At 51.5% G+C, this 69,426-nt stretch overlaps 3 protein-coding genes and 1 non-coding gene across 11 annotated transcripts; 2 read left to right on the forward strand and 2 right to left on the reverse strand.

Moving 5' to 3' along the window:
- Positions 1–21,063: 21,063 nt before the first annotated feature.
- PDCD2 (programmed cell death 2) lies at positions 21,064–36,978 on the forward strand. Of its 7 annotated transcripts, XM_070417292.1 has the most exons (7): positions 21,064–21,359; positions 21,805–22,047; positions 22,498–22,629; positions 25,930–26,033; positions 27,975–28,088; positions 32,156–32,211; positions 34,358–36,978. In XM_070417292.1, the coding sequence occupies exons 1-7, from the start codon at positions 21,077–21,079 to the stop codon at positions 34,413–34,415; spliced, it is 990 nt and encodes a 329-aa protein (XP_070273393.1). In that variant the 5' UTR covers positions 21,064–21,076; the 3' UTR covers positions 34,416–36,978. The 7 variants fall into 7 exon arrangements, 4 of the variants coding, with proteins under 4 accessions (XP_070273393.1, XP_070273391.1, XP_070273392.1 ...); XR_011471788.1 differs by lacking the exon at positions 34,358–36,978 and having other exon boundaries at positions 27,983–28,088; XR_011471786.1 differs by lacking the exons at positions 32,156–32,211; positions 34,358–36,978 and adding an exon at positions 29,293–29,380 and having other exon boundaries at positions 27,983–28,088.
- Positions 27,130–27,257, reverse strand: LOC139013393 (small nucleolar RNA SNORA17). The gene has a single exon (XR_011472035.1). It is a non-coding gene; the product is annotated as a small nucleolar RNA SNORA17 (small nucleolar RNA).
- TBP (TATA-box binding protein) lies at positions 31,108–41,732 on the reverse strand. 2 transcript variants are annotated; one of them, XM_070417294.1, is made up of 8 exons: positions 41,634–41,732; positions 40,205–40,397; positions 38,265–38,644; positions 36,309–36,396; positions 35,494–35,585; positions 33,634–33,801; positions 32,339–32,433; positions 31,108–31,694 (listed from the first exon to the last, which is right to left on the reverse strand). In XM_070417294.1, the coding sequence occupies exons 2-8, from the start codon at positions 40,256–40,258 to the stop codon at positions 31,615–31,617; spliced, it is 957 nt and encodes a 318-aa protein (XP_070273395.1). In that variant the 5' UTR covers positions 40,259–40,397; positions 41,634–41,732; the 3' UTR covers positions 31,108–31,614. The 2 variants fall into 2 exon arrangements, with proteins under 2 accessions (XP_070273395.1, XP_070273396.1); XM_070417295.1 differs by lacking the exons at positions 31,108–31,694; positions 32,339–32,433; positions 33,634–33,801 and adding an exon at positions 33,819–35,348.
- A 934-nt stretch (positions 41,733–42,666) lies between these two features.
- Positions 42,667–54,032, forward strand: PSMB1 (proteasome 20S subunit beta 1). Its single transcript, XM_070417296.1, has 6 exons — positions 42,667–42,823; positions 44,710–44,817; positions 48,240–48,321; positions 50,543–50,672; positions 52,858–52,964; positions 53,795–54,032. Exons 1-6 carry the CDS (start codon positions 42,714–42,716, stop codon positions 53,978–53,980), a joined length of 723 nt encoding a protein of 240 aa, XP_070273397.1. The 5' UTR covers positions 42,667–42,713; the 3' UTR covers positions 53,981–54,032.
- Positions 54,033–69,426: the final 15,394 nt, after the last annotated feature.

Consider the following 69,426-nt stretch of genomic DNA (forward strand, 5'->3'; position numbering starts at 1 on the left):
TAAAGTTCCTCCATGGCTATCAAAAAGCTAAATTAAGATTAATTTATCTACTGTCCTGATGTTTGCATAAACACAACAAGAGTGGTAACTGACTACCTTTGCTGGAATCTCATGGTTGAATTTTAATGTGCCCTGTAGGGCCAGGAAGCCATGCCACCCAGCTGCCATCAGGCCCGCCTGCAGTATCTGCTGAGTTAGGTGAATTCTTCACCTGTAGCAATTCCACCTGAGCCCACGCTCCAGGCTTTAAGCCCATCTCAGTAGCCCTCCTACTTGTTGCGGCCCAGAGCGTGTGGGGGTTCCGCAGGAATGCAGAGGCATCCCTACTGCTCCCCTTTTACTCTTACCAACCGCCAGTGATGGTAGGGCATCGGCCTGACACTCCAGCGCCAGCCATCTTCAGGGCTTCCAAGCAGAATACCAGGCTTTCTTCGTGGCATTTTTACTGGCTTCAAGTCTTTAGAGCTCAGACAGGGCTCTTTAAAACATGATACTCCAGTCAAAGTTTTCCGTTAATAAAACCATTATTAGGAACCGGTCTTATTGAATCTATGCAAAGAAACGTATTGCCATGTTAGTATTCCAAATTTCGGAGGAATTACATAAGAAGAAAGACATACTGCTCTATTCTAAGATTTTCTGACTTTCCTTGCTAATTCCTTTTAATTGTTGGCATTAAATTTTCTTTCTATGTATAACCATGCCTCAGACTTTCCACTTTAAACAGGCTTTTTTTTTTTTTTTTCAGACTACCTCTGATATGGGCATGGTCATAAAGGCCTGCAAGCAGTACACAGGCTGCCAACTGTTAGCTGTCTCTCAACAGAGACCAAAACCTGATGGGCACTGTTTCCTGCCCAGGTGGGCACCTGCCCTCTTGGTAGCTAGGCACCCTTTACTTTTTGGGGTTCATCCCACATAGTACCCTTCCAGGATAGCCAACATACATTCAAACCTGCAAGAGAATTAAAAGTTAATGTGACATATTAACATAATGAAACATAATATAGGCATCATGGCCGCTTTAGGCAGCCACATCTTCTGCTACTAAACATGTGATTCTATAAATTGTCCTTGTCTCTTTGGAGCCATGTCCATGAAGGTGCAGGCATTATCTAAGTCTATTCAATGTTACCAGCATCAGGCAGGTTGATCACGCTGTAGCTTGCTGCTGACCAGACGTGGATGTGATGGACCCAGGTCGCGACGCTGTCTATCTTGAGAGCGGTGGGGGTCGTCAGCACCACGGAGTCGGGTGTAGGGACCTTTCCATCGAGGCTCCAGGTGGTGCCTTTTGATGTAGACCCAATCTCCTGGTCTGTGCTGATGAGGAGTTGGGGTTGGGCCAGTCTCCTGGGTGGCGCCGAGGCGCAGCCAAATGTCCTCGTGCGCCCTCTGGAGCCCTCTCAAGAAAAGAGACAATTCTTGCAGCAAGAAAGTCAGGAATGATAGGGGGTGGGGCCTGACCAGCTTCATTCTTGCTTATCTTTACAGATTTCAAGGCCCATTGTCTTCCTTTACAGGCAGGGGGAAAGGCCCATTAAGTCTCTGCCTTGAGGAACTGTGAGCCCCATCCTTAAATGTCCCAATCAGACTAGAATTCCAAAATCTCAACCCAGCACAGAATATCACATAGAAAATCAAAGTTCCCAGTAAACAACAGAGATGCTTATAAACATCAAATAAACATTTACACTTACACCTTTTCAGTGAACAAGTATTTTTACAGCCTTGGGCTCTTGAACAGATAACAGGAACATCATCCAGGTCCCCTGATGGGGGCCTGACAGGAACAGATGTGGGGGCCTTTCCCACATCCCAGGACAGGATTCTTGACCTATGTCTTATTTAGATAGAAACGGTTTTTATCACAAACAAACAAACAAATCCAAAACCAAGAACATCGAGGCCAGAAGTACCCTCTGATGTTTCAGGGGTACCAAGGAAGGAGAAGTTAGGCAGTGTCCGGCCCTTCTCACAATCCACCACCAGTGACCAGTTCCAGCTTACTGGCCTATCATCCATTTAACATTTTTTTTTTTTTCCATCACACCAAAGCCATGCTTTCCAGTTAAAACTTTTAGCCTTAATTTTTAGGTGACATGTAAATAATTAACATTTCTCAGATTAACAATACATTCAAATTTAACAACAAGGATACATATTTAAGCAATAAGGACAGATCAATTTACAGAAATCAGTTTCTACCTGAAATAATTGTACTTTTACTTTAGAAATTGGATTCAAGCACACTTCCTGCCTTATAGATGATTTGAACTTAAAAGTTTTAAGTTTCCAGCCAATAAGCCTGGCATAGCTGCTAAATTTCAAAATGGTCACAATTTTCCTGCTGGGGAAGTCAAGAAGTAAACCCCATAGCTATTCACATGTAAATTTGACTATCAACTTCCTGGTGGTATTTGCCGCAGGGCGAGAAATTTTCTCCGCCACTTTTTAAGGCCAAAACAGTCTCGGGTTTTTATTCTGTACATAGCAAAAGTTCAGGTTCCCTTTACACGTGCACAGAAATCCCAGATGCATTTTAAAACTTTTCAATTACAAGAAGGACTTTTTGTCATCTAGCTGGCGTGATCTCCATGGGAAGAGCCCTGCTCCCGTCCAGAGTAGCCGCGCCGCCCCCAGGTGTCCGGCCCGTGGGCTCCGCGCGGGACCTTTCCCAGACCTTCCCCCGGACCCGACGCCGCCGGGGGCCTCGCTGCTCCGGCCTCCCGCAAGCGACTCGCTGGCCTTGCTCCCCTGTGCTCCGCCCAGCTCCACTCGCTCGACACAAACCCAGGGGTTAACACCCTGCGGCTGCCACCGCGGCCAGGCTCTGCAAACGAGCTTGTCCGCGCCCGGCCCAAGCCCCCAGGGCCGCCCCCCGAAGGCGCACCGCCGCCCATGGCGCCGGGCGGGGGCCTAAGCTGCGGGGCTCGGGCCGCCCGGCTGCCGCCGCCCCTCCCGGCCTCCGGCCTCTTCCAGGCTGCGCCGCTCGGGCTCCAGCTCCGGCCCAGCACCTGCCGCCAACCGGGCCGGAGGCCGAGCCCCCAGGGCCGCCGCTGCAGCCGAGCTGCCTGGGCCCGCGGCGCGGCCGGGCTCCGGGGCGAGGGCTGCGGTCACCGCGCACCGCGCTCCCGCACGCTTGCCCCCCCCCTCCCCCCCCCCCCCCGCCTTTACACTCACATACTCTCACCAGACATTTATTCAGAGTTTAAACAATCCATTCAATTCCTAACAACTTCCCAATTTCTCAGGGAGCTCTAAAGCCTCCCGCAATCTCCTTGAACTGATCAATCACAATACCCAAAGGAGCAGTCCGAGTCCATTCCATAACGTCCGTCCAGGAGGAGCAGAGGGTGGAGGGGAGGGAGCAGAGGGTGGAGGAGAGGGGAGAGCCGGCTTCACAGGGAGGATTGCCGGCTCAGAAGCAGAGACCGAGGACCTAGGGAGAGAACCAGGGGGTAAGAAGGGCTTGACCCACGCCGGGGGGTTCTCACATAAGTCCTGCCAGATCAGGATATAAGGCTCCTGGCCTGGATGTCCGTGTCGGCCAGGCTGAAAAACCAGTTTCCTTACTTCCCTGATGAGAGGCATATGGAAAGACCCCTCCGGGGGCCATCCGACATTAAAGGCGGGCCACTCGGACGAGCAGAAAGTCTGCCATTTACTCTTTCTGATGATAAGGGATAGATTTTGAGCTCGTCCCTTGACTTCTGACCAGCGGTCCAGGGTCAGAGACAAAGGAGTAGAGGCAGACTGGCCCATGACTAAAAACACACACACACCAATGACAAGAAACAAAGAACAAAAGACAAGGACAGATACAACGCGTTGAGACAAAAATCGAAGGATCCAAAAAGAAGGTTTCACAAAGCCAATTGACCTAGCTGGCAACAGAATTACAGAATCAGAATCAGTATCTAACAGACGAAACAGACGAGAGGAATCCAGGCGTCCCTGGTCCTCTCCAGACTCCACCAGGGCGTCCCCCGGGGATGTGGCCTGCGACCTCCCGACACGTCTGTCTGCCGCAGTCGGGGGAGGCTCACGCCCCTCCCCGACAGCCACCAGACCGAACAGATTTGCCAGCTCTGACAAAATTTGTGTTTCCAATATCTAAGCGATCGCTATTCAGAAAGGCGCCGTCACTTACCCCAAGAAGCGTCTGTTGGAACCCAGAGGCGGCTACAGCAATCTCGGTGGAACCTCCAAATGTAACGCCCTGGACGCAAGCCGCTGTCACAAAGAACCAAGAGATGCTTCTCATGCAAAAAGCAAAGGGTTTATTGTTTCCAGCATGCTGGGGCTCACAGCTTACTCTGAGCACAGAGCAGCGGCTGCAAGCCCCGATCAAGAGTTTAAGCACACATTATATATTTTCTAGCAAACGGGGGAAGTAACCTGAGGTCATTCTACTGGAGATCTGGCGCCGTGTGAGTTAATGCCTGTCTGGTTTCTTATCAGGCTGTTTGTTCTTCAGTTCCCTTCCTGGCTGCAGCCATCTCCCGTAACCTCCCTGGCTGCAGCTGTCTCCCATAAAAGTTGTTTGTTCCATCTGCCCCTTCTGACCTTCCTGATTATATTGGCGCCTCTCACCACACACTCTACCAAACAATCTGACCACGAAACCTATCTCATAGGACCATTCTGCTACAAATACATACAAGGACCATGAAAAACACACAACCACAACAAAGCCAGGGAACCAGCTCAACCACATGCACAACGAACACTCAGGGAAAACGGGGCTGCACAGAGGCAAACGGACCCTCTGGCGGATCTCAACAAGACAACTCACTGGGTACAAATACACAATCACGCCACAAACACAGACCTTCTGCACCACAAACATTTGCTTGGGCCTAAACAAACCTCCTCCGCCCCTTCCTATTAGGTCTTACGCCGCCGCAAGGAAAAACCGTGAGTCCAATCAGAGACCAGATTAAACAGGCTTTATTGGGAGCACACGGGCGGGTTCACCAGCTCGGAGAGGGGAGCTGGAGAAGCCGCGCCAGACTGGAGCAGGGGCAAGTTTTTATGGTGGCAGAGACTGGTGGCAGTGGGGGTTGTCCGGGGTCAGGTGAAACCTGCGGTCTGTCCTGCGGTTTTGGCCATTTCCAGGAGCTGTTTGTCCGGCAGGGACTTTCCACCAGGGTAGGGCAGTTTCTGGACGTCAGTGTGGTGAGGTCAGTTTTTCACCGGCCCAAGAGAGGGAGGGGGTCTTTTCGCCCCCGGGGCAGGGTGCCAGCGAATACCGGACACTTCCTTCCTTCCTTCCTTCCTTCCTTCCTTCCTTCCTTCCCTCCCTCCCTCCCTCCCTCCCTCCCAGCAACAACATTACCAGCGCTTTCAAATACCCACAGCCACTTCCTCCTTCCAAATCCTCAAAACTCGTCTCAACAACTTGGCACCCCGACGCTGCCCTTGCTCTCTCCACACAAAGGAACTTCTTTGACACATTGAAAATCACACCAGGACAGCTCAATGCATCACTTCAAATCCACGCCTGCCTGACACATGGGGGAGGAAGGACAAACCAAAGTGGACCAAACCTCTAGGCTTGGGCAAAAAAAATAAAGGGACGTGCCTGCAGAACACTCAGGCTTAACCATTCAAACAATCACAACAATACAGCGAGTTCTGCTCCGAGCCACCGGGTCGGGGATGCAAACGCAACTTCAAAGGGACGATGATATTTCACAACTACCTCAGCTCACACACAAAAGGACAAAAGCCTCCATCCACGTGCAAATCCATCTTGCTCAGGGAACACAGGGCCGGAGGACAGGACCAACCACTACAAACTCCTTTGCAATTCAAGCGTTGCCTTGGCAGGACATCCTGACGGAGGACTTGGGCCTCTTCCCTGGCTGAGTCCGCTGCAAAGTGTTAGGTCGGAGAGAGCCCAGGATCGGATACATGCGACATGTGATGAGATAATGGACTCCCCCTGGCATGTCTCACAGATCAGCGTGCCAGACACAGATACCGGCTTCTCCCTGAATCCACAGACCCCCACACAGACACTGACTCATTCCTGAACACCTGGCTGACCCCCTGCAGCTGAAACTTCCTCATGTCCCCGCCCCTCACCCAACCGCAGTATAAAGAAAGCGCCCCCCTCCCTGTTGGTGTGAACCCACGTGCCCTGTCTTTGGGGTACGTGGGTCTCCCGGGGACGCAGAAATAAACCTTTTCCTTTCCTTTCTTTTCTGATTCACTGGACTCTCTATTTCTTGCGCCGCCTCCTGAGCCACCTAACCTAACACAAAGCACTTCCCTCAGTGACTCATGCAAACCTGCAAAGGCCACATTCAACACGTCCACCAAAGAAACACACCAACCACACACATCCCATCTGCTTTCTCCTACGACGACACGATTCAACGCACTTCCATGGCATCACGGACTCCGGATCAACACTCAGTCCTGGCATTCAAACCACATCCTGGGAGGGGAGGGAAAATGGACATGGGAGATGCCAGCTTTTCCAATCGTAGCCACCAATTCATTGCGTAAACCTTACATCGACCACCCACCCCATCACAGGGACTCACCCAACATGCTCAAACACCTGGGCATGCGTGGGCTCACAAACTCAAGCCTGCACGGGCACAGAGTGGGGGGCGGGCAGGCCACCGACCCTCCCTCCTCACATGGCCGAGGGACCTCACCCCCCAACGACACGAAAACACCTTCACATGCTTCACCTGGAAGCCCATCCTTTTCTCGACGACTCACACACCAAGCCTCTGCCACCTCACACATCACACAATTCCATGGCCCAGCGACAAACCAACCCTCCACAAAACCGGCTCCTCGAAACATTGGGGACTGCTGGCTGTTAGGTTTAATGTGAGGTTTAATCTGAGATTTAAGATTTAATCTGACCCAAGCCAATAAATTGACCAAGACAAGCAGGGTATGAGCGAAATATCGCGTTTATTGGAAGCTCTCGGGTGAGGTCCCACGGTCTGGGGGTGCAGGCCGGGGGAGTCACACACGCCTATGCCTGGCAGAGATTTTTTATGCTGCTGTTGGACCAATCAGGTTTATCTGAGGTAGCTTGTGGCGGGTGATTGATGAGCGGGAAGTTGGTACAGCTGCACCCTGGCCATCTTGAGAAGTCTCCGGTGGTTATTTATTGGCCGTCAGCACAACAGGATGCTCTGGTGGGTCCCAGGATGGCAGCTATTGTCCAGCAGGATGTGGCTCGGCAGTTCTGGGTTGTTTTGTCCAACTCAGCTGGTGGGATCAAGAAAGACCCTATTTTCCCAGCCCCAGACCTTACACTGGCCTCGCTTAAAACACGCTGGGCTGGGGGGACCAAAAAAAAAGGCACAACACAATGAACAGGGGGACTGTGGGCCTCAGGGCACATGACAAAAGGCAATGTTAGGTTAGGTGGCTCAGGAGGCGGCGCAAGAAATAGAGTCCAGTGAGTCAGAAAAGAAAGGAAAGGAAAGTTTATTCTGCGTCCCCGGGAGACCCACGTACCCCCAAAGACAGGGCACGTGGATTCACACCAACATGGAGGGGGGCGCTTTTTTTATACTGCGGTTGGGTGAGGGGCGGGGACATGAGCTGAGGTATTCAGTTGAGGAGGCTTCAGCTGCAGGGGAGTATGTGGATTCAGGGAGAAGAAGCAGGTATCTGTGTCTGGCACGTTGACCTGTGAGAAATCCCAGATCTGTGAGAAATTCCAGAGGAAGTCCATTGTCTCATCACATGTCTGCATGTATCCGATCCTGGGCTCTCTCCGACCTAACAGGCAAGACACCTTTTTCCTTAGCACCAGCTGAGCTGCCACGCGCTCACACTCAAGCAACCATTTCAGGGGAGATGCAGGCAGGCTTACGTACTTGGGACCATTGGGCTCCATGGAAAAAACACAGGGGCACACACTGGGAGAAGGCACATGGCCACAACACAAGCAAGTCAAGGGCGCTCACATCTCCATAACACAAGGGAACGCCAACGCTCGCATTTGCATAAAACAAACGAAATGCAAATACCCCACAAAGGTCAATATTTACCAAAAAAAGACAAGGAAGCCCTGCATTCAGGTGCAAAACAACAAAGCCCACAGGGAAGCAGGGGGACAACCTCACGAGGCCCACGGGAAGCTCAACCTTGGAGCCCAGAACTTACTAGGGCAGTGATGGCGAACCTTTTGAGCTCGGCGTGTCAGCATTTTGAAATACCCTAACTTAACTCTGCTGCCATGTCACATATGGAAATTTTTGGACATTTGCAACCATAGTAAAGCAAACACTTTTAGTTTTGATATTTATTTTATGTATTTAAATGCCATTGAACAAAGAAAAATCAACCAAAAAAGAGAGTTCGAATGTCACCTCTGACACGCATGTCATAGCTTCGCCATCACTGGACTAGGGGAACCAACTCCAAGGGGAATATGGACCCAGCAGAGGGAATAGCACCCACCAGGATCTGCACCCTTGACAGGACATAGAAAAAAGGAACCCAGTGGGACCCTTTTCACTCTCCCTACGTGGCAGTCTGCACTCTTCTTCAACACATCTCCACACTGGCTACACTGGCTACGACACTTTCTGGCCGGGAATTCATTCTGCCGTTGCGGCCGACAAAAAATACGGCTTCCAGTACAAAAAGGATGGAGCCACGGGATCCCCCCTTTCATACACCTGCTACCAAGGGGCACCTCTGCCCACAGTGCCCACTCAGGAGCCTCACATTGTGCATGGATGACAAGCAAATCTCTCCAACACACACACACACACACACACACACACACACACACATTCCTCCTCAGCTACATCTTGGCTCCACCTGCTAGCCAAGCAGGGACAGGCATTTCCAATTGCAATCCTCTCACCAACACGGACAGAAACACATGGGCTCCCACACAGCTTCCTGGGAGGAACTTGACAAGACTACGATGCTCTCTTCCCTCCAGACTTCCATTCCGAGGAACATCTTTTCATTCTGAATACCTGTGCTTTTAGAAAACATCTTCTTTCTATAGCGTCATAGTCGCACAAGGAGTGCAAAGAAAAAATATAGCATACAAACCTTTCCCTTTCAACAAAGATCGCTTCGCCGAAACCGGTTTGGCTCAGTGGATAGAGCGTCGGCCTGCAGACTGAAAGGTCCCAGGTTCGATTCCGGTCAAGGGCATGTACCTGGGTTGCGGGCACATCCCCAGTAGGAGATGTGCAGGAGGCAGCTGATCGATGTTTCTCTCTCATCGATGTTTCTAACTCTCTATCTCTCTCCCTTCCTCTCTGGAAAAAATCAATAAAATATATTTAAAAAAAAAAAAAAAAAAAACAAAGATCGCTTCACTTTCCTCAGCTGATTTCACAGACAGTGATTTTGGCATTTGAACTTCAAGGGATTCACAACATTCAGAAACGAGGATGCACTGCTTGATGCTCATCACATTCACATTAACGATACGGAAAATAACACAACAATCCTACTTCATTGCATGGGCACTTCCACAGGAATCCTATGCATGCCACGTGCTCAAAACAGGGCAGAAACACAAGTTTATTTCCGATTAGGGTGGATGGAAATGGCTGCACATTGACATCTTTCACAGGGAAGACGAGCACGAGCCCATGCTGCTCACTGCGTCAGCTTCACAGATAGACCTGCTACAACCAACACTCTCTGCTTTCTTTCAAAAGGACACAAAATGAACAGCTTGGACACGGTGAGAGAGTCACCTGACAGGGAACCTCAGGGCACCCGTCTCCAGGATGACCCTTCAAAGGGCTGCAAGGGGTGCACAACCCACAGCCAGAACAGTGACTTCAGGGAATTGGCTCTCATCAAGGATTCTCTCTCAGCACGGATAGTTCTCTCTCTCTCCCTCCCTCCCACCCTCCTGCCCTCCTGCCCTCTCTCTCTCTCTCTCTCTCTCTCTCTCTCTTCCTTTCTAAAATAATAAAAATAACTTCCTACCAAAATAAAAACATTCTTTCTGCAACAAGCCATTCACCACAATCTTTTTCTCGGGGTACTAACACGTTCCCATTACAAAAAATGACTGCGTCTAGCTCCACCCGAAACAATGACAGCCTCCCAGGGACTGACTGCCCCCAAAGTGGCGGTCTCCACGGGATGGACGGACTCAACATGGGCAGCCTTGCCTCCCCGCTACTAAATGACTAACTGCAGAAACAATGGCGGCCTCCAGGTCAATAGCTGCCTGCTTCTTCAGTCATGGCCATCCCCAAGGAAATGGCTGCCTCAATCAGACCGGCCTCCAGGTGACTGAGGGCCTCAACAATGGTCGCCTCTCGATGACCATCGCAGGAATACCATGTTCTCGCCATACCCCAAAGACTCCAAGGACAGACTGGAGGCTCCACAATCGCAGCCTCATGGGCAATGACTCACTGCCTCAACCATGCCCGCCTACAGGGGACCAGCTCACATCCTCAACGCACCGGCTCACCAGGCCAGGGCAGCGCTCTCGAAGGCCTCCCTCTGCAAGCCTGGGCCAGAAACAGGTCACACATGTACACCCGTCACTTCACTCCATTCAGCCACGGAATCATGGCCGCCCTGGACAGCCTTCAGGATTTTCCGGGATTTCTTTTTGGGTTTTTTCCGGAGACATTTGAGGGGACCTGAAATTTCAGCACCAAGGACAAAAGCACAATGTGTTTTCCTGCAATGACCACAACAGCACGGCAGAGGATCGCTTCGCCGCAGGGATGGCCTCACAGGCAGCGTCCTTTCACATTGGCTCACCCAAGATGCTCTCTTCTCAGTCCAAACACAATCAAAACTCTGGGAAATTGTGGAGCACAAAATGCCACATTTCTAAATCGGCGCCTCCTCATGCACCATAACACAAGTAAGCACAGAGGGGAATCCTAAGCTTTAGGTCCCTCCCTGGAATGGAACGGACCTGTTATGGGGCAACAGACGACCACCAGAGCCAAAAGGTAGAATTTAGGAGCCTTTATTAGGTGGCCAAAAACTGCAGTTACAGCACCCTGCCGTAGCAAGGACCGAAATGCAGACCCGACCAGATGTAGAAGTAAGCTTTTATTCACAAAAACCACAAAACAGTTGGCTAAACACACACAAAGTTCGTCGCTCCATTTCTCAACACAGGTCACAGACTCATACCTTTGAAAGGCCACAGGTTACAGACTCAGACCTTGGAAAGGTTAGGCTCTTCACTCCTGGCTAAACCGTGACCTGCTTGTAAAAAATGTTAAGAGGAAGCTGTGGTCTTGGGACCACTGAGTTGACAGAAACACATTATCTAGAGCCCTCGGGTCTTGGGACCACTGAGTTGACAGGGAAACATTATCTGGAACCCTCAGGTCTTCGGAAAATTGTGCTGCCCTGGTTCTCAGGTACAGAGGAATTTGCTTTCTAAAACCAGTAACATCACAATCAATGGGATATTCACATTATAATCAATAAGGCATTCAATCGAATGGGATGATTTATACAAAAATGACTTTTCTATTGTTAAGCCAAACAGCAGGGTTAGAGTTAAACTGTAGTTTCTACCTGGATGATTGCTACCTTACTTCACCTTGGTGGACTAGAATCGGCTCCAGATGGGAACAATGATGCTAGAACGGTTCCTAGCAACCTAGAAAGGTTGGCACAGCTATAGCTGTGACAAAATGGGTTTTCCTGGTGTGAGGCTATGGCAGAGAATGTGAGGGCAGGCCTGGCTTCTGTTCTCTTGTTGACAGCTATGACCTCAGGGGGCATCTGCCCTCTCCCCCTCCACACTGCCAACACCCCTCCTACCCAGGTCCCCCCGGCCTGTGCTTCCTGGAAGAGGTAGTAGAGGCATTCTGAAGTCAATGACAGCTGAGAAGGAAGGTGCATTTAAGCAGCAAAGCAGCACCTTGGCCTGTGGCCTATACCTCCACACAGGTGGAATCAAGTCAGAATGTGCACAGCCAGGGCAGAGGATGCTCCCAGCGTGGGAGGCGCAATCCTCCCAGGCAGCTCTGGAGAACACACCTTCAAAAGACTCAAACTTAATCCCATGGTCCCCAGGGGTTTCCCTATCAAAAGCAAAATTATCTCGACAGAGGGTTCATGAAGAAAGGCAGGGATATTAATGAGCATCTGTGAAGGCTCTCTCTTTCTCTCCCTCAAGCCTAAGGAAATAAGATATTCGAGTGTTAAGAGAGGGGTGGAGAGAGAGAGAGAGAGAGAGAAAGAGAAAGAGAGAGAGAGAGAGAGAGAGAGAGAGAGCTGGTAGGAACACCAGGAAAGAGCTGCGACTGTTGGTTATATAGTGCCCTGGCTTCCTTGCTTGAGGCCAACACCATGTGCCTGTCTGTCACCAGCCTAACCCAGGACCCACCTGGAGCAGAGAGAAGACTGGTTTTCAGTTCCTCCATGGTCAATGTGTTGGGCATGTGACTAATACGTTCCCATTACAAAAACAGCTCCCCCCCCCCCCCCCGCTCCCCCAAGTCCCCCCCCCCCCCCGGCTCGCCCAAGCCCCCCGGCTCGCCAAGCCCCCCGGGCTGGGCTTGGTTAAATACTGCTGGGTGATTGAGTACTCCTGGTGTGGGATTAAGTAATTAAGCTGAGGAGGCTCTGGAAGCTGCCAGATGCCCACCCTGGGGGTTTTCTAGGGGTGTTCCCAGAACCAGCTGGGCCAGAGCCTCTGCTCCTGCCCAGGGATGAAGCTGGCAGCCTGGACTCCTCGAAGGCCCCCCATGGCCAGGCCGCCCCCCTGCCTCCAGGCTTCTGTAGTTGCCATGACACGGTCACAGCGCCCGCCCTGCCTCGCCTGAGCTCAATCCCGGGTTGCCCCATTTTGCTTCCATTAAAAATGTCTGTGTATTTCCAACCCTCAGCAACCGGCTTCTGAGGAGACCAGGGGCCTGTGGCTGCGACAAAGGTGGTGGTTTGCGCAGGGGCTGAGGTTGGGGCCACACGAAGGCTCCAGGGTCTTCATGGCCTGGCAGGCCGCCCACAGGACCCCGCTCAGAGGAGAGGGACACCGGCCTGGGCGGGGAGGGGCCCGGGGTGCTGAGACCGCGCCCCTAGGGTCGCCCTGGCTCAGCCCGACTAGCTCACGCTGACATCGGCAAAGCCCCCTGAGCCACCGCATCAGCCACCAAACGGGAGCAGATAAACTGGCCTCAGCGGGTCTCCCCATGCTATGCGCCTCCTCCTCATCCAGAGGGAGCCACCGAGGCGGAGGGGAGGGGAGGGCGGTGCGCGGTGCGGTCTCAATAGGCGCCTCCCAAAGCCGGTGCTGGGTGTTTGGTGGATGTTGGACGAGAGGTCCGGCTCGTTCTTCCAAGAACACACCGTCCAGTGGCTCTTCGTCGTTCCCAACAACAGGAATGCAACTGAAGCTAACACTCCATTTCTCCCCCCACAGATGGGCACACCGTCCGGAGGCCAGAGGCACTGGGCTGGGCTGGGAGCAGGTGCTGCACCCGAGGTGGGTGTGGAAGCGGCAGCATCGGGGAGGGATCTGTCTTGTCCCCACAGGTAGGGAGACACAGGGACCTGGCCCGCAGCCCCAGCTCGGTAACTCCGTCACACTGGCCACCTGCACAGCGACCTACATATTCCATGGCTCCCGGGGCAGAGCCCACAGGGCAGAGGGTGGGAGGGCCTGGGTTATTGTGCCCGGGCTGCTGGGACACCAGGCAGCTCTGAGCGAGAGCGAGGGCGAGGGCGAGCTGCTGTGAAGGTCGTCAGAGCATGAGGCCAAGTGAGAAGCAAAATACAGACCTGCAGGGGTGGGGGGAGGAATGTGTCAGCATGTGCTTTTATTTACATAAACGAACAAAAATGATACAGCTGATGAGGGAACTGGGTGTGGCAGACATCTTTAAGATCATGCTGAGCTTTGAACTTCAAGCTAACACCTGGCCGGCTGGTGTGGCTCCGTGGATTGAGCATCGATCTGTGAACCAAGAGGTCCCGGGTTTGATTCCCAGTCACAGCACATGCCTGCGTTGTGGGCTCGATCCCCAGTAGGGGCATGCAGGAGGCAGCCAATCAATGAGTCTCTCTCATCATTGCTGTTTCTATCTCTCTTCCTCTCCCTTCCTCTCTGAAATCAATAAAAAATATATATATTTTTTAAATCTATTGTAACCAGGTTGTTTTGGTATTTGAATTCCTCAAAGTTGAATAGTAGGAGCTCCTCAATGCCTCCATCAATCTTTCCCCCCCTTTTTATAATCATTACTATTTTATTATTGCTTGGATTGCCTGCTCTCCCAGAACTTGACATGAGACCAGAAACACCAATCCCAGCCAGAAAGGATATGAGGGTGAGGAGGCATTTGACCACCATACCAGGTATGTAAATAAACCAGAAAAGGCCTCTGTGGGCTCTGCTCTGACCCCTTCCTCAACCCTACGGCTCCCAGTTAACATCTGAGTCCTACTTTCCTTCCTGTCTCTCCAGGAGTGTCAGATGGTCCACCCAGCAGAGAAGGACAAGGCACTTTGCCAATCTGGTCTATTACGTCTGCCAGATCTGTCCAAAGAGCTGACCTTCCAACTGTCTAAGATTCTGCCTATCTCATATGGCCTTTATGTTTTCTCTTGCTGAGCACTATTCATTCCATGGGTCAATTACATTGTCCCAGAGAACTCCTGTGGCCATTTCCTGTTCCCTGTTCTCCTATCTTTCCTAGTTCTTCTAGCTACTGTGTTATTTGCAGTGGAGCGAAGGACGGGAAGGTAACGTGTCTTTTCCTCCCGTTCCCGTGGGGACCACCAGGGCCCTGCTGTGGTTTCACCTGTTCTCTGTGCCTTGGAAACAGACAGAAACACACAGACACCACGTCAGTCAGGAGAGGAGAGCACAGCCCTCTGCTCTGCCTTGTGCTCACCATGGAGACGGTTCTCAGGGTCAGAGTCCCCACAGGAGGCTCAGCACAGGCCACAGAGAGAAGCAGGCGAAGAGCCAAAGGGTTGGACTGAGGGCCTGGACTGTATCAGGAGACAACAGGGGAGTGGGGTCCAGTAGCGTGAAGTGGGTGATGCTCCGCAGGATAGGAACTCCCCAAAGCAGGGCGTGTGAGTGCTTTCTGTTCCCTGCTAAAGGGAGAGCTGGTCTCTGAGGAGCTGGCTGGGACTCTTGACACAGACAGACAAGGCTTCCTAAGCATGCAGTGCCTTTGTGCTGACTGGTCCTGGAACCTAAAGTCCATGGGAGGGTCCTGGGTCTGCAGAACCTCCACCAAAAAGGAGGAAGGTATGGGATCCCAGAGACCGGCTCCCACTGGGAGAGGCCAATGCCCAGTGGGTGGAGCCAAGACTCCCTCAGTGAGTAGCACCCATTCCATGGCCTGTAAGCAGGAACTCCCGGTGATGATGGAGGTGGCTGGAGAAGAGGGCACCACTGAGCTCTGAGAAGGGAGGCCTCCCCGTCACAGTCACTGAGGGCGTCTCTCGGGGGCATGGGCCTTGGTGCTGCTCTATTTCTCCATATCCTGGCTTCCCCACTGAGGAAGTGGTGGTGGGGGGGGGCGGTGGGCAGCCCACCTTAGTCTTAGAAACAGAGTCCCAGGCCTGGAAGGACCTTGGAAGCCAAACCTGGGGCCCCCGGTGTCTCGGCACTTGCCTCCTGCCTCCTCCTGCCCCACAGGAACCCCAACCCGAAGACCCTCTTGTCGTGGGAGGATGGAACTTTGGTTCTCAAATGCAGGACCCTCCCCTGACGAAGATGGACTAGGAGTGTGGACATGAGGGTCGCAGGACCCAGACTGGCTTGGCACAGGGGCCAAAATGCCGTCGGGGCCTCACCTCGTGCACAGCCAAGAGGGACTTGCCAAGATCGCACAACAGCTGACGGTGGAGCTATCGTTCCCCTTTACCACCTCAGACCTGAGGCTGCACGGAGGGGGGTGGAAAGAATGGGAATCGGGTGGAAAGGGTGGTGTGGGAGCAGGGTGTACAGAGGGGGCGGGGCGTACAGAGGGGCGGGGTGTACAGAGGGGCGGGGTGTACAGAGGGGGCGGGGCGTACAGAGGGGCGGGGTGTACAGAGGAGACGGGGTGTACAGAGGGGGCGGGGGCGTACAGAGGGGGCGGGGCGTACAGAGGGGGCGGGGCGTACAGAGGGAACAGGGCACGGCCACAGCAGCTCCCATTCAGTGAGTGGTTACTAGGTGTCAGGCGCCCTTTCAGGCCATTTCACATGCAATCCTCACAGTGGCACCGAGAGAGCACATTCATCCCCGTTTTACAGACGAGCTCACTGCGACCCAGGTTACAGCCTGTGAGTGGCTTGGCTCGTGGGTGACGGAGCCTCCCTTGGGAACCAGAGGTGTCTGGCTCCAAAGCACATGACTAGAAGTGGGTCCCACCCAGGCCGTGTCTCCTGGGGCTGTGGGCTCAGGCTCCCTGCTCCTCGGGGAACAGAAACCTCCCAGAGGGGACTGTGCCCAGCATCTCAGCACTAAGCACTCTTCTGCGGTGATTTCATTCCTAGATTTTCCAAAACAGCCTCCAACACCCAGAGTCACAGCACTTTCATCAAGTCAGTGCCACCGTTTCTTCAGACCCATGGCTTTGATGGGCTGGAACTGGTCTGGCTCCACCCTGGACGAAGGGACAAGTGGCATCTCACCTCTCTGGTCAAGGTGCTGGTCGGGTCTGGGACAGGGGCAGGGAGGCAGACAGGACCAGGAGGGGTGGACAGAACTGTCTCCCACTGATGTCCTGTGAGGGCGGGGAAGAGGGACTGAGGCATCCATGCTTCAGGGTCCTGGAACCTGACCCCAGAGGTGGACCCGCAGGCCTGTGTCCAGAGACCCCACAGAACAGGAAGACGCCAAGACCGCAGTGGGGGCGGGGTGGGGTCATAAGCAAGCAACCATGTGTCGCTGCCCACTTAATGGGTGTGACTGTGCACAGTCCCTATGACGGGGACACTCAGGCACATCCAGGGAGGGCAGCCCAAGCATCTCCAGGGACCAGACAGATTGCCCACAGCACCAGCCCAAGCACGTTCAGAAGTGATACTGGAAGGAATCATGGCTGAGTATTTCCAAAAGACATGAAGGCACAGACTCAAGGAGCGCTAACCCTTGACCACTCACCACCAAATTGGTGAAAAATGAAGTTAAAGAGAAGACTTTAAGAGTAGCCAGCAGAGCCGAAACCGGTTTGGCTCAGTGGATGGAGCGTCGGCCTGCAGACTGAAGGGTCCCAGGTTCGATTCCGGTCAAGGGCATGTACCTGAGTTGCGGGCACATCCCCAGTGGGAGATGTGCAGGAGGCGGCTGATCGATGTTTCTCTCTCATCAATGTTTCTGACTCTCTATCTCACTCCCTTCCTCTCTGTAAAAAATCAATAAAATATATTAAAAAAAAAAAAAGTAGCCAGCAGAAAGGCACAATTATGTTAAATGGAGCAAGAAGCACAAGGCTACAAGACTCTTCAGAAGGGAACACGAAATAAAGATGTTTTTTGATCAATAAGAGGTGTCCGGGTTTCTCACCAGCTCACTCACAGTCAAAATAAACATTAAATGTTCATCAGGCAGAGGGAAAACTATCCAAATGAAAGGAGTAAATAAAGTAAGAATAAAGACTGCCAAACTGAAAGGTAGATAAAACTAAATAAATATTGACTGCGTTACATAATATCTTGTGGGATTTAAAACATATATACAATAGACATGATTTAAAAAACAAAACAAAAGTTGTCAATGAGAACTTACAAATCTGGAACCCAAAGTCTTATCTGAGACCTGCCCCCCCCCCCCCAAAAGCGCCTCCCCAAATACTGCTGCGCCTACTGCCGCCTAGTGGCAGCATACAATCATTGCAGAGTAACCTAGGAGAAAAGATTTACAAGGTGTAGTAACCAAAAACCTAGTTATCAGTAAACATGGCAACCTGGCATCAAGTTGTCCAATAAATATTTGTTGAATGACTAGGTCATTGCTGTTTTCTTCCTGTATTTCTTTTTAAGAAAAAATCACACTAAAATAAAAACTGGCATCTGTCCATTATACAGAATTCAGTCAAACATGCTGAAGTCCCAAAGATGGAAGTAAAAACACAACCCAGGCCCACCAGCCAGAATAACCAATCACATAGGTGAACGTCCTTTTAGACAACTTAATATGCAAATACAAAAAGAGAAGCATGGGTGATGAACAGATGGGTAGAGATACTTTTATGAAAACAATCATATCTTGGATACAATTTTAAATTTAACTTTACTTGAGTTTCACAAAACAAAAAGAAGTTTATGGAATTGCTGAATTCATATATTTCCTCTATACAAGAGACACTTCCCCTAAAATATCCCTTCAAGATTAAAAAAAGAAACTGTGAGAACATTAAAGGTTGAAGTCATTATGATTTTCTCCAAGGACATAGTTTCATTTTTTTTTTTTTTTTTTGGTATAGACTAACTTCTTGTGTGAAAGATGAGTTCACTGGCCCAGTCACATGGGCATGAACACAGTTCTGAAAATACTGAAGCCCTTCTGTACAGTTAGTAAATGTCAGCCACTGGACTCTGCCCAGGGCTCTTCCTCTCTCCTGGCTGCCCCATCCGACCGCCAGGACTGTCTGCCCCGAACCCAAAGCCACAGGGGAAAGGGGACTCTGGTCCCATCTCCCAGTCGCCTTCAACACCCACCCCTTCGCCACAAGTACCTTAGCTTCCATCTGCTTTACATAATGGCCTCAGGTAAAGCTTTTGGAAACCCCTGCTCAAGGTCAGCCCTCAGGCCCTTGCAAGTTTGCACAGCTGGATGAATGGAGGCCTTTCTCCCAAACACACTAGCTCCTATGAAGTCAAGTGCAAGTCTGCCTCCTGGTGTCATTACCTCGCATCCTAATGGGCAGCAGACACAGGCCTGCGGGTGTGGAGATGACCCCTGAGCCGGCTCTACATCGGATAAGGCAGAAGGTGCTGGAGCCCAGGCTCAAGAGGAGGCAGCAGGGAGTGGGCTTTGCTCAGTGCCCAGCCCTGTGCCAGGTGCTCATGGTCCAAATCCTCTCCAATCCTGAGAGGTGTCTCTTTGCTCCCTTCCCTCCCTCCCTTCCTCCTTCCCTTCCTTCCGGATTTACTGAGCACCTGTCTGTGCCAGGGGGTGGGGTATAAAGGCAAAGCTAGCATCCCCAAGACCTCGCCACCCCATGAGAGCATCATCCAGAAAACGGCTGTGACCAGGGTGGGCAACGATGCAGGGGGAGCCCCAAGTGACTCAGGGAAGGTTCTCCAGTGGAGTTACAGCCAAGCTGGGACCTGAAAGATGAGGAAGGGCATGCCAGGTGGAGGGAACTGCCCGTGTGTATTTTTGGATTGCTTCTCAGACATCTCCTCCTCCTCCTCCTCCTCCTCCTCCTCCTCCTCCTCCTCCTCCTCCCATACCATGGCAACCAGGCTGCAGCTGGGGGAGCAGACTGTGAGCTGGGCTGAGTTGAGGGGAAGTGGGCAGGGGATAGGGACCTCTGCTCCCCTCTCTGAGCCTGTTTTGGCATCTAGAACATGGGCACCGCCACCCAGCTGCTGGCTCCTGTCCACCCAGGGGCCCCCGGAAGCAGAAGCCCAGGCTGGACGCATGAGGGGGAGGCCTGGGAGGTGAGGGCGGGGCTGGGGAGGACCCTGCGTCCTCCTGCAGTCGGGGGTCCGCCAGGGCGGGAGTCCCTGAGCCGCGGGGCCTGCGCTCCCCACCCAGCAGCTGCCTGGTGCGCCCACTGCACTGTCACTGCCCAGGAGCCCCCGGGAGCGGCAGGCAGGGCCCAGGCACAGGCCCAGAGATGGGTCTCCCCGGGAGCCCCGCCGGGAGCGGTCTAGGGGTCTCCCCGGCCGGGGCACAGGGCTCAGCGGTCCCCAGAACCCGGTCAAACCCCCAAAGGAGGGTCCGTGTCCTGGGGCGGCTGCTCCGGTGACTGCAGACTGGCCTCAGCCAACAGGAGCAGGTGCTCTCCCCGTTCTGGGGCCAGAACCTGAATCCAGGGGCTGTGCTCCCTCGGAGGCTCCCGGGAGGGTCCTTCCTGCCTCTGCAGCCTCTGGGGGCTCCTGGCCGCACCCCTTCAATCTTCAAGAATGAGAGTGTTTACGTGGCCCCGCCCCCTTACCCAGAGGTCACAGGTAAAGGAGTCACAGGCTGTGGGCAGCCCCGGGTTCCCTTTTCAGCTCCGCCCTTTTGCTGCTGTGTGCCCTCGAGGAAGTCGCTCGCCCTCTCTGTGCTGCAGAAGCCTCACCTGTGCCATGGGCCACCGCTGCTCCTCACAGGAGTGTGGGGTGCTGGTGTGTGCGCCCCACTTGCCCTGAGGGCTTTCCGCTCCCCAGTCAGCACCTCCGCCTCACCACCCTCCCCTCCCGCAGCCTCCAGGGACGGCACAGGCCCCTCTGACCTCCCGCATGGACGGCCGCCGCTCTCGTCTCCTTTCAGTCCCAGCTGTCACTCCCGGCAGGAAAGAGAGGACTTTGTCAAAGGGCTGCTGGCAGGTGGGAGGGCAGGCGGACAGCCAACCAGGGAGGCGGCTCCCCGGAAACAGGTCCATCCAAGGCCTCAAGGGGGCGGGGCCACGCGACCACCAGGAAGTGGACACTGAACAAGGGGCGGGGCCACGTGACTGGGGGTGGGGCCAGGTAAGGCTGACCCCCCCAGCACGAAGCCTCACGCTGAACCCCAACCCTAAAGCCCAGGTCCCGGCCTAAATCCTAACCCTTTAGCCCTGGGCCCTGGGCCCTGACCCCTAAGCCTTCCCCAACCCTTCCCTTCGCATCCTCCAGCTTTTGCCCTCACCCCCTCCCCGCGCTCCCCGCGGCCCCTCATCTCCGCCCTAACACTCGGCAGCGCGTTCCCTCGAGAAGCCCCAGCAGCTCCGCCCGGACTCGCGCCCGCAGACGCCAGGGCAGCGGAAGTGGGCGCGTGTCCGCGCAGTCGGTGTCCGGACTGTCGCCCAAGCTCACACAACCCGCGCGCCGCGGCACCTCACGACCCCAGGCACGACACCGGAAGTTGGTCACACCCCTCGTCCAATCGCTTCCGGTCGGCTGTCCCGTGCGCCTTCCGGGACCCGCCTTCCGCCTTGCGCCTTCCGGCGGGGGCTGCGGACCCGGGTGGCTATACCCGCGCATGGCGGTCGCGCGCGCCGGGGCGGCGGAGCTGGGCTTCGCGGAGGTGGCGCCGGCCTGGCGGCTGCGCAGCCAGCAGTTCCCCAGCAAGGTCGGCGGCCGGCCGGCGTGGCTGGGCGAGGCCGGGCTGCCCGGGCCCGCGGAGCTGGCGTGCTCGCTGTGCGGCCGCCCGCTGGCCTTCGTGCTGCAGCTGTACGCGCCCCTGCCGGGCCGCGCCGACGCCTTCCACCGCGGCCTGTTCCTCTTCTGCTGCCGCGCGCCGCCCTGCTGTGCGGGCCTTCGCGGTGAGCGGCGGGAGAGGGCGGCTGGGGTGGGGGCGCCGCCTCCCGGGGTTCGGGCCCCGCCCCCGCGCCTTCCAGACCCGCCTTTTCCTATCGAACCGGTACTCCGTGCGCTGGCTCGTGTTCAGGCTTTAAAATGGTCCGGGTTCAGAAAGCCGGGTCCCAACCGCTTTTCCGCATTTTCGCCCCCTCTTAGGCGCGATGGTAACTGGATGGACCGGAGCCAGCTCGGCGGGGGCCCCCAAACTAGTTTCTAGACCTGAAGACTTCCTTGTTCTTTTCCACTTTTTCTTCCTCTTCTTTCATCACATAAGTTCACCGAAAGCAAAAATGGCCTTCTGTCTTTTTAACAGATGAGTGTCTTTCATTCCTGTGTGGAATGGAAGCTAAATGATTTGAATTGACATACTGTTTTATTTAAAATGCACTGTTTCTTCTCATTTTTTAGTTTTTAGAAATCAGCTACCCAGGAAAAATGACTTTTACTCCCATGAGCCGCCTTCTGAGGATCCTCCGCCGGAGACGGGAGCGTCCGTGCGCCTCCAGCTGCAGTCCGGGGCTCAGCTCTGCAGGGTGTGCGGCTGTTTAGGCCCCAAGACGTGCTCGCGCTGTCGCCAGGCGCATTACTGCAGTAAGGACCACCAGGCTGTGGACTGGAGATGCGGGCATAAGCAGGCGTGCAGACAGGCAGGTGAGTCCATCTTCTGTTTAAACTCCAGCTCAGCTTCATAGCACCTACCAACTGAGATTTTTATTTTGCCCAGAAAAGTTAAAATTAGAAAAGCTGTGATACTTCTCAGAAGTTCGGTAGCGACACCACCTTTATGAAGAGCTGTGCGCCGTGGCCAGTGTGGCTTAGTTGGTCTTGTGGTGCAGGAAAGGTCTCCCTTGGATTCCCAGTCAGGGCACGTCCTGGGGTTGCAGCTTGATCCCCAGTAGGAAGAGCTGTGAGATTCTGCCCACTTAGTTAGGTCTCATAGGGGCAGCGTTTAATGGTCTGCAACCTAAAATGTTGGAGTTATATATATTAATTTACTAGGAGAAGCTGTTACTGTATTGGAATATACTTTAGAAATATACTGTGAGACCATTCTTAAAACTAAGTTATTACTGGTGGTACAAGTTACCTTTTTTGTTTCAGGTAATGTGGACAATACAGTTCCAGATCACAACTTCCTTTTTCCAGAATTTGAAATTGTAATAGAAACAGAAGATGAGACTACACCTGAAGTTTCAGAAAAAGAAGATGAACTGGAGATTATAGGGAGCATGGGTAAGGAGTCAGTTTCAGAACTTTATTTGTTAAGTGATTGTATGCAATGCTTGAAACAGTGGGCTTAGAGTGTCCAGAAGAGAGGTGCTGACAGGGAAAGCCAGCTCACTTTGGGGGCTGCAGTACAGAACCTTCCAGTGCTGTCTCATCTGACGACACCCTTCTTGTTCCTCCCACCTTGACACATGTCAGGCACATTCTGGGTCCATGAGGTATGTCAGTCAGAGGAAGTGTGCAGGTGGCACTTGGGTAGGGCTGCACAGGATGCTGGGAAATTGGTAAGTTCATCTGGGTTCAAGGTCTATTCCTCAGATCAAGACGGCGTACGTGAGAGAATGTGGGGCACTTTTTTCTTTTTCTTTTTTCATTGATTTTAAATATGGTTTCTTGATGTTGATTTTTAGAGAGAGGGGAAAGGAGAGAGAGAAACATCAGTTTACTGTTCCACTTATTTATGCGTTCATTGGTTGATTCTTGTATGTGCCCTGACTGGGATGGAACCCACAGCCTTGGTGTATCAGAATGACGTTCTAACCAACTGAGCACCCGGCCAGGGCCAGTAGGCCCTTTCTAAGTGAGAGGCATCTCTCATTGTCCCCACCTTGATCCTTATCTTCTCATATAAATTTAAACAAGAGACCTCCAGTGCATTTCGAAAAGCCAATTTAATAAAGCAGTTAGAGCAGTGGTCGGCAAACTCATTAGTCAACAGAGCCAAATATCAACAGTACAACGATTGAGATTTCTTTTGAGAGCCAAATTTTTTTTTTTTAAATATATTTTATTGATTTCTTACAGAGAGAAAGGGAGAGGGACAGAGAGTTAGAAACATCGATGAGAGAGAAACATCGACCAGCTGCCTCCTGCACACTCCCACTGGGGATGTGCCCGCAACCAACGTACATGCCCCCGACCGGAATCGAACCCGGGACCTTTCAGTCCGCAGGCCGACGCTCTATCCACTGAGCCAAACCGGTTTCGGCCAAATTTTTTTTTAAAAATATATTTTATTGATTTTTTTACAGAGAGGAAGGGAGAGAGATAGAGAGTTAGAAACATCGATGAGAGAGAAACATCGATCAGCTGCCTCCTGCACATCTCCTACTGGGGATGTGCCTGCAACCAAGGTACATGCCCTTGCCTGGAATCGAACCCGGGACCTTTCAGTCCGCAGGCCGACGCTCTATCCACTGAGCCAAACCGGTTTCGGCGAGAGCCAAATTTTTTAAACTTAAACTATATAGGTAGGTACATTGTTATTAACTTAGGGTACTCCTAAGCTGGCCTTTGCTAAAAACATCCTCAATCTGATTGAGGTACGTTCGCTGAGGTCGACCCCTTCCAACTCTCCCATCTACACTCGTCTTGTATACAGTGGGGCCTTGACTTACAAGTGTCTCGAATAACGAGTTTTTTGAGATACCAGCTGTATCTCGGCCGATTTTTTGCTTTGAGTTGACAGAGTAATTTGAGTTAACGAACTTCTTAACGAGCTCGGTCTCGGAACGAATTAAACTCATAAGTCAAGGCCCCACTGTAGTTGTTTCGTCTATCTCCTTTCCGAAAACCGACTTCTGCGCATGGGCCACGACGTTTCAATCGCACTGTACGTGCGCACCCGCACGTGGTATTTTGTGGAAGAGCCACACTCAAGGGGCCAAAGAGCTGCATGTGGCTCGCAAGCCGCAGTTTGCCGACCACTGAGTTAGAGCATGCACCTTTGGTGAAAAAGCAAAGCAAGCAAACCTATGCATGTGGCTTAGGAAGCGCTGACAGACTCTCGGCTAATCTGCAGAACCAGTTGGGTGGGGGTCTGTGGCATTATATACTCTCCTGTCTGTAGGTTTCAAAATTCCTCTGCTGGATATTTTGGTGCAGATTAATTCTCAAGGTCCCTGTTTATTTTGTTGTGTCCTTCCCAGAATTCATGAGAAGCACCTGGCAACTTTACCTTGCCAAGCCTGAGACTGCTGGCTTCTCTGCCTAGGAAGTATAATGGCCCTTTTTTGCTTTCCCCTCCCCCTCCCTTTCTGCATTCTCTCCTTAGGGAGGTTTTTAACCATTTGCTCTCAGTCCTTGGCTGGGGAAGATAATGACTTATTAGTTACATGCTAACTGCAAATTGCCCACACTGTTTGGGCTTGTTTTAACTTTGCTGCCTCGGTTTCCCTATTCCTCCTGCCCTGGAACCCTGTAATATGACCAGTTTTACACACATAATTTGGTTAATTCTCTAGAGCTGATCATACTCCAGAGCCTCTGCTGATCAGATACCTGAGAGGCTGATTGGCAGCAGCATTTATTCAACACTTACTCTGCACCAAGGGCTTCTGGGCATGACCTCATGAAAATCGCAATTAATTAGCAACCCCATTTTGCACTGAGGACTTTGAGGTTCTGGTTATAACTTGTTTGGTCATGTAACTGACCCAAGTTGTTAGGTTTTAAATGGAGTTTGAGCTCACATCTCACTCACTAGAACTCAAGCTCTTAAGAACCACTACAAAATTAGATTTTAGATTTGAATGTTGGCTTACTGGTCTATAGTTCATATAAGGACATCAGAAATATATAGTAATACTTGTCACAAAGATTAACTGCTGTTGGGGACAGCAGTGGTGCAGGTGGCTGGGGTCCTAGGAGCTAAGAGTGCAGAGGAACAAGCTGGCAGGACAGCTGAGCAGGTGGGACAGCTGGGAAGAGAAGTGTGAGGAGATTTGAAGTAAGAGTCCAGGTGGCATAAGGGTGATAGTGATAAGAAGGGCTCATGGCCCAGCCTGGGTGGCTCCCTGTTGAGCGTTGTCCCATGAATCAAGAGGTCCTCAGTTTGATTCCCAGTCAAGGCACATGACCCGGTTGTGACTCGATCCCCAGCCAATGGATGTTTCTCAACTATATTTCCATCTCTCCCTCTCCCTTCTCTCTCTAAAATCAACAAAACCATTTTTTTTAAAAAAGAAGGGCTCACATTTGTTGAGTGTCCTAATGTGTACTGGGCACAGTGTCCTGATCCCAGGACTTGGGTCTGTTCTTTTAAATTTGAAACTTTACTGAAGAGAAGTCGTCACCAGGAACCTGGGTAGTGAATAGTGCTTCATGGAGCACCTGGAAATTCAGGTGGTCATGCAGAGCCAACCTGAAAGATCTTAAATAGGGAAAGCCCTTGGGAACATCTGGCCCTCGCTGTCTGATTCATTCAACACTCAGTTGGTTGTTTGAAACTGGCTGCCCTCAAGCGGTGTGAACTGTTGAGTCCTGGGGATGATTCCTGTTGCCATAATGGTTGTGGATGGTTTTTAGGTGAAGCACCTGCAGAAGAATTGGAATCCATGGCAAAACATGAATCCAGAGAAGATAAAATTTTCCAGGAGTTTAAAAATAAAATAGCCCTGGAACCAGAACAGGTAAAGTAGAACTCGCATGATTCCCTCTTGTGTTCTTTTTTTTTTTTTTTTTTTTTTTTTTTTAATATTTTATTGATTTTTTACTGAGAGGAAGGGAGAGGGATAGAGAGTTAGAAACATCGATGAGAGAGAAACACCGATCAGCTGCCTCCTGCACACTCCCACTAGAGATGTGCCCGCAACCAAGGTACATGCCCTTGACCGGAATCGAACCCGGGACCCTTGAGTCCGCAGGCTGACGCTCTATCCACTGAGCCAAACCGGTTAGGGCTCTTGTGTTCTTTTAGGGATTTATTTTAGGGGTGTTATCCTTAGAAGCTCTCTCGTCACAGCAGCCCTTCACACAAAGGGAAGGTGTTTTTCCTGTTCTGATCCTTTTAGCAGTTACTGAGAGAACAAAAGTTACACTATCATATAGGATGTGTTTTATTTTTCTTCCTTTTTTTGGCATTGCGAGAACGACTATATTATCCGTTCCAAGTCTTCTAGCATACACTGTGCAGTTGGATCATTGCACACACTGTCAGTGTAAACAAATGTAGTTGCCTTTATTGGAAGAACCCTGTACACAACGCATGTAACTGCCGGGTTACCCAGCACCTTCACCCCCTCATAACGTGTGAATGAGCATCTATGATCCCCAAGGCCTCCCCAGCAGCAGCGGGCCAGTGGCACATCTGCTGGCTGAGCACATGAGACTGCTTTCATCCCCGCATCCGGCATAAACGACTAGCAGCCCGCACTCTGCTGCACCGAGGGCACTTCTCAGGCCTCGACGGCCCTCACAGCAGCACAAGGCACATCTTTCTGTTGTGATGTGAGTCAGGCCCTGGCTCTGCACTCTGCAGGTCAGAGGCCAGCACCTGGGCTGGTCCAGCAGGAGCTCCATCTGTCCTGAGGTGACGGTGTTCACAGCTGCATCCATCCCACTGACCAGCCTGCCAAGCCGGGTGCACGCCCTTCCTGGCCCCTGGGTCAGACTTTAACCAGGTGGTTCTTGCCATGAGCACGTGGCCCGGTCTTATCTGCTGCTGCAACAGCACTGAGTTCACACCTGATGGGCTCCAGGTCGCCCAGCAGCCCAGCACAGGCGCCAAGTGTCAGGCTGTCAACCATCCAGATGTCCAAGGCCAGGATGGTGGGCGTAGGCAAACCTCTCCTCTCTGCCACCTAATGACACAGAAGGGACATGGCAGCCACACCTGCAACACCTCTAGGGGCAGTGAAGGATGTATTTTCTAAAAACAGTAGGGATAGGAATGTGTAATATGGCTTGAAAAAACCAACAAGACATGTTAACACAGACACTGGTTTTGTAAAAAGAATCCTGGATCCTGGAGTTACATCATGAGCTTATGTAATCACAACTGCGGTGTGAAAAAAAGAGGGAGATTGCTCAGCACGCTTCCCTAGCTCATTTCTGTTCTTCCCCTTCGCTCCCTGGCTGTGAACAGCAGTCACGAGAGAAAACTTCCATAAGCCAGTCACTGGATCACATCAGTATCCAGGAGCTCCTAGGAAGAGTTGGTCTAGGTTGAAACACTGACAAGGTGGTGTTCAGCACTGTGTGCTTTAAACAAAATAAAGGAAAACCATTTGATTGTTACATAATATCTTAAGAAATGTGCCTCTCTAAGTGGCATTTACTGAAACACTTTGTTTCACTTGGTATTTGTCCCTTTAAAAATGAAGGTTCCTGATACCTGTGTGAAGGAAAGCACAGATGCTGCATGTTCGAGTCAGAATGGGGAAATAGGCTTATTATCAGTCCCTTCACAGAACATGAGATTGATTCAATTTTGATTTCCTGAATTAGAGAGGCTGAAATCATTGCTTTGATAACATTGAAAAGGAATTAGCTTTGAGAATTTGTGGGGTAGGGGCGGGGGAAACTCTTAGGTAAGATGTGGGTGATCGGAATGTGATCCTAATTGATTTCAGATTCTCAGGTATGGCAGAGGGCTTGCCCCCATCTGGATCTCTGGTGAAAATGTCCCCCAAGAGGAGGATATTCCAGACTGCCCCTGTGGAGCCAAGAGAATATTTGAATTCCAGGTATGACCTTAAATACGAATTATTTTACTAGGTAATTACCCTGCTTTATGTTTTTAAAACAAACATTACAAAACTACCAAAGTAACGTCTGCACAGGGCCTGAATGGTATTACAGGAATTGCCCTTCCATGAGAATCATGTTTCCTGCCCCACCTCAGGGCTTAAAACTGTGTCTTACTGCTTTATCTGGTAGTTTTTCCATCTCTAAGTAACATGACTTTCCTGTCATTTATAATTTTACTAATTTCCAGATATCGGTGTGCTTCTACAATGATGAGGGTTTACATGTGTTCGCTTTTACCATCTGGACCAGCCCCCACCTCCCAGTATAAATACAGCATTATTTTCAGAGCCTCTGTTGTTCTCTGTAATTTTAAATAATACATCTTCCACTGATCAGGGTATGACTACGTTGTGAGAGGAGTGTTTCAGAACTTGCTCTACTTAATGTGGATTTGTGGATTTGTTAGGAAAACAAATGCATGTATCATTATGATACATTAAGTGCCATTAAGGTAAATGTTTTTTCAAAAGAAATTGTTAGCATCATCAGAATCATTTTAGGGTTGGGTGGAAATCAATCCTCTAACAGTGGATTCAGTAACCTTACAGAGTGGTAGGTAATACTTGTTCCTTAGGGTAGAAAGGGAATTATGAGGACTGCATCCAACACTGGTTGGTTCTTAGTCACAAAGCTCTTGATGCCGAGATGAGCTGCCAGTGTGTGTGAAGAAGTTTCCTACTGGTGGGGCAGACCTTCACTCTTCCATCCAACTGCTGGCCTCCTGAGCAGACATCAATGGATTTCCTTTTTGTATTCATTAAACTAGCGTTCCTTCAGTCATTGCACCAGAACCTGCTGTTCAAATGACAGAAAGAAAAAGCTTCCCAGATAGAAGCCTGTCCTATTTTATGGCACATAATTAATAAAATTAATTAGATAACCAGCCAAGCCAGATGGATTGGCCAGTCTTATATTTGGGAACTTCTTTCTCAAATGGAAGTGAAAGATGCCAAATGAAACAGGTTCTGAGGACAGAGCTGCAAAATATTTTTACATTGTTCAGTACGTTCATTGCATAATGTCTATAATTCTGTGTAGCGTGGAAACTTGACAGCTCAGGATCAGCCTGGCATGTGAGGTCTGCTGAAGGCAGACGGCGCTCCTCGCCTGAGCAGGTCTCTGACTGTGTTGTCTTCTCAGGTCATGCCTCAGCTGCTCAACTACCTAAAGGCCGACAGGCTGGGCAAGAGTGTTGATTGGGGTGTCCTGGCCGTCTACACCTGTGCTGAGAGCTGCAGCCTGGGCACCGGCTACACAGAGGAATTTGTTTGGAAGCAAGATGTAACAGATACACCTTAAAGAGAACCTCAAATAGCCTTAAAAGTGCTCATAACCTCAGACCTTGCAATTCCATTTTTAGGATGTTATCCTAAGGGAATACTTGTACCAGAGAGAGGGGCACAAAGATGTTTTAGGCCTTATTTACAATCTATAATAACAAAAGTGTAATATGCTAATTAGACCAACCAGACAGCTGAACTACCTTCCAGATGTCCTCTGGACAAAGCCATGGGGGCTGAGGCAGTTAGGGGCGATCAGGCAGGCAGGCTAACATTTAGGAGCCAGCGGTCCTGGATTGCGAGAGGGAAGTCCAACTGCTGGTTTAGGCTCGATCCTGCAGGGTTGGGCCTAAACTGGCAGTTGGACATCCCCCGAGGGGTCCCAGATTGTGAGAGGGTGCAGGCCGGGCTGAGAGACCACCCCCTCCCCGCCCCCCGCACAAATTTCATGCACTGGGCCTCTAGTGTCTAAATATTAGTGAAACAAAATGCCCAGTAACAGGGAATTACATGTATTTTGATGTATCTGTGCAGTTTTTGATGCAGACCTGTATGCACATCCAGTACAGTACAGATTTGAACACACCAAGATACCATTACAGGTGGTATTCCTAGTACGATCACATATTTTTTAAATATTTGTACATCTGTGTCTTTATTTTTCTAAGTGTTTAGTTTCATGTGTTTCACATGTGTGTGGACCTGTGATGGAATAAAACTTAAAAAGAAAATGGCTCTTTTGTGAAGAGTGAAAAGAGCTGATCTACAGGAGGATCTGCAAAGTGGGCTGTGTCCTGAGCTGGCCCAACTCTTGTCACAACGTGCCATCCCGCGTGCCCGCCCGCCCCCCCCCCCCCCCCCCCCCCTCATGTACAAATACATCACGCAACTCAGTAGCCTCTATAAATGTAAAAACATTTTATGGTTCCTGCAGAGGACGTCCATCACTGCTGCCAATCCAGACTCTGCCCCACCAGACGGCCCATGTGGGGGAGCAGGCTGCTGGCACTGGCTCTGGCTCTGGTTCTGGCCTTACCAATTCAGAAAGCACAGCAAAAAATATGCTGTAACGCTTCCAATAATCGTTTGTGGTAGTGTGTAAGACTTGTGTGTGTATAATAATGTGAATTGACTGACTGGGATATTTTAACTCATCCCATGTGTTTTTCAATATTAAGAATTTTCAATGGATAATAAACCAATGAATATGAGGAGAAGGGAAATGATTAGAATTTCATCATCTGCAACCCCCTAACAAATAATGAGAAGAGAGACAACCAAATACTTGATTCCTAACAAGAACACGCACTCAGCCTTAGTGAAAGGGTCAAGCATCTGGATGCAGCCCCACCTGCAGGAGCTGAGACGGGACACAGAACCACATCACGAATTAGCAAACGGCCCAACACATGGAGGATCCACCAGCCAAATGGCCTGAAATGTTAAGGGAAAGAGGTGGAGAGAAGACTTAAGGAACAAAATAGATGTGCTGGGACAGGGTTAGGGTGAGTCATGACCATGATAGACATGTTTGATGGGTAACAAGCCTCCGGGCAGTTCTTCCATTCCAGTTGCAACAGACAATGAAATGTTGATTGAAACAACACCACACACAATGAGGCGGTTTCAGGCATTATATCTAAAATACAACCTTTTAAACAGGATCACATAAATCTTACAAGGCATCATTTATTAACATCAACCTAACACTTTTATAAACAGCATTTATTGTACAGAGTACTGAGGAGAGAAATATTTACAGCCGTCTGTGTTCATTAATACATCTGTCCTGCAATACTGAGAGGGCGGAATGTGTCTGGCACAAAAATAAACCCTAGGATTACAAATTAGAAAAACAACACTTATAAAAAACATTTTTACTTTTCTGGTAGAAATATAAAAACTGTGGTTTATGGGGAATAAAGCAAACAAATTAAAAGTCCAGTCAATTGTAGAGGTGGCTTTAACACCAAAGTTTTGTCCCTTAAACCAACTTGTCAACAGCAGTAAGAGTTTAAAATCTAAATCTAAACAGACAGGCAGCACTACAGCAACACCTGGCGCGTGCCCAGGCGTACATGCAGGCTGCAACCCACGCCGACCCAGGCCACCCACACCACCACCACTTAAATGTACCAAAACGGATGTGTTTTTACAAGTGGGTGGGAGGGCAGGCCAGCCATTACGTTGTCTTCCTGAAGCCCTTGAGGATGGGGTAGATGTTTTCAAAGGCTTCATAAATTTCTGCTCTGACTTTAGCACCTATGAAGACAAGTGGGGTAGTGATGAGAGTCTAAAATGGCATTTCTTAACCTATTGAGAGGCAAAATTATGATTTTAAAACCACTAGCACAAATCTCTCCATGAGGTAGACTAGCAGACGCAGGCATTAAAATATTAATGATAAAACCCCTTGTCACAATTTTGTTTTTAAAGCAGTTTTCTTAAAAGGGCTTTTTAAATTACAAAAGCGATGCCCTATGTGACTCAGCCTCCCTCTCTGCAGGCATCACGGTGCTGGTCCCTGCACCAGATCAGGGCCACAGGCGCAGTAACAATGGCTGAACAGTATTCCCCAACTGCTGCCTCCCACCAAGCTCCTCCGAATCTCCCTTTGTTATCTCAAAACCACATTGCTGATGAACGCAAAGGCTTTAGGACCATTTTCCAGGAGAACTCCATCTCTTATCCTATGTGATGCCCATCTTCTCCCCTCCCCACAGGTCAAGACTGGGCTGGAGGACCAGCAGGAACGGGGTCTGATTTTCCCTCCTCTCGGGTATGTTTCTTGCCAGCATGTTCGGGTGGGAGGAAAGAAAAGGCCTCTGCAAGTAGCTTCTCACATGGAGAAAATGACGTTCTTTAAACTTTCAAATCTTCAGACACCCCTTCTTGTTACAACTTACCTGTTAATACAACTTTTCCAGAAACAAAAATAAGAAGAACAATTCTGGGTTTGATCATTCTGTAGATTAAACCAGGAAATAACTCTGGCTCATAACTATAAGGAAAACATAAAGAACAATTTATAAATTAAAAGTTGCCCATGCTTTTAGATAAAATGAAAACCTTTATAAGCAAAAACACAAACAGCTGTAAGGAGGCCAAGCCCAGCTCCTCAAGGAGCATCAAAGGAGAAGGGGCGGAAGGCCAGGGAGGGCAACCGGTCATCTGCACTTGAGGACTAAATCATTCTCTACTGAGTGGATTTTCTGGCATAACAAGAGCTTTACATGAATGTCCTAAAGTCTCTCTGACCCTTACCCAGTGCTATTCTGGACAAGTTTAGGGGGAACATTGCTTCTCAGATCTGACGGCAACGTTTTGCCTTTTAATCATTCTCATCTCATCTCCTTACATTGAAATATTCTCCAGCTGTTCACCCTGGTCAGGCAATTTAACCAAAGTGCTGGAGCAGATACTGGGTAGAGAATGAACCTTTCCCTGACCCCACTGTTTGGCTGCTCTACTCACGTGCCTTATTCTAAACCTAGAAATCTCATGGCATTAATTCAGAGACTGAAAACAGGATGTGTGTGTCACCGAGCAGAAAATTCAGGAAGGTTTCTCTGAGGAAGAGGTGCTCAAAGCAAAAGTGAGACTATGCCAAGTATGAAAGTGGGATGTGCAAAGGCCCTGGTACCCCAAAGGGCACAGTAAGCCTGAGGGGTGCTGCAAGCAGAGAGGCTGGGGAGGGACCATCTATCTGGTAGTTCTCAGCAGGGAGAAGCAGAAAGAATATTCATGTCCCTCAACCATGCCCTTCGCTGGTGGATCTGATAATGGTGAGTAGACCAAAGGGGGAAGGTTGATGCACAAGGTGGTGGGTTTAACCAGTTAACTGCCACGCGTCCAAAACAGAAACCATCTATACGTCTATAGACGCTTATGGCGTACAAAGGGCTAATTCACACATTTGAAATGTAGTCACTGAGCAATATGATGATGGAACATACAGAAGGGGAATCAATTTCACCCGGTATAACAATAAAAAAGGTTTAAATTGAAAAAAAAAAAATGTCACCCAGTAAAGGGGTTTTCACGTTACCACATGCAGTGGGAAGGCCAGCGAGACCCAGAGATGTCACTCCAGCCATCGGGAGAAACCTCCACAGTAAACACAGTGGGAGCTACAGACAATTTATCATGAACTTGTAAACAGACTGCTGCCAAAAGCAATCCCAACACCCTTCAGACTTACCTACTGAACTGTTGGTGGGTCAGCACCAGGCCTTCTAACCTTATGGGGAATTTCACATCGCAGCTCCCCACCATGTTCTGAATCTTAAAGTCCAAAAACTTGGCTGGGAAACCCAACTTCTGCACAACTCTGGCGTACTTTCTTGCTGCTAGTCGGGACTGCTCTTCACTAGGGAAAGGAAAAATCGAGCTATTCATACTCAGAGCCAACTAAAATAGTTATTTAAATGAGTCACTTTACAAAGTGTGAACTAGTCACCCCTTCCCAATAAGAAAAGAGATCTGCAGACACAAATTTAGGAAACTAGGCCTACCAAAATGATCACCTCGCCAATGCACCCCATTACTGCCAGCCCCCGGGGTTTACAGATGTGCACATACAATCACCATCATGACCACTGCTTTTGTGTTTTAGCTCACAAATTCCTACTGAGAGAAAATGAACAAGCTTCATTTTGATAGGAAAATACTGGTGAGGTTTGTACTTAAAGAATGCACACACTAGTTCTCCCCTATTTTATGTCCATTTCTGTAACTCACCTGTTGAATAAAACTGACTCCAAAGGCAGAGCTTATGTAGGACACGGAGAGTGAGAGCAATGATACCATCCTAAACAAGACTCTCGGGTACAGGGTCAGGAATGACAAAAATTAACCGCACACGCAGTGCCTTTTTTTTCTTTAATAATAATAAATGTATTTCTGACTTCTTATCTTGACAAAAGTCACCCACACAGATACCCACTGTTCCTTGTGAGGTACAAGACGGCGTGCCTGCGGTGAAGGCAACACATGGAGCATCCACTGGGAAACCCCATGTTCCCCAGCCGCGTCCCAAGTAAAACAAGCTGGTAAAGACGCCAAAATGAAGAGGGACGTGGAGCCAGGGCAGACCCACGTCTCGCCTTCTGGAAAACACTTTGAGACCAGAGCCACATTGTCCGCACCCATGGCTTCCTTAAAAGACGACTTTCAAGTTCAGAATTAGCAAAAGCTCCACAGCCCCTCTCTACGTTAACACCTTCAAGTGCATCAATCACCTCTTATTTTAGGAGTTTATTTAATTTATTTTACTTCACTTCTGTTTAATCCTCCCTCCTTGTGTCTCCTACCAAGTCTGTGGGCTGTTAGGCTTAGACTAGTCAAAGCCTTCGCAGAGGGGCTCGCTGCACACTGAGGCAGAGCACAGGCACCAGCGTTTGACACGAAGGCGCATGACTCAGACCGTCAGAACCAACACCATTCCCCACGAGGGCAGCGGCACTTGCCACCACGTCACTGCCAGAGCCAAGGGGGTCTGCGGCTCTCTCCTCATCCCTAGGCAGATTTTTTCCCCTTGGGCATGAATTTGTGTTATGTATAAAATTTTTTACATAAAGGAATCCTTAATAGTTGTGATGTAATATTTTACCCAAAACACGTAAAATGCAACTGAATTGTAGGGAAATAAGCAATGGTAACATATGTCCAAAAGTCTTGCCTAAGTTTTATTTTTTTATGGATTTTTAAAAGTTGATTTTTAGAGAGGTAGGAAGGGAAAGGGAGAGTGAAACATCAATGTGAGAGAGAAACACTGATGAGTTGCCTCCTGTACACGCCCCAACCGGGGATCGAACTCGCAGTCCAGGTATGTGCTCTGACCAGGAACAGAACCTGCCACCTTTCTGTGTACGAGATGACACTCCAACCAGCTGAGCCAACCAGCCAGGGCCAGGCCTAACTTTAAAAAAATGAAATTACTGCCGACTAGAGTGATGAGAGCCAACCACTGCAGTAAGAAAGCAACAGCAGCATTTGATTAAAGCATCAGCCTACCACCGAGACCACACAAAACACAGACAGACGGCCTCTCTGCACCTACCTCTTGGCGCCCGTGCACACCATTTTCCCGGAACTGAAGATCAGGGCTGTGGTCCGGGGCTCCCTTATTCTCATGATGACCGCAGCAAACCGCTGGAATGGTGAAGAGTCATTAACATGTGAGGAAAACTAGACAATGACAGCTACGAAGTCCTTGTGCACAGCCACCATAGCACCCGCACGGCCCCCAGGCAGGACCTCCCATCACCGAGCAGGGCACAAGCTTTCGCACAGGAAGCAGAACTGTGACGACTGAGTTGAGCCACGACCTGTATATTCTTTCCTACATCCTATAAGACAGGGAGCACTTGCAATTTATTTATTTATTTATTTTTATTGAGAGAGGAAGGGAGCGGGAAGGAACAGGAGAGGGAGAGGGAGAGAAACATCGATGTGACAGGGAAACATTGGTCTGCCTCCCATACGACCAAACCTACAATCCGGGCATGGCCCTGACCGAGAATCGAGCCAGGGAGCTTCCAATGCCTGGGACAAGCCTAACCAATTGAGCCACACAGGCCAGGGCTCAATTTTTTTTTTCTTTAATTACACAAGGGCCTCTACTTCTACCTTAGATTTGCTGCTTCCCATGACTAGCTTCTGTAACTATAAACTTTGTTTGAAAAACCTTCACCTCCAGAAGGAATCAATAAGGCAGAACACAAGCACACCAGCGCTTGTGGAAGTGACCTCCTGTTCCCACTTGGCTTTCAGAGGCAGCATTCCTTTACTACCACGGCACAAATGTTTTGATCCAGGGATCTTGACAAGTAAATTCCTGTACTACAGTTTGAAATATATTAAAATTGCTCTGACCTTGGGATTATATTCAGCATTTCGGGCACGAAGTGCAATGGTCTTCAGGTCAAGTTTACAACCAAGATTCACTGTGGATACAATATTTCTGCAAAAAAATTGAAAAGAAAACATGATTTATTCATTTAAATTTTATAGGATGAGGTGTTAGATGATTATCTAGAAACCTGATTGTTTCATTCGAACTAATTTGATTTCATTAAATTTAAACTTAAATTCAATTTTAATAAATTATTGACATTTTTTAGGTGTTTAAAAAGTAACATATACCATGGTGAGCATTTCACATATACTGAGGCTTAAACGGGGTAACCTGCCCAGGAGACACGTGGCTCCTCAGAGCCAGAGTCGGGAACCATCTATCCAGAGCCCTAGCCTTTCACCGGTACTGACGCACCTCATCTCTGAGCTCTGAAACACCACCACCGCTAACCCTAAGACCGCTCCTTACCAAGAAAATGGGCAGGCATGACTTTCTCAGTCCTCTCAAAATAAGTATCCTTTGGAAGAACAATAACTCAGAACAAAGGAAAAAAACCTGTTTTACTCTGCTTAACTCTCAGTAAATCAAGAAAAATAGACAACCATGTATTATCTATGCCCAAGACCCCCATTTTTAGTATTCTCATATCATTTTATGAATAACTTACAAAAGAAAAAATATACTACAGCGAAAAACAACTTTATTACAAATTTTAATAAAAAATTAAACAGAGCCAACCTACATTTTTACTCTATAGTTTCGTGGTCTTGAAAGTGTAGACTTGCTGTGCGCAGTGCCCCCTGAATAAAACTATCGTGCATGGACCCGGCATCACTGTCCTGTGCACAGTGCACCCAGACTGCAGACGCACCTCCCATGGGTGCCAGTGCACAGCTGTAAGGCACTCAGCAATGTTTTCATCTCCACGTCACCCATTTCCTTCCAATCAACTTCCATACACGGCTGCCTGCAACACCTGTCCATGTATGAACTCAGTCAAGTACATTTTGGTGCATCTATCACACACTTAGTCATATAACAGTTAAATGCATTCTTTCTTTTTTTTTTTTAATCCTCATCTGAGATATGTTTTTCATTGATTCTAGAGAGAGTAGAAGGGAGAGGGAGAGGGAGACGGTTGCCTCACTCATGCACCTCAAGCAGGGATCAAACCTGCAACTTGGGTATGTGCCCTGACCAGGAATAGAAACTGCAACCCTAGGGTGCACAGGACAATGCTCTAACCACTGAGGAACACCAGCTAGGGGCTTAAATGTATTTTTTTCTCATTTTGAAGTTGTCTTGAAAAGCACTAACATAAAATTTAGCACCTTCACCAGTTTTAGTGCACCGCTCAGTGGTGTCCAATGCATTCAGTGTTGTGCGGCCACCGTCCACCCATCTCTATACCAGTTAGATACTTCCTCTTCCCCACGGTATGAATATATTGTATTCTCCCCACCCCCACCCTACCCCGAATCCTGTTACATATAGAACCCACTCCCTTTAGGTAGAAAAGTCCATTTAGGGCAAAAACAGCCATCCTCAGCTTGTGTGAAAACAGCTGTCCACAGCTCTTCAAAGATGTATATGCAGCCCTCATAATAACCAATAAAAAACAAGGACCACTATGAACCATACTAATTCTATGACTAAGTAACTAACCGTAAGACAGCATGCCAAGGGAAGTAGCTATCTGGCCTGACTGAGCAAACCAGCTACAGGGAAATGTCTACAACAAGAAAACACACACGGGATTCTGCTGGTCCAAGAGCACAGGCACAAGCTGCCAACTTCTGAAGCTGGGAGAGCTTCTCACTGAGGGCGACTCACTAGGTCAGCTTTGCTTCCCTCTCAAGTGAGACAGAAACTGTGATCCGGTCCCTGTAAGATCTATGGACGCCTCTGAAAACAAAGAGCAGTGGCAGGCTCCAAGGGATCCTCCCAGGCAGCAAGAGGACACAAGTACTCACTGCAGCTGTGGCACAATCCCCGAGCTCTCAGAGGCTGGCGTGGCAGGCGTGATGGGGGTCATGGGGGTCATGGGCGAGGGGTACAGGGGTGTGGTGCCCGGCAAGGGTGCAGTGGTAAGAGTCTGTGAGTGGAAGAGCTGTGGTGTCTGTCCTGAGGCCCCCTGAGGAGCCTGCTGGGACGTTGACTGCTGCACTGCGGCTGTCACTGTCGTCACTGCTGCCTGTTGCTGCTGCTGCTGCTGCTGCTGCTGCTGCTGCTGCTGCCGTTGCTGCTCCTCCAGAATGGACAGACTGTTGGTGTTCTGAATGGGCTGTGGAGTCAGCCCTGTGCCATACGGCATCATCGGACTAAAGATAGGGATTCCAGGAGTCATGGCACCCTGTGGAAAGTCAGAACGGTGGGTTAGGCTGGTTGGTGCTGCCTGGTGAGAGAACAGATGAGATGTGTAAAGACAGACGCCTCCCGGTGTAAATGCAGTTATTGAACATTAATAGGGAGGAACTTGCTGTTCTTTCACACATCACTTTCTTCAATTACCATAATATAGTGGGTAGGAGCTTAGGTGTGAAAGCCAAATCTGCTACTTATTACACGTGAGAACCTGAGGAAGTTGCTTAACCCTTCAGGTCTACCTAGGGGACAAAAATGCCCTGAGATTGTTAGAAAGAATCAGGGAGACCACTGGGGTGACCCCACATCCTTGTTTAAACCATTATCCTGCATACCGTCTAGGTAGCACCCCATTTCCAGCTTGGATGATAAATTACATGGTTACCCTAGAGAAATCCACTTACAGCGTCCAGCAGGATGACAGGCAGATTGAAAACACTGAGTGCTAGCAATGGTCATGATGATTATTCTAACACTATTAAAAAAGATTAATCATTGCTCTCAAAAGGTTTACTCAACAAAACCCAATGCATCTATCAGAATATCAATTTACTTTTCTACATTGCTTCTCAACGTTTCCAGACATCGTGACATTTATTAATCGCCCCGAGTCTTACCTACAGCTCTCTGGGAAGGGAAACACACGCTCTTCTTTCTTCATTAAATGAGGAAACCGAGACTAAGAACAGTTACATGAGTTGCCCAAGACCACAGAGCTTATTGGCAGATGAGACAAGATCACAAGCACATTTTCCAACACCGACATCCATGGAGGCTGTGGAGCCTGCAGAGCTCGTGGCGGCTGTGAACCTCCTAAAGCCGCTCCTGACAGTTCTGCATGGAGGGGTTCCGTTTCCATTAGGTTTTCAAATAAGTTCAAGACCCAGGAGCCACAACCCTTTCCTGCTCTGCCACTTTATTTGGCAGAAAACATAAACTAGAAATGTGTAAGACGTTTATGTCAAACTATCTCACCAACATGGTGGCAAAAAGAACAGGAGGAAGACAACTACACACTGTGGCCCCAAGGACAGACATTATTCCACTGCGTCTACCACTAACTTCTATAAAAATACTGGCTAGAAAAAACGCAGGTTACGTTAACTTAAAAAGACTAAGGCTCAGGTTTTGAAAGGTCTGCCTTTCTTTACGCCATATATAACAATGAGCTAAAAACAAATAAATAAGTGACAGATATACACATAGAAACAAGAACTACACAGAAAAACACCTTATGAGTTCAGGTAGGCAGATTTCTCAGACAAGACACAGAAGACAAACCATGAAGCAACGGTGATAAAGAGACCATAGAAAAAGGAAGAACTTCTACTTTCCAAAAGGCACCATCAAGAAAATTAAAAAGTAAACCACAGACAGGGAGACAACACCTGCAGGACACATGTTTTTATAGACAAATACACATTTTTGCTTCCACAGAGACTCCGCAAAGTATACACCATCATGCCTCTTCAAAGCCTAGGAGTCCTTCTCAACAAGATGTGAAAGGCTTGAAGAATACAAGTCCATCTTCAAGAGCAGACGCTGTTACCTGCGGGGAGGCCAGGCCCTGAGCATAGGGTGGCAGGCTGTTGTTCTGATCCATGGCGATCCCTTTCTTCTGGGCAAGTCGACAGCCGCTGCACTGGAGCTGCCTCAGCAGCTGGTCTCTCCCAGGAGCATCCCCAGCACAACCTACTAGCAACTCCTGCAGCTCTCGGTTCTCTTCACACCAAGGCGCTGCCCTGAAAAGGTGAAGGTTGATGTGAGAACACACATGAGCTCTACAATCTCATAAGCCAGTTTCGTGGTGACACACACACAAACCCCCAAATGAAGCATTTTGTCTATAAAGCTGAAAGCTCATTCCTTCCATGCTGCCTGTGACTGCATGCAAAACTGCCCCAAGGACAAACTGTTCTGTTACATGTTTAACTTAAATGTTCCTAATGTTCGAAATTAAGGTGTCATAATCAGCACTGAAATCTTTTGGGGAAAAATACCCAGAGAAAACAAATTCCCAAGCAAACTTTATGCCTGAGTTTGCTCTGTGTACACAGCCCTATTAGGCCAATTTCAGGCTCTTAAATATTCCAATTAGTTTTATACCTTTAGTGTCTTGGGCATTGAATTCAATAAACATTTAATTGGATCCAATGCACTTTAGTGTGATCATGTATTGACCTGCCACTTCATGAAACACTGTAGAAGCTGTCCATTTTATGTAATAACTTCACCTCTCTAGATGACGTAAATACAAAGTGTGCCTCTATCTGGCTTTCCTTAAATTACTACTTTTTCCTTGGCTTAATTTTTGAAGTTACTTTTAGACAAAAGAACCAAGTGACTGCTCAGAGGCCCTGGTTCCGTTCCGTTGGGATGAGCTGGGCAGCCCTGGGAACCGGTTGAGTCACGTGGGGTGAAGTGATGCTCACACGCGGCACCTCCTTGTCCCACAGGATAAACGTGCGGCATTATTACCAGGTATCAGGTTAAACCTTATCTAACAGGACGTTCTCACTAGCCTTGCGGGTCTTAGTTACAAGTTAAAAGTCAAAACCCACATACGCCTCAAGCATGAGCTGCTGCAGCGCAAACACTGACGTTTCCTGAACGAACCAGGAACCCGATGATCACTGTGAGGACAACGGGCCCCACTCCTGAAAAACAGGCTAAAAACGTAAAAACGAGAACCCCGCTTCAGAAAGTGTCAGAGACACACGAAAAGTTACTTTTTGGACATCGTTACCCTAAAACCACAGAAGTGCCGCATATACAAAAACGACAAGGAGAGACGGCGGCGGTACAGGAGGACCCGGCCCCGTGTCAGCCCGGCGGGGCTGCGGGGGCGGCGGCTCGAGCGGAGAACGTTCCCGCGCGGCCTGGGAGACCATCCGCCTCCTCCCGGCCTCCAGGCCGGCCCCGCCGCAGGGTCGCCTGCGCACGGCCCTGGGAGGAGAGGAAGCCAAGCCGGCTGTTACCTGGGGCCACGGCTGACGCCAACACCACCTGCGGAGGCCTCGTCTAACGGCCGGCGGCCCAGGCGCCCGCCGCGGCGACCCTGGCCGACCCTCCAGAGCTCCCGGCGCAGGTTTATAACGTCACTTCCGCCAGTCCAGCTCGACTTCACCGCGAGGCCACGCCCCGGTGACCGCCCTGAGAAGTGTGGGCGCTGCGTCACTTCCGGCGCCTCCCGAGATAAACGGTTTGAAGGGCTTGAGGGGCGGGGCTATTCGGGAGTTCCGGGGCGGGGCCAGCTGGCCCGTGTCTTCTCATTGGTCGTTGCTGGAAGCTGACGAGAGGTGGATTTCCAAAGCGACTGTCTGCGTGACCTTTGCCCCGTTGCCTGCCTCTCCGCCTGTTTCTCCGTTTTTAAAAGCACTTTTAAGAAATTGTAAAATATATTCATGTAAGAAAATGAAAACACACGTCCAGATGAACAGGATGTTATAAATCAGGAAGCCGGGTACTGCCGGCCCTTCCTGCTCTGTGCTGTTATGTAGCGTGTCCCGAGAGAAGACCCCTCCCTAGCGGACGTCGGTTAACCGTCGTTGCTGTGACATTTGCCTGCGTTTGTGGACATTTGCTCACTTCCAGTTTGGGGCTATTGCGAACAATGCTATGTGAACATTCTTGCACATGCCTTCTGGCGGAGTGCACACCGGGGAGCTTAAGTGCTGGGGCCTCAGGTGTGCTTCTCTCCAACGATGCCAGGTGATGCCAGTCGCTTTCCAAATACGGCCGCACCAACTTGCACTCCGGTAGACGATTGGACTTTGCGATGCGCGATAGTGTTGACAATCATTTTTGTATGGTCAGACTTTAAAATTCCTGTACATTAAGAGGGAATTCGGATGTTTTCTTAAGAAAGAAAACCCTAACACCTCTGTCAGCTTTCTTGGAGTGGGGGGCCCGGCAGCCACGCGGACCTCTGGGAGCCGGGCACCTGAGCGCGCCCGGGCGACCGGAGGGAGCGCCGCGGGGCAGCCGGAAGTGGCGCGACTTCCGACTTCCGGCTGGGTGGCCATCTCGCGGTGAGACAGCAGGAGCTGGTGCCGGCGATGATGTCCTCCGCAGCCGTGTCTTGGGGTCCCGGCCGAGAGCTGGCGATGGAGCCGCGCGGCGCCGGCCCCGTGCAGCTGCGCTTCTCGCCCTACGCGTTCAACGGAGGGTGAGGCCCCGCAGTCGCTCCCCCTCCCGGGCCCTGCTCACGCCCTCGGGTGTGCGGCGGGCCTCCGTCTCTGGGTGGCTTGTCCTCTCGGCCCATCGCTTGGGTGTCGGAGCGGACGGCCGGTGGGCAGTGAGGCCGCAGGAGGACACGGAAGCCCGGCCTCCGCTGCGGGGGAGCTTCCCGGAGGGACCCAGCGGCAGCGACGGGCAGGTGTAGCGTCTGCGGTGGATCAGTCCGCGTTGGTCGATGCATAGTTGTGTCTGTAGCTAAAAGGGTTGATCAAACAATTTAATCGTTTTCTGTTATTTTAGGTAGAAAGTAGGATTAGTTGGCCGGGCTTCGTTTCATAGTTACGTGCTTGTTTTTTAAGATTTAGCCTAAGTTCGGGGGAGAATACTCAGGAGAGGGCCTTTAAAAATGTTATCTTGCATGTTACATTTAAGTTGTCCTTTTAAAATAAGAATACCAGCTTTACGTCACGTGGTGCTTTTCCTTGACATGCACTAAAAGAACGCGGTTGTAGGGCGCTGCCCCATAAGGACTCTTGGCAGCTGTAAATTGAGGCAGTGGTTGCAGCTAACCCACTGAACTAGGTACAGCGCACACACCGATGGGAAGACGGCCAGGCTGTTTGAACAGGTCTTGTGGATCTGAGGTTCTCATGCATGTTTTTGGGATGTGTTGGCAGGAGAGTGGAAGTTTTGATTTTAGCCTTGTGCCTGCCACTAAAGGGCAGTGCGGCCTCTCCACTTTTTTAACACAGCTTCTTAGAGTTTGGAGGAGAATCAAGCATTTTGTAAATTGCCTGCCGTTACATTTTTTTCATCCTCATGCTGCCCTGAGTGTTAGATGGTATTAGCCCCGTTTTTAATGAACCTGGGGCTCCAGCCACAATGCTGGTGTGAGGCTGAGCGAGGACTTGAATCCATATCTCTGTCCACTGATTTACGCTTTCCTCTTTCACTTCGAACACTTTTGGCGACAACTGATGGATAGTTAGGTCATCAGGTGGCTATTAGACCCATTTCATAAGGCAGTTGTGAATTCTTTGTAAGACTGTGCAAGGTGTTGAATATTCAGTATCCGTTACTCTCTTTTTAGCCCATTGCAATCCAATTTAAGCCCTATGAATTTCAGATTATTAAATTGAGTTACCTTTTCTCAGTGTTATTTTTTTTTTTTAATTTTAATTGATTTCAGAGAGGAAGGGAGGGGGAGAGAGGGTTAGAAACATCAGTGATGAGAGAATCATTGACTGGCTGCCTCCTGCACACCCTACACTGGGGTTTGAGCCGCAACCCGGGCATGTGCCCTGACCAGGACTCGAACCGTGACCTCCTGCTTCATAAGTTGGTGTTCAACCACCGAGCCACACCAGCAGGGCAGGTATTTAATTTTTAATAATGATGATAATTCTGTAGCTGTTCTTTTACCTCCCACTACGGACCCTTTGCTGTGATGTAGGCTGTGTTTTAGGGAACTCTTGGTATTTTTCCAGATTACCCTTAGCCTTTCCTGATCTCACCTCTTCTACCTGAATCCTGCTCTTGCTAGCATCCAGTGGTTTTCTCCCAGCGCAGGCACACCTCGTGTTGTGTTTCATGTGCTCACAGATGATGCGTTCTTTACAAGTGGTTAGCATTTTTTAGCAATAACATTTTTAAATTAAGGTATGTACATTTTTAAAATACATAATGGTATTGCACACTGATTTCAGTGTAGTATAAACATAACTTTTCTATGCTCAGAGAACCCAAAATCTGACTCGCTCTGTTGTGATACTCGCTTTATTACAGTGGTCGGAACTGGACCTGCGCCCTTCTGTTGGGTCAGGCTTGTTTACCATCCAGGAGGACTCATAATTTTTTCCCCTTCTTTTCCCTCAGTACTGTATTGGCTATTGCTGGAGAAGATTTTTCAATTGTTGCTTCTGATACTCGATTGAGTGAAGGGTTTTCAATCCACACCCGGGACAGTCCCAAATGTTACAAATTGTAAGTAAATTTCTAATTCCACATTTCCCAGCGCCTTCTGGTAACCTAATGCTACAGAGATTTCACTTCTAAACAGTGTGTTGCATGAGTTCTTAGACTGCCTGTTTGGGGCTTTGCATTTTTGTTAGGAAACAATTTTATAAATTAGTATTTCCTGATAATTTACTATGTAGTGTTCATGGTATCTGCCATATGTGGATACCAACAGTGCCTTTCATAAACTAAATATTTTCTTCTTTTTTTTCTTTCTTTTTTTAAAAATATATTTTATTGATTTTTTTACAGAGAGGAAGGGAGAGAGAGAGAGAGAGAGAGAGAGAGAGTTAGAAACATCGATGAGAGAGAAACATCGACCAGCTGCCTCCTGCACATCTCCTACTGGGGATGTGCCCGCAACCCAGGTACATGCCCTTGACTGGAATCGAACCTGGGACCTTTCAGTCCGCAGGCCAACACTCTATCCACTGAGCCAAACCAGTTTCGGCAAACTAAATATTTTCATCTCAACATTTTGTCATGAAAAATTTCAAATATACAACAGAAGTAAAATGTTGTGGTGAACACCCATATATTGCCACCTAGATCTTATTAGCATTTTACATAATTATCGTATTTTCTCATCCTTGTATCCATGAATCCATTAATTTTTTTTTTTTTAATCTGCCCATTTTTTTTTAACCTGAAACAGTTAGCCGTGTCCTAAGCAGTTGCACCCGTGGCTCACAGTGTTAGTAGATCCATTTTTTCTAAAATACAAAAATAAAGTCATGTACAGAAAGAAAAAAAAGGGTCTGCATAAGTCAGCTAAATGCATCTTGCAGATTGGCAGTGGTTTATAACTAACATTTTTGGCAACAGTTGTACATGGTGGTTAATTCCCAGGCTGGTCCAAAAGAGCCTTTTGCACCTGAATTGTAACAGGAAAGGACTGAGGAGGTTTGTCCTGTGTGTGCAGGAGGCGGTAAAGAAGGGAGGCCTGTCCTTCCTGCTCAGGGTGGACCGACACATATTACCCCCGAGAACTGAAGTTTGTCTTCATCGTCCCAGTTCCCCTTTTTTATATATATATTATATTTGATTTTTTACAGAGAGGAAGGGAGAGGGATAGAGAGTTAGAAACATCGATGAGAGAGAAACATCGATCAGCTGCCTCATGCACACCCCCCCACTAGGGATGTGCCTGAAACCAAAGTACATGCCCTTGACTGGAATCGAACCCAGGACCCTTCAGTCCGCAGGCCGATGCTCTATCCACTGAGCCAAACTGGTCAGGGCTCACTCCCTTTTTGACCACTTCTCCACCTTTGATGCCTCGTTCTCTCCGGGTTATACTGCACCCATGCTACCTTGCTTCTTCTAAGATGTACTTTTTATAATTTGAAAGTAGTGAATGATATAAATATAACTTTCTTGATATCATCTTTGTGTAGTCTTCTCTTTTTTATAATGTTCTAATTTATCTTATTATTATTTTTAGTTGAGAGAGAGAGAAAAAAAATCAGTGTAAGAGAAATATCTATCAACTGCCCCCCCTACCCCACCTCTATGCTCCCCGACTGGGGATCAAACCCCAACCTGGGTATGTGCCTTGACTGGGAATTGAACCTGCTGCCTTCTGGTGTATGGGATGATGCTCAAACTAACTGAGCCACGCTGGCCAGGGCTGTAACATTCTATTTTAGTGTGTATGCTGCTAAAGTGAAGACCCATTCTTTTTTATGACATACTTCAGTTCTAGGAGTAGATAGAACACTGACAATTTCCTGTGTCCCTGTCATCCATCGTCAGCCCTAGACCATGTGTACCTGAATACCCTGATCCCACGCCCTCTGGGGCTGACCTAGAGCTGAGCCTGCCTCTTCCCCGCCTGCTTGAGACTCTACAGTTACGCTTTATTCTTTGCAGTCCTCTGATGTATTTGGATATTTGGGAAAAGCATCTTGAAGCTCCCAAAATGTTGTCCTAACTGTTGGTATTGTCAGCCCATCTTGGTGTTGGATTGAAGGTCTTTACCTCCGCAGAGAGGCTGGTTGTAGGGAGAGATCAGGAAATGCTGGTAGCTGGTGATGCCCCAGAGGGTCGGGGGTCCACAGTTGGACAAGAATGATTTGTATGCTCGTCCATAAAGTCTGAAAGGAAGAAATCATGGCCTCTGCTAAATAGTCCTTGACGAGGTGGGTTTCGCTTTCTTTATAGATCAGTACCCAGATTTATGGGTTTATTTTTGAGACATATGGTTGAACTTGTATGGATGTCCCAAAATTTAATCAGTTTCCTTCTGGTGGGCATTTGGGATGTTTTTTGTTTTGTTTTGGAGAGCCACTGAAATAGCATGTGTACTCACACAAGTGACCTGAGCATATCTTTGCAAACTTGCTGGCACGATGAATGTCCGGCAGTGGGATTATTGCGTGAAAGTGAAGTGCGCTTAACCCTCTGCTAGATCCAGCCACTGGCCCTTCTGAGGGTGAGATCGATGCATCCTCCTTCCCAGCATCTGAGAGGACCGCTTTCCACAGGCTGCCAGCACGAGGCATTACAGCCAGTGCGATAGGTGGAAATTGTCTCTTGTTTAGATTTGGATTTCTGAGAGACCCAGAGGCTCTTTTCATACGTTTATGGTGACTTGTGTCTACTTTTTTTTTTTTTTTTTTAATATATTTTATTGATTTTTTACAGAGAGGAAGGGAGAGAGATAGAGAGTTAGAAACATCGATGAGAGAGAAACATCGATCAGCTGCCTCATGCACATCTCCTACTGGGGATGCGCCCGCAACCCAGGTACATGCCCTTGACCGGAATCGAACCTGGGACCCTTGAGTCCGCAGGCTGACGCTCTATCCACTGAGCCAAACCGGTTTCTGCCTTGTGTCTACTTTTATGTGACTTTCATAACATTTTACCCAACTTAGTTTCAGATGTACAACATGATTCTAATTTGTATATAATGTAAAATGATCATAATCAGTCTAGCTAAAACCTGTCCATGTACATAGTTGCACAGATTTATTTATTGTAATGAGAACTCATCTTAGTTTCAAATATGCAAGACAATATTAGTGACTACGGTCACCATGCTGCACGTTACACCCCCATGATCCCTTGCGGTGTTAACGTTTTTCATAATTGTAGACTAAGAAAGTTAAAACTGGACTTTGGTCATGTGTATTACAAATACATGTTCTTAGTTTTTTCTATTAAACTTGGTATTTTTCTCTTTAATTGATGTGGTGGAAGGAATTAGATATCTGATTACAGACCTTCCCCCTCCCCATTTCCATTCTCCACTGAGTGGCGATGGCAGTTGTCCCATTACCACCCAGTGAGCAATGGGAATAGGAGCTCTAGGGTTAACATTGCCCAGCAGGTGTTTTTGCTTTACTGTTTAACCAACTCAATGTCCTGAAATGTGCTTTTTATAGAACAGACAAAACAGTCATTGGATGCAGCGGTTTCCATGGAGACTGTCTAACCCTGACGAAGATTATTGAAGCAAGACTAAAGGTAGATGCGTTTTACATGTCTGACTATTGGAAGTTGGTAACTCGTTAGACTCTTTTACGGACACAGCATAGCTGCTGCTCAGAATAGCTGGAGAAGCGCTAGGATAGTACGAGAAACTGACCTGTCGATGCAGCGTCATTAACATATAGAATGTGAAACCACAACAGATCCACCTGTCAGATCCCTACGACAGAGAGGATTTCTGCCCTTTTTTGAGGCAGCAGGAACGGAGTTCTTCTGAAGATTCTCTTCCCTGAAAAACAAACGGATCGATTTCTGTGGAGAAGACAAGCTTTTTGATGGGAGCTTGGTCTGGAATCCTGTCAGCTGACGTGCTTTACCCCTGCCCCTTACAGACAGGACTTGTGGGCAGGAGTAGGAAGGGGAAAGCCATTGCTACCTACCACCTTCACAGGCTTTAGTTGACAGGAGGCTGGTGGGGTAGGAGAGAGGAGGAAGAAGTGAGAGAAGGAGTGGGACCAACCGTTTGTAAAGGGCTGACATGTCACTGCCTGAGGCCTGCGGCGGGATCAGCTCTGATGAAGCAAGGGCGAGTCTGGACTCGGATCGGGGTCTGTGTGCAGTAAGCGTTTGCTCCAGTCGTTTCCAGGCCAGGGCAGGAGTGTTTGGACTGTGGTCGGTGGGTTCTCTGCGCTCAGGTGGCTGGACTCCCAGTCACCATTGTCAGCATCAGAAACGTAGGTGTTTCTCACCGTGTAGCCTGGCGAGGCTTTGTCCGAGCTGTTGGTGGTATTTGCAGTGTCAGTCCCCTTGCCCTTGGTTCCTGATTTAACTTTGTTGGCTCTGGTCATGGTTTTTAAGTGGTTGGCAGGTCCATCTGGTACATGAAGAAATGAGCTGTAGTGATGATGTAGAAATGTGCCTGACTGCCTGTAACACCTGAGATGGTTCCCACTGCGAGTGGCGTGGTCACTGGACTACACAGTGACTTACTTACCTGGCACTTGCTTTTTGCATGTGGAGGAACCATTTCATCCAGTATTCATCGGTTATTGGTACTTATTTAAAAATTCTACTTACATTGCGAGCTTCAGCGACTTACATTTATTGACCTGTGTGTGGTTTCTAATATTTTGTAAATGGGACTTAGAGGACAAAAATAAACATGACAGGGAGAGTTGTTTTGTTAAATAAAACAAGAACCAGTGAGGTCAACTTAGTGCACAATACTTCCTGAAGTGTTTATTTGATACATTATTACATAGATGGTGAGGTGAATAAATGGGGTTTGGTTTTGAAATAAAAGGAAATTAAAATTTTTTAAGGCTCATTTTGGAAAAAAAATCTTCTGGACACCGACACATGCACCACTCGTAGCTTCTTTCTAATGTGTCTTCAGTGCTTTGTCACTGACAATTCCACAGTATTTCCTAGGTTTCTCTTTAGAGGTGGTTGCCAGGTGGCTGACAATTTGGAGAACTTTATGTTACATTTGCTACTTTGGTAGGATTCCTCGGTCTGTTAGGTAAGTTGGGGTTCCCACGGGTGAAGTCAGTGTGGGCTGGGACTCCCTGAATATGAATGCCACCTGGATTTGGAGGCTCCTGTGCTCACTGCAGGGGCTTCAGGAACAAGACCTCACCCTGACCTAGTGTCTGCGGCGCCAGGTTAGCACGGCCTCATCTCTGTTCTCAGGCGAGGCTGCTGTGCAGAGAGGGGCCTCGACCTGCGTCTGATCAGGACTCAGCAGACTGCAAAGGCCCAGATAGGAAGTGTCTCAGCTTTGTGGGTCACTGGGTCTTGGTGGCAACAATCAGCTCTGCTGTTGAAATGCAGAAGCAGTTGTAGGCGGCCTGTGATGATGGGAGAGACTGTTCACAGACATGGGTGGGGCTGGATTTGGCCCACGGCTACAGTTTGCTGACTGGTCTATGCGGAGTGAAGAGCTGGGTTGGTGTGAGTTTGCTCTGGAGTTTGTATCTTTGCCTTGGAATAAGGATGACATGGGAAATAGTCTGTAAACCAGATGCTGAGGAGCAAACTTAGTGTTCTTTCCTCTAAAAATTCTTATTCCTCCCAAAGCGATAGGGTCTAGTGAATTATTTTACCTTAGTGATACTGAGTTTTTTGATCATGAGAGAAACAGGTATCTCTTCTTTCACCAAGATATGCACTTATTCTTTTCACTCTACTGTTCATTGTTGTAGCCTGTAATAAATATATGCTGCCTCTGCATTCCTGCTTTTGTTAAAAATCGCAGATGTACAAGCACTCCAATAACAAGGCCATGACCACGGGGGCAATCGCAGCAATGCTGTCCACAATCCTCTACTCGCGCCGCTTCTTTCCGTACTACGTTTACAACATCATCGGGGGACTCGACGAAGAAGGTAAGTTCTTTCTTGTGGAAAAGGAGGGGCCGGCTTGTCTTAGATGTCGGGGTTTCATCTAGACTTGAAAGAACCACAAGGACCATCTTGCCGGACAGTTTCATTTTCTGATAGAGCAACAGAGACTGAAGCTGAAAGGAAATAAATGGTTGTCCAGGGACACAGAGCAGGTGGCGGTTGGCGCTGGAATGTCGGCAGGCGTTGCTTTACTATTTCCTCAAGGTCTCAGTGAGTTCAGAAGTAGGTACTCAGCATTTTAGTCTTAAAAAGGAAATCTGATCTGGAGGACAAACTTATTTGACATCAAAAAGTTTTTAAACAGTGATGTCTTGGAAGGAATGCGTGCGTTTTCGTCCGTGTTTCTGTAACATTTTTGAAAGGCTCTGGTTTCCGGCAGAGCCAGGACGTTTCTGTCCTGCTGTGTCGCTCAGCTCAGGCACCGAGGCTTCACACAGGTCTGATCTGTGCTGACTTTCAGTGGCTTCCAAACACCACATAGACTCTCAGGACCGTCTGTGCCACCGTTCAGAGCGGCCCATTGTGAAAGTCACAGAAGCGTCCGTGAGGACCTGGTCAGCGAAATGGGTCTGCTTCCGAGAGGGAAGGTGGGTGGGGAGGAGTCAGGGCTTCTCGGTTCCGTCCCTCCAGGGTCTGTGTCTCTTTCTGCCCACAGGCTTCCCTGCTGCCCCCACCCAGGGGCTCTGGGAGCTCTCTGCTCTTCCACCTTCACGGTTCCCATGAGACAGACTAGGCCGACAAGTGTCCTTTGAGGCTTTCAGCCTCACTTGAAAACTAGGAGAAAGTGTAAGGGCTAGAAATGATCATCAGAAATTAATTACTCTTTACCTGGGCAATTAAATTCTACCACCGATCAGCTGCCTAACCTAGCACAGCTCTTCTGGTGCCTTTTTGACTTAAATTATATCTGATTTGAATGTCAGATCAATAAATTCATGTTTTAGCAGCATTAGCGGCTACCGTTGAATTTCAGCAGGGCAGGCAAGGTCCTTGAACTCCCCTGAGAGTCAGAGATGATCTGGGAGCGCACGGCTACTAACTGGCAGGCTGGGGTTTGGGTCTGTTTGACTGCAGGCCCTCCCTGGCCTTTGATTTTCACGTGACAGCACTCCTTGTTCCGGTGGATTTGATTCTCGGGCATTTCCAACTGTCCTTTCTAATCTTGTCTTTGATTTTCCTTAGAGTAACGCTATTTCTTAAAGAAGTTTATCCCCCGACAGTCTTCAGCTCTGACCAAGGCATCTCTTTTCTTGGTTTTCCTCCCAGCAGATTTCTGAAAAAGAAACCAGCAGGCCTTTCTGAGACTTTGCTGTTGGCCTCTGTTTCATCCCAGGTTCTGACCCTCGCCCAGGGTCTTTCCTCACTGTGTCTCTTTCTCCACCTTCTCCACCAGCTTTCCTTTTTTTGTTTTTCAGTTTCCTTATTATCATTATTACTTTTTTAAGAATCCTGCTCTTGTTAGATTTTGTTGTACTTTGAAGTTTCCTTGAGTTGTTGCATTTTATCAGATTGGTTTTCATTTTGTTTGCTTTTGCCTCCGTCTTCTACATTGGAGACTTCCTTCAAATTTCTGTTCTAGTTTCTGGCTTCCATTCCTCTTGACGATGCTGCAACCAGGTGTGATGCTCAGGTCTGATCGCCACGCCCCAACCCCACCCTCTCTGTAGGCTGTCCATCACTGTGGACGTGCCCCCTTCTGATGGAGTTGTGGCTGCTAAAAAGGTTTTTGCTCTTAGGAGCTACAGAAATGGCCTTGTCCACACTGCCGTGTTTCACAGGCCAGCCTCAGAGAGGTTGCAGTTTTGGTTCCATACCAACTAGGGATGTTCAGGAGGAATTTGGTGCAGAACTTAGAGCGGGACCTGTGACCATTAACCAGCGTGCCTGTGAGGCCACATGCACGCAGGGAGTCAAGGATGGCGGGGGGGGCGGGGGGGGGCGGGCAGAGTGCAGTCTGGTGGCAGACACCATGGGGACAGGAGTGGCGGGTGGGCTCTGGAGTGCGGGAGGCAGGCTGCTGGTGTCCCCTGTGCAGCAGGGCTTGTGCTCCTCGCTGAGAGTTGCTGACACTTTAGCTCAGTCATTAGTCCGTTCAGCTTCACACTGTTGCCGTGATTTGAGATCGGGGTCAGGATGCAGCCTCATGGAGACTGTTTCCTTCTTGAAGGGAAGGGAGCCGTGTACAGCTTTGACCCAGTGGGCTCCTACCAGAGAGACTCCTTCAAGGCGGGAGGTTCAGCAAGTGCCATGCTGCAGCCCCTGCTGGACAACCAGGTAACGACACTGCCCCGTCCTCCTCCGCTCCGGGGCGGGTGGGGGAATCAAGGCCTCCTCATACATCCTTGTGAACTATGGCTGATTTGCCCGCCCAGACCTCCTGGTCTCTGCTGGCCCTCGGCCACTGCTCACTTACCCCACGCCTGCCTGCCTCCTGCGTCCCTGTGACTTCTTGGTCTCTGGTGCTGACCACGGTTGGTCCATCTTTTCAGTTCTCCTTGCCATCCTCACCCGAGTTTCCTGAAGACACCTTTCTCCCCGATACCATCTCTGTGTCTTATTAACACGCCCCTTTTCCATTTCTGCTGACTGAACTCAGACCAGCATGGCATCTTGCCTGGATTGGTATATCTCCTCACATATATCCTGCATTCTGGCTCCCTACCCCAGGACATTCTCCTCACTTTTCTGGAATTTGTCACATGCAGTAACTTCTCTGCTCATTGCTTACTCCCCTCCCGTCGCTCCACTCCACAGCCCCGGGAGCACTGCCTGTCCCGTCTCCTCGACCTTGGACGTGCCGCAGCCTCGCTCCTTCACGCCCAACTTGAGTGTCCTTTGTTCTGGCGGGTCTGGTCGTGGCCACTGGGCTCTCCTGGCCCCTCTCCCTCCTCAGCTGCAGCACAGTCTGTAACGCTCTGCCCCTTGCCCACCTCCAGGGCAGGGGCTTCCTGGGAGCCAGGGCTTTGTCTCCATGCATCTGTGTGGAGGACACTGATCTGTGCGACGTGTTTGCTGTGAACTCTCAGACGTGGAGGCCGAGGGACAAGGGGCTCGGTCCTCTGTACGATCACGTGATGCCTCACCCAAGTTCCCTGTCCCACCAGGTTGGTTTTAAGAACATGCAGAATGTGGAGCACGTCCCGCTGTCTTTGGACAGAGCCATGCGGCTTGTGAAAGACGTCTTCATTTCTGCTGCCGAGAGGGATGTGTACACCGGGGACGCCCTGCGGATCTGCATCGTGACCAAGGAGGGCATCCGGGAGGAGACGGTGCCCCTGCGGAAGGATTGACCTCTGTGCCACGCGCTGCTTTGTTATTAAAATAAACCCTGATGTGCTCGTCCTGTTGGAACTTGGCTTCTCTCAGCAGCACAGGTCCGGGGGCTGCATTCCCTTCTTTCATCTCCCTCATTCTTCCACACTTTTCTGTCCTCCAGAGCTACTTCTTATTTTAAGGATGAAAAAATAAACAGCTCGCGTCGGTTTTCCTTACATTTATGAGCAAGAAGTTTATCTGGAAAAGTTGACTTCTGTCCGTGGAGATGGCCGACCCGTCTCACCCAGAGGGCGCCTTCTCCATGGTTTCCCTTTCCTCCCTCTGGGTCTGACTAAGACGTCGGGGGATGTGAGTGAACACCGTGGGCTCACTCCGGGGTTGGAGACGCAGCCTGGAGGGGCTGTTTTGGAGACGCATCTTCTAATCACCACATAGAGGGACATCTCGGAAACAAATGGCCTTTCCGGGGTCCTTAGCCAAACAGCTTCGGAATGTTAAGGTCAGACCTGTTTTGATGGTGCTAGGTAGTTTTTGCTCTAGAATTATGTACATTTTAGCTCCATTACATATAATCTTGGACTAGTTTTCTTGGTGTTGAGCAAGTCCAATTATACAACATAACCTAGGGGGTATGATTTTCTTTGAAGCCTAACGAAGAATTTACTGTTGACCTCGTTAAGAGTTCATTAAAATTATTAAAGCCCCTAGTTTGGTCTACAAATAGGGTCACAGGTGAAAACCAGCCTCCATGTCAGGTTCAGCCTTATTGGACTAGTTCTCTGGGGAAGCAGCTGGTTGGACTGGCCGACTTAGGGTGAGGAAGTGACTTGCGCTGACCTGCCGTCTCCGAGCCAGGGCCACAGCCGGGAGCAGGTTCCCGCTGCAGTGTGAGGGCGAAGCTGGGTGGGAGGACCCTCCCCGCTCAGTGCTCCCTACTCGGGCTCCTCCCGGCCTCAGCGTTGCAAGAGGGCAGCTGCCTCACTCAGCGCCTGACTTAAAATGCTGTAGAAGTCCTCACAGACACTCAAATAATATTTAGCCAAATACCCGGGCACCCTGTGATCCAGTCGTTGACACAACCACTGCAATTATATACACGGGCTATTTTATTTTTTTGTTTCAAAGGACTTTTTGTTGAGTTTGGGATTCAGTGTTTCACTATTTGAAATTTGAATGTGTGTGTCTGGGATTCTCTCTGAGGCCCTCACCTCTGAAGGGTCCTAGTATGTAACCACCCTTTTCACAGCTCCAGGCACAAGGTGTTCAGCCCCGTTCCCTTCAGAGCTTGGATGTGGCCTCCTTGGAAGGCCTGTGTGTGGAGGAGGCAGGAGTCACCTCCAGCCTCCGTGTGCTGGTGCGTGGGCCCCTCTGGGCCAGCTCTGACTCCAGTTACTGGGCGGCTTTTCCAGGTGGTTCCACCGTAATTGCTCACCTGAGGCAGCCTTTTAGCACCTGGACAGATTTGACAGCTTTCGGTCCTGGTTATGCTGAGACCCTCAGGTCAGTGATGCTCCTGCCAGGACACAGCTCACTCTGGATTCACACACTGAGGTGGAGTGCTGTGTAGTTGTTCTTAGCAGAAATACTTCTCTGGGTCCGCTGGACAGGCTGCCTGCCCCCCCACCCCCACCCCCCGTGACCTGCAGCTGCCACTGGGCCTCCGTGTTTCCCGCTCTGACTTGCAGGCAGGGAAGTGGGCCTGTGAGACTGACTGCGAGCCTGCCTGGGAGGGTGGGGCCGACTAGTAGGAGGTGGTCTTCATCCCCACAGTGTCCCAGCTGATTGGTGCCTGCCTTTTGCACCTCGCGTCAGGGGAGCGGCCGACCCCTGGTGGAAGGTGGGTCCCTGTATTCCGCAGAGCACTCGTCCTAAACTGATTCTGGGCCACCCCAGGTGCACCTCCCTACCGGGGCTGGGACCTGAACACGCCCATGGTAAACCATCCAATGCCTGGGTGGTGGGCAAACACTCGGAAACTCCCAGCTCCTCTGCAGACAAGTCCCTCGGAAACAGCCCTGGGAGCGGGTGAGGGGTGGGTCATAGGGCTCTTGGCACAGGTAAGGGGCTAGTTAGGTGGCCTGTGTGGGGCAGGAGCCTGGCGTCCACAGTGCCTGTCGCTGGGGCCACTCCAGCCTCAGATCCTCCCACTGCGGGGGGGGGGGGGGGGGGGTGCACTCAAGAGACCCTGCCTCTGGGGAGGAGCTATAGGGCCTGCGGAGCCAGAGACAGCCCTGCCACTCGCCTGCCAGCTGCCGGCCATTCCGTCTCCATTCAGAAAAAGCCCCTGTGTCCATGGACAATTGAGACTGGGGGAACCGGAAGCTGGGAGCACTGGGGTTCCAGAACCTCACCCTCGGTTCTGCTGGGCGGGCCTGAAGGGTTTGGCTGCCAACACCTGGGGCGAGGTTTCTCTCTGGGGCGGGGAGCTCACGCATGTGTGCATTTGGGAGGTGACAGGATACGTCCAACAAAGGGAGAGGCTACAGTCAGCATCTCTGTCCTGGAGGCCCTTCCCAGGCATCTTCCCAGGACGCCCACCTGGTCTTAGTGGTTCCTTGGGACTTATCTTGGAAAGTATTTTTCTATAAACGGGAAACATCTCCATTCAGAAAAGGACCTGGGGTGTAGCTTCTGCCCACAGAGCTGCGCTGGAACGCACAGGCCACCTGGCGTGTGACTGCACCGCGTTGCCCTCCCGTAGCCCCAGGGCCTGCACCTTCTCTGCACCCAGACACTGCTGGGAGCCCCCTGCCTCGGACTTGGCTGGGGTCGCTTGGAAACCAACTCCTTCCATGTGGCAGGTGCGTGCCTCTCTCCTGGAGGTCACCAGGGGGCAGTGTCAGCCTGGCCGGCGGTGGGAAGGAGGCCTGTCGCTGGCCAAGGTCCTGGTGCCTGGCTTGGCTGAGCTGTGCGAGCCCTGCGCCGCTCCAGGCCTCAGCTGGTGCTGACACCAGTGGAAGGGACTAGCCGGCAGCAATCTACTGCGGGAGGTAAGAATGTAAGTGGCGGCCCCTGGTGTGGGGGCGGGGAGATGGAGAGAGAAGGGAGGCCGGAGGGGCTGGTCGTGGTTTCAGGAGACAAAAATCAAAACAGAATTTCTTAGGAAACAGGGAAACCCGAGGGTTCCAGGGATCTGACCTGTGGCGAACTGAGATTAAGACAGAATTCCACTGGCCTCTCTCTCATTTTCCTTGGTTTTCTGCTACCAGCAAGTCCTTTCATTTCTTGTACTTTGGTAAATTCCCTTCCAAAGAGCCTGGGTGAGGGTTTTGCGTGGGTGCTGGTGGGAGGAGGACCCCAAGGTCAGGAGCACAAGCCGGACTTGTAATTAACGAGACGCCTTCGGTTCCGGAGGATGTGGCCCAGCCCTTCCACCTGCCAGTGACAAGGGCTAAATGTGTTGTCCTCGGCCTGGGCCGGGGAGGAGCCTGCAACCAAGGTACGTGCCCTTGACTGGAATCGAACCCGGGACACTTTGGTCCACAGGCTGATGTTCTATCTACTGAGGCAAACTGGCCAGGGCTGTACCACAGCTTTTTTCTGCTCTCATCTACTGATGGGCACTGGGAATGCTTCCATAGCTTGACCATTGTTAAGTAAAGCTGCAATGAACATAGGGCTGAATATATTCTTTCAAATCAGTGTTTCGGTTTTCTTCAGATATATGCCCAGAAGTGGAATTGCTGGGACAAATGGCAGTTCCACTTTTAATATTTTGAGGCAACTCCGTACTGTTTTCCTCAGCGGCTGCACCCGTCTGCCTTCCCACCAGCAGTGAGCGACGACTCCCTTTCCTCCACATCCTCGCCAGCACGTGTTGGTTTATTGATGGTAGCCACTCTGACAGGTGTGAGGTGGCATCTCATTGTGGTTATAACTTGTGTTTCTGATGATCAGTGATGTTGAGCACCTTTTCATATGTATTGGCATCTGTATGTCCTCTTTGGAGAAGTGTCCATTCAGGTCTTCTGACCATTTTTTAAAAATATATTTTTATTGATTTCAGAGAGGAAAGGAGAGGGAGAGATAGAAACATCAATGATGAGAGAGAATCATTGATTGGCTGCCTCCTACACGCCCCCTACTGGGGATCAAGCCCTCAACCGAGGCACATGCCCTTGACAGAAATCGAACCTGGGACCCTTTAGTCCGCAGGCCAACGCTCTATTCACTGAGCCAAACCAGCTAGGGCCTGGCCATTTTTTAATTAGGTTGTTTTGGGGTTTGTTTTTTATGGATGTTGAATTGTATGACTTTTTAATAAATTTTGGACATTAACCTCTTATCAGATATATCATTGGCAATGGAAGGTTTTCTTTAATTTTCTCTTTAATGGACTTTATCATTTATTTTTTTAATTTTAGAAATCTACATTCAATAACTCTTCTTCCATTTGTGCACGATTCCAAAAGAACCAATTAACCTTCTTAAAATCCTTTGGTTGTAGGTCCAGTCTAGTGACCAACTTAATGGAAAGTATTAGCTGGTAGCGTGATTTGAGTTGGTAAGAAAGCAGGTTGTTTGGCAGAATATCTCCCTTAAAACCAGCCATGTGGACATCGGTAGGTACACCTGACCGTCTTCTAATTGGTGAGTAATAATGACGTTGGGGTAGGGCCGTGGTCGGCAAACTGCGGCTCGAGAGCCACATGCGGCTCTTTGGCCCCTTGAGTGTGGCCAAGAAGTTTCAATTGCACTGTACGTGCGCACCCACGCGTAGTATTTTGTGGAAGAGCCACACTCAAGGGGCTGCAGTTTGCCAACCACTGGTAGGGGATGGGGCAGGGGTAGGAGGAGGAGCTGGTTTGCTGACTGTGTTCAAAGATAGTCAGGTAATAGCTGGGCCAAAATAGCAGTCGGAATCACCTGGGTTTGCCCAGGCTGCCCCGCCCTCCAGAGGCACCCACCACCCACCCCACCCTGTCTGCCTGGGAACTGATTTCTCCTTCAAATCCTGGCTTAGGGATGCCTCTGCCTGAACCCCCACCCCCACATGCACACCTGCCCATTCTTCCCCTCTCTCCTCTCTGGCCCCCCTCCCCCTCCCTGGCCCCCCATTCCCTCCTTGTCCCTCCCCCTTCCCCCTTCCCTGCCCTCCTCCCCCTCCCCCTCCCCAGCCCCTCCCCCAACCCCTTCCTCTGTCCTATCCCCCAACCCCTTCCCCCCCTTCCCTGTCCCCCTCCCCCTCCCTGCACCCTCCCTGCACCCTCCTCCTGCTCCCCCAGACCAGGCCTCTCTGGTTCAGGTGCTCTGCAGAGAGTGACTCTGCTTAAGTCAACCTCCCGTCACGACCATGTGCCCTGCCTGTCCCCCCTTCTTTCTGGGGTTGATTCTTTCCCACAATTTCTTGTCCCAGACTCTCCTTTTTTCTTTCTTTTTTAAAATATGTTTTTATTGACGTCAGAGGAAGGCAGAGGGAGAGAGAGAGAAACATCAATGATGAGAGAATCATTGACCAGCTGCCTCCTGCACGTCCCACCCGTGATGGAGTCCGAAACCCAGGCCTGTGCCCTGACCAGGAATTGAACCCTGACCTCCTGGTTCATAGGTCGACGCTCAACCTCTGAGCCGTGATGGCTGGGCTGGACTCTCCTTTTTTCAAAACAACCAGCATGTTATAGAAATGGAATCATACATTTGGGATCAGCTTTTTCTGTCAGTGGAATTCTCTGGAGAGTCATTCAAGAGCTGTCCTGCGTGGGGTTAGGGCCCATGCGTGTAGTAGGACCAGGCTCTCCTCTCCCTCCTTCTCCCCATCTCAGTAAGTGATGGAGGCCCAGCAAGAACTGGTCCTGCCCAGCAAAGCACAGCAGCTGCCTCCCCCCGGCCCCAGGCCATAGGGAGGGCAGGGCCCTCTGTGGGGTGCTACCCCTCCCCCTGTTCCCCCCCCCCCACCCCCCACCTCGCACCAGGGAGAAGAATCAGGCTCCACCTGTGGAGGAAGGACGCAGAGTCTGGACAGGCTGACATCACTGTGGTAGGTGTGTCCAAAGTTGATCTATAAGACACGGCCCACGAGCCACCTAACGGCCGTCCTCTGGTGACTCCTGTCAGGCGCTGTGGGTGGCGTGTGATGCCCTAGGGCTCGGCCACCTGTCGGCGGTGGCCCGTGGGCCCATTACTGAGCGGCTCTGTGAAATGTCAAAGGGACACGTGTGGCCCCACGGCCAACCCCGGGGACACCTGTGCCTCCTGCCTACACAGCCGGACACGCAGAACGTCCTCGCAGGGAGGAGCCAGGGGCCGTGTCCACGAGGTCACGTGCCTCCCTCACGTCTGGGACAGAAGGCGTGGAAGCTCGTATGAACTGCCTGGTGCTTCCTCGGGCTGGTGGTCTCGCCTGTGCACCTACGTCTGTGGGAATTCATGCTCCGTGCACATGGGCGGTTCTGATCCCGGCCGCGTGGGTCTGCCGGGTGCCCCTTACGGTGTTCACCCCCCTGTGCGGCCGCTGAATTCTCCGGGAGGCTCACCCTCCATGGAGGTCCCCCATCTGAGACGGAGGCCTGGGTGCTGGAGGACAGCAACCTGGCAGATGCTTGGCCCGGCACGTGCATCCCGGGTCCACTGAGCGTGGCCTGCTGGCTCGCTGACCCCACTCTACGTCCCTCACCATCACGGTCCCTGCGAGGCCTGGAGGGTGGACGCGACCATCGACCCATTGGGCCTGTGCTGGTTCCTGTGTCGCTCTCTACCTGTTCCCTGTGAGCCTTTGGCTCCACTTCTGCACCAGCAGCTCAGCTCTGTCAGTCTCCTGTTCCTGCTCCTGCAGAGAAGCTGGTCCAGTCCGTGTGTCTCCCTCGGCCCCAGGGGCCTCTGCCTCTCAGCCAAGGGCTGACTCACAGGCTGTCGGCCCTTGACCAGGAGTGGCTGTGGGAGGCCCTGGGCATTGCAGGGGCCCCACATGGTCCCCTGGTCGGCCCGGCATCACCTGAAGAGGAGCTGGCTGGGCCATGCCTGTCTCTCTCTGCCTTCTACGCGGAGACAGAGAGAGGGAGGGAGAGAGAGACAGAGACAGAGACAGAGAGAGAGGGAGACAAGAGAGAGAGAGAGAAAGAGAGAGAGGGAGACAGAGAGAGAGAGGGAGACAGAGAGACAGAGAGAGAGGAAGAGAGATAGAGAGAGACAGAGAGAGACAGAGAGAGAGACAGAAAGACAGAGAGAAAGACAGAGAGAGGGAGACAGAGGGAGAGAGATAGAGAGAGACAGAGAGAGACAGAGACAGAGACAGAGAGACAGAGAGAAAGACAGAGAGAGACCCACCACAGGGGGAGGTGGAAGCAGAGGCCCAGGAAGGACGAGTTGGGGAGCCGTTGCTGGAGGGACGCCCCCAGCCTCTGGGCTCAGTCTGCAGCCGCCTGAGAGAGTGTGGCTCCCACGTTGGTGCTGAGGAAACTCAGGGACATTCGGGACCTCGCCTGGGTTGGCTCAGCTTGTCTGACTCCCAACCTCAGCACCTCCTGGTTCCTGCACCAGCTGTGGGAAAAGTGGAAGGAAAGAGGGGGCTGCAAACGCCACACGCTGGCCAAGGTCAGTCTGCCCAGGACAGGGCCAGGCCCCTCAGCTGTGGGAGTGGCTGTGCACCCGAATCCATTAGAAGCATTAGAAGTCGACCGGCAAATGCGAAAGGGGATAGAGCCCCTCTTTGGAGGGAGGGAGAAGGCAGCTCGCAGGGCCAGCACCGGCGTCTGTGCTGATTAAATCTCCGTGGGGCCTGGGGGAGGCTGGGGTGGGAGACCCTCCCTGAGGTCCACGCAGGGAGGAGGCAGAGGTGGTGACTCAGAACGGCTTCGTGGGGGCTCAGCGCCTTCCTGGGGGAGCCCCCACCCAGGGCCCCTCGTGCTTGGAGCCTGGGAGTCACCCGTGTAAGGGCAGGAGAGGCGTGAGGCAGGGCCTGCGGGCGCCGCCCAGAGCAGGACTGTAACCAGAGCCCTGCTGTCCCAGCGAACAGCCGATGGCAGAGCCGAGGAAGCGTGAACAGGAACACACGTCAAGCCCCTCCTGTCCGTTTTCTTGTTTTATTCTGAACACAGTCCTGGAGGTGTCAACCAGCTGTCGCCATGGCACCACCCAGCTCGGGACTCAGAGCCAGGGTCCTCCCTCCCGGCGGCTGCTCCCCTGTCACCTGGGGCCAGGCAGGTGCTGGCTCAGACGCTCTCCCTGACCAGCCCAGCCCAGCCCCTGGGGTGGCCGTGAGCCCTTCCCAGAAGGGAGGATGGGAGTGAACAGTCACTGGACTAACGGTGTCGTCGGCGGCAAGTCTCCTTTGACAGAAGAGAGACGCGGCCCCAGGTGCTCGTCCACCTCTGAGATGTTCCCCCGGCAGGAGCCCCAGAACAGGCCCGACTGTGGGCAAACACAGGTTTTGGGGTGTCCGAGGTCGAGTGCAGAAGGCCACACCCACTTGCACCAGTTCAAGCAGAAAAGGGTCTAATACGGGGACGGGCATGTGGCCAGAGGAGCTGGCTCTGGGCTGAGCTCCCAGAAACCACCGGCCCTCAGCCATCCGGAGGGTCCGAGAGTCACCCCCGACTGTGGCTGCGGGACACACGGCCGCTCCACAGACAGGGCGCCCCCTGGGGGAGGTGGGGGACCAGGGGGCACTGGCTGGTGTTTGCATTTAGTGACCAAATACAAACCTTGCAGGACATGAGACGGTTCAGGGGCATTTAGACCTCCACACAGGCGTGCAGCCGCCTGTTTCCCAAATGTAGACCTCACTCCCCAGATCTCCTGACAACACATTAGTTTTTAAAAATTTATTGGATTTAGAGAGAGAGGAAGGAGGGAGAGAGAAACATCAGCTGTGGTCCCACTTACGCGTGCATTCATTGGCTGCTTCCTGCACCAGCCCTGATGGGGACCAGGCCAGTGACTTCGGTGCCCGGTTAACGCCCAACCACAGTGGCCAGGGCCCAAGGACGGAGACATCCATTTTCACCCAAACCGTAACAACCTTTGCAGAACCGACGTGACATTCTCTTCACTTTTTTAAACGAGGAGAGTGTGAGGGGCGTAATTTCTCGAGCCTCTTCAGGGGGACGGGGAGCCTCACAGGGTCAACAAATGGGGAGAAGGGGCCTCAGGAGGCGGCTCGGGGGGAGAACTCCGGGGTGAACGCCAGGGTCAGCCACCGTTCACGGGCTCTGCTGGTCCTGCCTCCACCACTGTCACCCCCAGGGACACCGAGGACCAGAGGGGGCAGGAGCTTGTCCGAGACCACACAGCTGGTGCTGCCCGGGCCCAGACTCCCTCCATGAAGAGCCGGTGACGGGGTCATAGGCCCAGCGCAGCCCAAGGCCGTCCAGTCAGAGCCGAGGGTCCTCCCGGGACCTGTTCGGCTGGTGGCGTGGGGCTGGGTCCCCGAACTCTTGCCCAAACCTGGGCCTGAATGGTCGGGAGCAGCCGGTATTTGCTCAGAGCTGGGCAGACATCGCTGTGGGCAGGCTGGCCACCCATCCGCCTCCTCGGCACCTTCCAGGGCTCCCAGCACCCCAGGCCGGCTCCTTGGGGCTAGTCAAGGTCTCCCTGCGGGAGGAGCGTGGAGGTGAGGACAGGAAGGAGGAATGGCTCCCTGTTCACAGCACAGCCCTCCCAGAAGGAGGAGGGAACCGGAGAGCCTGGGACCGGGAAACGGGATCGGGGACTGTCACCTGCGGAGGCCACCTGCTGGAGTCTGGCTCACTGGGCACAGGCACCAAAGGCCCGGCCGCCTGGCAGCTGCTGGGGAGGGTGTGTGTGAGGAGGGGTGGTGTGGAGGGAGGACAGCTGTGCGCTGCTCACGGCCACTCAGCGGCCCCTCTGCTGACAGAGTCAGCCCTGCGACCGACCGGGGCCCAGGGCGGCATCTCCACGCTCATTAATCCTCCCTTCATCTCTGCACGAACGGGTACTGAGCACCTACTGTGAGCCCAGCGACCGGGGCCAGTCTGCTGGACAGGCCAGTGCGTCCTGGCTCCGGGTTGGGGCTGTGGGATGGGGCCACCGGAGGTCGGCCCAGGCTCAGCCACAGGCAGGGCCTCCCCTGCACCCCACGCGCTCGGAGAAGACTGCCCACGGCACCAAGGACCCCAAGCCGGAGTCAGGCTGAGAGAGCCGGCCAGGAACCAGCGAGCTTGTGAGTCCTTTTCATGGTGGCAGATTTTGAATAAAGTTGTCTGGTGTTAGAAGAACTTCCTGTTGACAACTCTCACTTGTTTGTGGCCAATGCCAGCAGCCACTGGGCCTGAGCTCGTAGACAGAAGCCATGTTGTTCCCAAAACAACTTTCACGGGTCTGAGCCAGGGCACAGGGAGACGCCACCACCTGCAACCCACGTGTCCTGGGAACCAGCGAGAACCAGCTGCTCCGCGATCACTAACAGGCTAACCGAGGCTGCCCTGGCCGGTGGCTCAGTGGTTAGAGCGCTGGCCCTCACACTGAAGGGTCAAGGGTTCGATTCCAGTTAAGGACATCAATGTCTCTCTCACATTGACGGTCTCTCTCTCCCTCTCTCCTACCTCCTACCTCCATTCCACTCACTAAAAATCAGTGGAAAAATATATCCTGGGGTGAGGACTGACCAAACAAACAGAAACACTGACTGAGGTTAACAGACATCACTCATCGGATGTCGTCTGAATGGACGGAGCACCTGGCGTGGAGCCGTGGGGACAGAGCGCCCCCCCCCCCCCCACCCGGGGCCACAGCGCAGGCGCCAGGAGACACTTTCCAGTTCACACAAAGCAGCTGCAGGACAGTCCAGGGACACGGGTGAAGGCGCGAGGCCTGCGTTTGTCTGGGGGGCCTCTCCCCACGCCGCCTGCTCCTCTTTATGCTGCAAGTTCCGCTCCTCCTGGAGAAGTGGTGCCGGGACCTCTGACCTCCAAGACCCGTTCGTTCTCTGCTCTGCCCGCTCTGCCCGGCTGGGGCTGTGTTCCCAGGAGGCGTGGGTCCTGGGCCTGCAGACCTGGCCACAGGGGACAGCAGGGTTTGAGGCCTCAAGCCAAAGACTGTGGAGGAAGGACCCCCTGGAACACAAGCCCCACAGCCTCTGAGGGCAGGAAGGTGTCACCTGGAGGTGGCTGGCGGCCTCCTTCTGAAAGTTCAAACTCACCCACCTTCACCGGTGGTGCCCCCAACTCAGCCATCCACATCTGGGCCCTTGCCCCCCAGCGTGTGAATTCCTGCCCTCGGGTGACAGAGGGCAGGCGGGATGGGAGGGCCTGGGCCCTTTGATCTCAGACTCTCTGGGGTCCTTTGTGGCTGAGGGAAGAGGAAGGTGAGAAGCCCCATTTCTCAGCCAAGTGTTGATGGCTCAGCTCATTGAGCCCCAGCTGCAGAGGGGCAGCTGGACCAGCCTGCAGGGCACCTGGGAGCACGGGGAGGGCAGGACAGATGGCCTCTGGAGGGCCGCTGCCCAGCCCCAGCCGAAGGGAGGGGAGGGGCCGGAAGGCCACTGGGCGGTCGGGGCTCTATGGACCCTGTAGGTGAGTGGCTGAACTAGGCCTGGGAGGTGACAGACAGGACGTGGGCCTGGGAGTCCGCTTGCCTTCTAGGATTGAAAATAAATTATTCACCATTGAAAAGGGGTCCCTTCCCCTCAGAGGTGACCCTGGAGGGGCTTCCCTGGGCTTTGCGAGGTCCCCTCGGTGCTGCCTCAGCTCCGCCCACACCCTGATTCTTCCTCTCCCAGCCAGAGGGGGACAAGGGGGGGTGGGTGAGATGCGGTGTCTGTCCCTGTCCTGATGGTGGTCCGACAAGGCCATTGGTCACCGAGGCTGTGAGGCAGGGAAAGCTGCCCACGGGCCTGAGCAACCAGCTCCCCTGTAGCGTCCTCAGGGAGCCTGGCAGCCAGCATTCAGGCCCCTCATCGGCCGACCCGCTCCCTGGCCCAGGCCCCAGGTCTGACGGTCCTGCCTCAGGTCCCAGCAGTGAGGTGGCCCATCCCCAGCGCAGAGGGAAGAGAGCAGGTCCATGTCCACCCTCCCCACCCCCCCACCCCCAGCACTGGCACGCAGCAGGCTCTCGGGAAATGCCTGCAGACGGCCAGGCCCACGAGCTTTCACACACGACTTATTTGACGCACAAACTCGTGTCCAGCAGGTCAAGACTTGTGTGTCCGTCTGGAGAGGGGCTGTGGGAGGCCAACCGCAGGCCGGGCGTCGGGGAAGCCGCCGAGGGGCTGGGAGAGGTCCGCCCTGGGCCTGGTTTAGACGCTGCATCCGCCCCATCTGTTCTCAGCGCCAACACCAGCCTCCGATCACTGGCCTGTCCCCCGGGGGAGGGGTGTGTGCGTGTGAGTGTGCTTGTGTCTGCGTGTGTCCCTGTCACGCCGGGTGGGTGGGGACTTCGGGGGCCACATGCCCCAGAGGCGGTGCTTTGTGACTGAACTTTGTGCCGAGCCCACCTCCCCACCCTCGTGGCACCGTCGTGGCTGCCCGTGGATTTTGCTGGTGACACTGCACACGTGGGTCATTATTTAAAATCCCTTCTGGTTGGGAGAGGTGGTTTCTCTGCTCATTGGCTTTTTCTATTTTGTAAAAAACATGGCCAGACTTCTGGGTGCTGCCTCAGAGACCAGACACAGGAGAACACACATGCAGAACGCACAGAGCTGCGTGGATGCCGCACCACGTAAACGATGTTCTTAAAATGTGACGAAGTGACCTGGACACCAAGGCGGGGCCGTGTCGGCTGGAAAGTGCCCGCTGTTTCTAGTTCCTTTAAACCCAGAAGTCTCGCTGCTAACAGTTTTAACAGCTGCCATCGCTCCCTGAGATGTCTGAAAGTGCCTTAATTTGGATTTATTTTCTCTGCAGGCTTTGGGAGACCCTCCTCTGCACCTTCCTGGAGACCCCGTCTTCAAGGCCAGAGGGCGCTCGTCGGCAGGGCTGGGGCTGCCTGCGTCTGAGGCTGGGGCTCGGAGTATGGGCACAGGCGTCTCTATTGTCTGTACTTGGGGAAGTGGGGACGGGGTGAGGGCTTGGCCTGCGTCCGGCAGGGAGGGACACAGGATGGCAGTCCCCTGGGCATCCGCTCCCCCAGGGCCACCGGACCTTCCAGAACACGCTCCTCCGGCCAGGAGCTCCCGGGGCCCACCTCCCTCAGGAGCATTTGGCTCCATCTCCTCGCAAGGGCAGCTTCACCGTGGCTCCACCCACCGGAGGCGAGGCCCCCATCTTCCTGTCCTCCCTCCAGGAGCCCCTCTCCTGTCACCCCATCCACCTGAGCCACCTTGGGCCACCTCCCCGCCCTGCACCGTCACTGGCCAGGTCTTGGCCACACCTCGGAGCCTTGCTCCGTGCCTGGCATTGGGGGGTCTGGGCGGGAGGCTGGGGCTCATCAGGGAGTCCTGCTGTTCATTCAGAGACTGAGTGAGGCCATGATGTGCCTGGGTCAGAGCTCCCAGCCCGAGCCTTCTGACCCCCACGCTGCCCCTGTGGCCGGTGCATTAGTGTCCTAGTCCCAGGAGTGGCCCTGGTGGCTCAGGGAGGCCTTGGGCTCCACGCCTCATGGGCGTCACCATGAATGCGGATTTCTGTGATGCAATGAGAGACGTTACAGCAGGAGGCAGGTGCCTGTCACTCACCCAGCCCTGCACACGCGTTTATTAAGTACCGACTGTGTGTCAGGTGTTATGCATGTTGTACCATGCACTGCTTTCCTTAGAAAATAATGATCATTTCTTTGGCTCTTGCGTCCCAGCTTGCCCAGACATTGGCCTCAGGTCCCGCCCCTCCTGTCTGTGGCTCACACAGTTGGGGGCAGCCCTCCTGCTGATGAGCTCATGCACATTTCATAGATTAAATTGTGCAGCGACCTGCCAGCTTCTCATCATTGCTCGCCATTTGGTGCAAGGATTTGTATGTATTTAATATTTTTATATGTTTAATAGCTATTTGGCTAAGAAGCTTAGCATAATAAACACAGCCAGCCACGGCTTGTGCGCTGGGGATAGTGGCAGCTCCCCCCCCACCCCCCCACCCCCCACTCCGCAGCCTCTGGACACGCCCGTGGCTGCCACCCGCCCCCGCCTCTGATTCCTGGCAGGGGGTGGATGACCAGAAGCCGGGCAATGGGACTCCTCAGTGTTTCTATGCCAACTCGTTCACTTTTGCAAAAGCATGAAAAAAAGGAGGCAAGTCCACAACAGACTCACCAGTTGGTATGTGGCCGCACCAACCTCATGCCATGACCCCAGGTCCCAGGGCGGCTGAGCCCTGCCCTCCGCTCAGCAGGAGACGCCTGTCCAAGAGCTCCTGTCTGTCTGTCTGTCTGTCTTTTTCCCTTGCATCATGTGGGACAAGTGTTCTCTCTCCGTCTGCATCCAGAGGCCCTGGCACCCCCAAAGGACACACATCCTGGGGCTGCTCTCAGGCCCAACCTCTCGCCATGTCTCCCCTGCCTCCTGCCGTGGACACGCACCTCCACGTGGCCCCACTCAGCGCCCCAGCCCGAGGCCCAGAGGGAAAGTCAGAGAGGCCTCCTTTCTGCTCCCTGCAGAGGCTCCCACCAGCTGGGCAAGTTCACACTCACGCCCCTTCTCTGGCCCTTGGGGCTTTGGGTGAGCACAGCTGGGCTGCTGCAGCCGTGCTGTGACCCTGAGGAGAGAGCACCCCCTCTCCTGGTGTCAGTGAGCTCAAAGTCTCCCTGAGCTCCTGCCTCATGTGAGCGAGCCTTCTTCCCTAAGTCCTCACCGACGATATTTCCCCCATTGATTTTTGAAGAGAGAGAGAGTGGAAGGAACAGAGGGAAGGAGGGGAGGAGAGAGAGGGCACAACACGGAGGCTCTGATTGGCTGGTTTTCACAGCCACGCAGCCAGGCTCAGTGCAGGTGACGAGGGGTGAAGGCCGCAGTGACCTGGGCGCTGAGGACGCAGACCCTCTGGGTTGGGGATCCTGCCCCCACTGACTTCTAGTGATTGGCAACGGCTTTGCTGAGATTCCCACAGTAACGGCCCCAACTGCTGCCTGGAACCCAGTCTTTTTGTCGCTGGAGGCACTGTGGTCCCCAATCCTGGTGGCCGTAGCTGACCTTTCTCAGTGGCCCAAGGCCAGCCCGGCTGGACAGCAGCTGTCTCAGGCAGCGGACCACCCTTCCTCTGTGTGCGCAGTCCTGTGATCCCCTTCATCCTGGAGCAGGCACCGAGGGGTGCCCCAGCTCCACCCCCGATGTCCTGGGGCCACTTCAAAGCAGAGATGATGGCCGTCCCCACCGGTCCCTCCCTGCCCCCTCCCAGGCGGGGAGTCCGGGTGTGGGTGACTCCAGTGCCGCAGGACAATGAAACAGACCTCCACTCTCAATGGCTGTACAGACTGAGGCCGGGCACACTTCCTGCTCCAGGGTGTCGGCAAGGCTGTGGGCCGTGACCAGTGGGGCGGACGGGTGGGCGTGGAGTCTCCTCAGCGGGAAACTGATGTGTGATGCGCCCCAGCTCCCAGAACCAGAACCAGAGCTGCTACCTGGGGGCGCGGGGGG

The sequence above is a fragment of the Myotis yumanensis genome, unplaced genomic scaffold (genome assembly GCF_028538775.1).
Source record: "Myotis yumanensis isolate MYYU_CA2020_CCGP unplaced genomic scaffold, mMyoYum1.0.hap1 SCAF_6, whole genome shotgun sequence".
Classification (NCBI taxonomy): Eukaryota; Metazoa; Chordata; class Mammalia; order Chiroptera; family Vespertilionidae; genus Myotis; species Myotis yumanensis.

Bases quoted from the DNA above. Each gene is read 5' to 3' on its own strand.
- TBP (XM_070417294.1), bottom strand. From the start codon at position 40,258: ATGGATCAGAACAACAGCCTGCCACCCTATGCTCAGGGCCTGGCCTCC. The intron at 36,397-38,264 runs GTGAGTACTTGT...ATTTTTTTGCAG, and splicing joins GGGATTGTGCCACAGCTGCA to AAATATTGTATCCACAGTGA. The intron at 31,695-32,338 runs GTAAGTTGTAAC...TTGTCTTCATAG, and splicing joins TGGAAAAGTTGTATTAACAG to GTGCTAAAGTCAGAGCAGAA.
- PSMB1 (XM_070417296.1), top strand. From the start codon at position 42,714: ATGATGTCCTCCGCAGCCGTGTCTTGGGGTCCCGGCCGAGAGCTGGCG. The intron at 48,322-50,542 runs GTAGATGCGTTT...TAAAAATCGCAG, and splicing joins TTATTGAAGCAAGACTAAAG to ATGTACAAGCACTCCAATAA. The intron at 50,673-52,857 runs GTAAGTTCTTTC...TCCTTCTTGAAG, and splicing joins CGGGGGACTCGACGAAGAAG to GGAAGGGAGCCGTGTACAGC.
- PDCD2 (XM_070417290.1), top strand. From the start codon at position 21,077: ATGGCGGTCGCGCGCGCCGGGGCGGCGGAGCTGGGCTTCGCGGAGGTG. The intron at 22,048-22,497 runs GTGAGTCCATCT...TTTTTGTTTCAG, and splicing joins GCAGGCGTGCAGACAGGCAG to GTAATGTGGACAATACAGTT. The intron at 22,630-25,929 runs GTAAGGAGTCAG...GATGGTTTTTAG, and splicing joins GGAGATTATAGGGAGCATGG to GTGAAGCACCTGCAGAAGAA.